Consider the following 72089-nt stretch of genomic DNA (forward strand, 5'->3'; position numbering starts at 1 on the left):
CATGACTTCTACTTGCAGGTGGTAGTTCTGAGAAACTACTTTTCAGCACAGTTTAAACAGCCAGATAAAAAACCAGAGTCGCTTAGGCACATAGCGCGTTATAAAGTTCCAAGGGTTTGTACACATTATGGTAAAAGGACACGACAGTTCTATATACCCTACCACTTTAACAAACTACCTGCAAAGGTGTTTGATTGTGATTCATTGACGGCTGTGAAATCTGGACTGCAAGCGTGGTTTGAAAGTTTTAAAGAAAGGAAATACTGAATTGCTTTCTCATTTCTATCTTGTTCGCGTTCTATTAACTCCAGATTTCCTTTGCGTTACATTTATCAATCGCTAAATTTGTTGACTGAACTATATGTAATATTTCGGCTTTGTGTTATTGCTAATTTTTTTTTCTTCTTTTTGTATTGTAAATTGTGCAATTTCAGCGTTTTGTATTGACCGCATGCTGTTGTGACTGCCGTGGCCCGCCCACAAGTGCTTGCGCTTCTGCGGGCACACGCTATGTACTGTATATACATATCTTGCAATAAAATTCCTGTATGTATGCATGTATCCATAAACACATCGCGGCGTCCCAATGGAGAGGTCAATGCATGTGCGGACGCCCTCTCGACGGACAAACGTGGGGACCCCAGTGTTCAAAACATGCAGCCTAGTACCGGCGAAGGGCCTCAACTAGGTCCCGGCCGCGACGATCCGCCCTGCAGGATCCCCACCGCGGTTGAGCCGCGTTGAAGTCCCCGCAGAGCACACAGTCGCCGCCAATGAGACTGACTAGCTGTGGCAAGGATTCGGCGTCCCAAGGGGTCTGGGGGCGCACATGTACTCTTGCCACAGCTGTTTCAACTCGACCCAGCCTGACCCTCACACAGACGAACTCCATGGGGGCCACAACCGCATCACTCACCGAAATCTCCGCCTGGGCCAGAATCCTGCGGATGAAGATGGCTGCGCGGGAAGGTCCGGGGATGGCGGTCCTCGAAGCATGGGTCCGCCTGACAGGAGGACTGCTGGCAGGAGGTCCTGCATCCACAGCCGATGTACCCAGGCAGGTGTAGTTTGTCCCGCTGCAGGTACACCTCCTGGAGGGCCAGGACATCGTACTCCTCCAGCTGGAGGCGGTCATGTAGCTCGCAGAGACGGGGTCGAAGTGCTCGACAATTCCACTGGAGGACCCGTGGTCTGGGAACCATCTGCGGTGTGCTAGCCATGATAGCTAGGCTGATTCTGCTGGGCCTGCGCCATGCCCAGTGGTGGTTGGTGGGCTGCTGGCAGGAGCTGCGTGAGGGCCTGGAGGGTGGCCGCCAAGCTCCGCGTCAGCTGTTCCAACTGGCCACTCAGGAGGAGAGGAACGGTACCAGCGTGGGGGATGGGTAGGTCCTGCGCCATGTTGGGGGGCCTGCAGATGTGGCCTGGGTGGGTCAGCCGCTGTGGCCTTGACGGCCTGGGCATACGATTTCTGCCCTTTCGGGTGGTCCAACCGGATGGCCCTCCTTGACACTGGTTCCGCAGCGGCTGCAAACGCAGCCGCCACACGTCGTTCTTCCTGCCAACGGAGGCAGGCCAGGTTGTCCGATGGGTGGCCTCCGCCGCAGTTCATGCACCGTGTTGCTGAGGCGTCACAGGCACCAGTCCGGTGGTGTCGTCCGCAGCGGCGACAGCGACTGGGGTGGGTGCAGCTGGCCGTCACGTGGTCAAGGCGGCCACAGCGGCCGCACTGTATGGGGCGGTGCAGGGCTGGCCGCACTGGCAGTCGCAGTTTGTAGATAGCCACATGGGACGGTGGCTTTGGCGCCCCAAACCGGATCCGCAAGGTGGTGCTCTGGCCGCGCCGGACTCCCAGGATGGGCACTGGTGCTTCTAGTGCTGAAGGCAGCTCATCGTCCCCAAGGTCAGCAGGCACTCCGTGACCGCTATAGCGCAGTATGTGCCCGCCCTTTAGTACTGTATACGCCTAATTTGTCCTCTTGACTTCACTAAGCCCTACGACACCCCATTTAATGCCCGCTAATTCTTCGGGCAGCACAGCTAGGCTATAGCCTCACTGGATAAGGCTGTAGCGTTAAAGGTTACGAAGTTGAGATTCCGCTACCCGTCTCCTCACTTTCCCTAAAACAGCGGAGGAAGTACCGGTCGCCCTAGTGATAGCCAGCATCAACGCGCCGACACCATTTTCAGGAACTCAAAAGGCACCATATATAACTTTCCGAACGGCCGCATATCGCCTACACCTTCCTCTTCCTTCGTCACACCCCATCTTCGCTCCTGTAGATTAACCTGATCTGGGTCCCAGCCCACTCCTCCAACCCGGGGAACGAGGCCGCCCACGCTAGCGCCCACGGATTCGTCGGCCACGCCGTAGACACTTCCGACCTGAGGTCTGCGGGTCAGACTGATCTCATTTCAGGAGATTACCCATCACTTCGCCTCAACAGGGATGTTTACTTACCCCCTACAGATCCCCAACCAAAGCCCAGGAAGTCGCCTGGCGACGGCTAGAGACACACTCCATTCCCAACCCGGTCATATTTTCTCACATATACTCGGTTAGTACTCTCCTTGCAGCACTCACTGTGACGATAAAGCCTCGTTTACGGCCTTGTTTAGTTATATTAATGACTTTAGCTGGAGTTTACTGTATGACTCTGGTCTACTCTCCGAGGAGCTCCCGCCCGCACGTGCTCGGCATGTATACACAAAAGCCCGGAAATACTGGCGGCATAACAGCGTCGCTATGATGGCCGAGGATTCCTAGCATTGGTTACCGCGCGCATCCGCCAGGACACCAAGAAAGCATGCATGGCTCTCACAGGCGGCGCCGCTCGATCTGGTCTGGCGTTCCCACGCCAGCGTATCCGCATACCACTTCCGCGGAAACATGCGGATACGCGAAGAGTTTTACGAGGGGCCCTTTCGTTTACAGACATTCATGCCAGCTCTGAAGGCTGAGCTCCATGTACGCGGAAGCTGACGCGAACGCGAATGCGACGGCGGCATGCGACGAGCGACTCCGTCGCGAGAAGCACTTTTGCCGTGTTGCTGGCCTCACCGCTCGGATCTGCACCAACAGAAAATTTCGCTCGTCGCCCAGCAGTCCCCCGCGAATAGGCTATCAGAGCCCCACTAGCAATTTGCGGTTTGTCACATAGTTTCTCCTCCGAGATCGACTCAAGCCTCGACAAGCGCGTCATGTTGGTCATCGCCGCCGGTCATAGAGCAAATATTTGATTTGCTGTATCCGTAAGGCAAACCTGCACCATTTAAATAATGAGAACAATCTGCTTGTCGGTTCCGGAGAGCTAACATTTGGAGCGGGCTATACGAGCGGGCGTACTGAAAGGAGAGATTCGTGTCGAGTTGCGGGTACTCGATCCACCGTACCGCTTCGCTCCAGCTGTATATACGCGCAGAAACACTCGCAGCGCGTATTCTCACTTTCGTATTACAGTTTGCTCACTTAGAAGCAGATTTCGGTGGCAGGTTATGGGAGTATTTTTTAGGAAGGAGCGTTGCACGATCGCTGTTTAGCGCCTTCCGCACGGCGAGCAGACGACGGAACGCGTGCACAGTCCAGACAATGCGCGTCCGCCCCGTCCGGCGACCGGATGGAAAGTTGGCCAACTTCAACTTTTGTGCGGGTCCGGCCGGCGCCGCATTGCAGCTTTTGGCTGCATTTTACGTGACGTCAGTGACGTTTCTTGCCCCTCCACCTCGCTTCTGCCAGGGCAAGCTGGCCGACCGTCGATTGAACTGGGGAGCGAGGCCTAGGTGGTGGCAGCTATGTCGCGAAGGATATTATTTTGGCCACGCATTGATATTGCGAGTGTTCAGAGCAAGTGCAAACTCTGCCGCGTTCAGCAGCGACGAGCGACAGTTCCACTGGCCGTTGACCAAAGCATAACCTTGCGCCTCTCTAGTAACGCGATAGCTTTAAATGACTCGATCGGCGGATAGCCCAGTTTCTGAGTCGCTCTCCAAGTAAGTGGAAAATGCCAAGTGGTCGTGAGAGTAGTGACGTAGGAAATAGTTTCGCAGAACAGAAAAAGAAATAGACAAGTAGAACTGTTAATTTTTGATTTGGGGGCCGGCACGTTACATCTACAACACTGAAGAACGTTCTTAAGATGTATTAGTGGAAGCCTTGTACGAGCACTTCAGACCCCACAGTAGGCAAATTGCATTAAAGGAACACGTAGCTAATTAGTGTCCCCAATTAGCACCACAAAATAATATGGACAATGATATGTAATAAAGCCGTACGTTACCGCGCCAGTTGTGTCGATGTCTGCGGCAGCGTGCGCCACGGGGCCTCCAAGTGACTGTTGGGACCCTTTAACGCTACTACGTCACACTCTTTAGCTGAACTTGTGTCCCTCAAGTTTTTTTTCTTTTCAACGCCGAGGTCTCGGTAAACTATGGCTTCGTTTTGTGCGCAAGAACGAAAGTTGTGTGTTCAAGGACAGAAGACCTATTGGTCAGGGGAAAACCTCAATGTGTTCCAGAATTCTCTTGCCTCAGGACAGTTGCACAGCTACAAAAACAGCACTTATATTGGTGACGACGAGGAAGAATTTCTATTCAACTACGAAGATACTGCTAGCCTATTTAGATGCATAACGACGCTCAGGTTCATCTAAATTTGAAAAAAATTCCTTGTTTGTGGGTACGCCACTTATATGCTATTCTTCTACGTTGCATTGAATACTGCTCCTGAAAACAGTTTCAGTATTATTGCATTTGATTAAAACACTAATTCTATTCTTGGCTTCCCGGTGGATGACAAAAATGACTGTTCCTTGATCTATTCGCCAAAACAAATAAACTGCGGTACTTCCATGCAATGCTTTCAAAAGACGACGAATCCTGCTCGAGGGAATCCGCACTCTTCACGTGCAGCCAGAATTTCCTGCGCACGCACAGAAGAACTGCGCTGCCGTCGGACCGGTTTTTCTTAGTGCGCCCCCCACTCCGCATCCAGGTCTTCCAGAGACGCCAGTAACCTCCTGAGCTGTCTCCCCTTGTGCCTAGGCTCCACTCTGTCTTCGTCGCTCAAGAAATACCACGTCGGCAAAAACCATGACGACGATGGGTAAGCGAGCCGAAATGCATGAACACGCTGCCCGGAGTCGCCAGTTCAACACGGGACGCATTTTTCATTTAGGGAGCCTTTTTCCTTGCTGGTTTTGAATTAGAATGATCGCTGTGTTTGGTCCCAGAAATTATGCGCATTGGTGTTGGGTGGTAGCACATACTATGCCCGACAACTAACAACCAGCGCTGACTCTTGACAGCGTCCTTGATAATGAAGTTAGTCCTGGCTCAAGCTCTGCCGGACTAGAGCAAGGCCCTAGACACTGGTCTCGGAGCAGGGTTTTGGAGTCCGTTGTTGAAGGTCAGGCCTTGGAGTCGGGGTGAATTAGGGTGCGGTTGGAAGAGCATGAATGCTTCTGTTTTCGCGACGCAAGGTTGTGTCTCTATAAATTGGGCGCTTTCACTGCTTGCTAATATACTGTGCCACCATATAGAGCTACGGACAAAAAGCCTAGCGCCCAATATGCGAGTTAACTATGCACAGTTTCTACTGCATATTAATCTGCATTCCTTCCAGGCTGTTTGATGTGTTTTCGGTAATTTTCACTCTGTCGCGCAGCGCCAAGCCAGTGGTTATCCCCTACATTAATAGGGCGTCCCACAACCTGAAAAGGGTTGGCAACAAGTACGGCGTGCCGCTGGTCTTCTCTGCGCCATGTAAATTGGCCAAGATGTGTCCCAATGTCAGCCGTTGCGGCCCTGACAGTTCCGGCTGCAGGACGAAGCACACAAAGGCGTACGTGCGATGTGCCACGTGTGTGGTATACAAAATCATCCTTAAATGTGGCAAAGTATATGTCGGGTAGAGTAGCTGCCGTGTGAACGAACGTGCCAGGGAACATGAACGTTCACTTGGTAACGTTTCCGACTTGTTTCCGCTCACTGCCGCTCCTGCAAAGATGAGAACGATCAAAACTGTGAACCACGACTTAAGCGTACCAATATTCTAAGCAGAAGTAAGGTCAGATTAGCACGCGAATTATCCGAAGCGCTTTTTATTAAACAAAGGGGGCGACATGTGCGTCAGCACCACATCAGTCTCCCTGCGAGACAGGGAATACAGGTTAATAAATAGACGAGAGCATGCAGTATGCTCTCTCTAATCTACCGGAAATTTCCCACCCGCATGCGCTCTGGTCCTTCATTGTGTACAAATCTAGAATATGTCGGCTTCATTAAAGTTTGTGGGAAGCCTGCTAGATTCCCGCCGTGGTGTCTGCGCGGCATCCCGCGTCGCTCTCTTTCCCTTTCTCCCGCCTCGGGTAGCGGAGAGACGGCTGGTGGCTAATCGCTGTCATTCGGCCGCAGCTACGCCCCCGGCTTCCCAAGGGCCTTTGCCATTGGTGACTTTTGGCGGGAATTCGGGACCCGTTTTGGGTGGTCAGCGGCGCGCGACCGTCCAAGCGGGGCCCAGAGAGAGAGAGACCCCTCCGAGACAGCGTAAGGTGCGTACGTTACTGTTCGTCCGGGCCGGCCTCTGCCGTTCGGACCAGTTCATACTCGAGCTCGCCAGCGTGGGTCCTTGATCCGCCGCGGCTCGAGCCTGTCCAGGGGTCCAACGACCTCTGACAGGCGCACCTTGCGTTGACTGCTCACTCTCTCTCGCAAACGGCCCAACGGCCGACACGAGAGAGATCACAGCACTGCCGCGGGGACAATCTCCTGCAGCGGCGTGCTAGCGGCGCGCATTTCTCTTGTTGCCCCGAGCGCGCACCGGAGCCTTGCTCTGAGCGCGCCCCGGGACGGGGTGACTGTTGAGTGTGTGTATGTACCGCTGGAGGACGGCGTCAATAAACGTCTCCTTTGTGAACTTGGAGGCCTGTTTCTTGCGGCGAGCCGCTCTCCTCTCTGCAGAGGTTGAACGCCGCCGCAGCGGTGCCCCAGGGTGCGTGTGGTGACGGCTGATCGGGGCCCTTGGCTCGCGCGAAGCTCGAACCCGCGGTGGGTAGTGGCCTGTGCCTACTGAGAAACCCACAAGTTCGAGTCAACACCCGTCCTATGTTGAAGAAAACTAAGAAGCCATGCTTCACCAACTAGCCCCACAACGTGTTTTGTTATCTGTCGTGACTGCCCGCGTGATGCTACCAGCAAAGGTGCTAGCAGGTGGTTTACTTGGAAACAGCCCGTCTCTTTGGCCAAACTTACCACTTTCGGTCCTGGTTGCTTTTCCGTTCTCTATTTCGATTCCCTATTTCTATTTCTATTTCGCTGCTGTTGTCGTGTGGTTCGCCTCCTTGTGACGAGCAGAAAGAATCATTAAATTAGTTCCGTAAATGTTGTTCATTATACGCAGTCATTAGCGTGAGTATGTCAGCTGTTCGTGGCTTCTGCTTTCAAGAGACACCAGTTGTAACAGCCATTATTCGAACAATGAGGTTTCCTTACAGCGGAACTCCGGAGGGTTTCCGAGCATTTTGCGCTGACTATCGGATCGTATTTCTGGGACCTCTCTGTCTGAATACCGATAACAGCTTTTTAAGACAACAAGGAACACAATTATAAAAGCGGAAAAATCTGAAAACCAAAAAGTGGCTAACGGCCAAAGTATGATGTCGCCATAGGCGAAAGAATAACGCCGCAGATATTGCAGAAAAAAGGAAAACTAGCGTGTCCGTTGATTGGCAAAGGTAGTGATTAATTGACAGCTTAGATTATTTTTTGTCTCGAATCAACAAAAACAAGTCGAAAAATTTTTTTTTCCAAGCTTACACAGTGCGTATATTGACGGTGTGCAGCTCGCGACGTTACACACTCAAGATTTATCGCAGAAGTTTGTTACATGAGGCCATCAAATGAGAGTTTTACACTAATGAACGTAATCTCGCGCGGCTCCGAAATATGCCACACATGTCCAAAAGACTTCGGAGAACGTACACAGTAACAAGCGCGGCGATAGGAAAAACGGAGGAGTTGATTACAGGACCTTACAAATTGACAGACACTATAGTGGTGTAATGCGACGAACTGCATAAGCGTAATGCGCTTTTTAAGATGATACTTTTGCATTTCAAGCTTTTCTATTTCATTTTCTTGTTTCCTCATTATCTTCCTGATTTCATTATGGCTCGGTAAAAATTTTATTCTTTACATATTTGTTTCATTTGCCCTTTCCTTTATTTTGGCCGTATCTATGGCTTTCAAATGCTTCTACATTTGTTGCATTATGCCAAATTCGTCTTGCTTGGCGTCCCACGTTGGATCAGCCAATGACACGCGCTCGCTGATATGATTCCGTGACTCGCGCTCGCTTTCAGCGCTATCACTTTCCAGACACGCCACTCGATTGGGGATGTAGCTGCGGTTGTCTTTCTGCCTCTCGCCACCTCTCCAGAATGGGGAGGGGGGGGGGGGGGGGGGGCGGAGGATGTGGTCATGCTTGCAGGCGCTGGAGGCTTAACTCGGCGGTCTCGCAGAGACACACGCCGGCATTTTCGCCTAATGGTGGTCGCACCGCTTACGGAGTAAAAAATAGAAGGCGTCACGTCACTTCTCTGCGTCACGTCACTTCAGGTAGCAAAGACTTATGTTACTCCTCCTGTAAGTTGTGCCTTTCTTTTAATTTCAGATACAGGTGGGGGCGCAGACGCGTCGTCGAGTAAGTACTGCGCCTTCGATGGCACCCACGGATGTAGCCATACAATCTACTCTACCAGCGTTCGATGTTTAATATGGAAGGAAGCAGATCAATTTCTATTTCCTTGTATTCATAGGCAATTGTTTGGTGAAGATTTGCAGGTAAAACAGAAGAAAAAAGGTACAGAGCCATGTTTGCTGCAATTCCTCGTCACGAATCACCAACCAGCCCTTGTCTTTACCCTATCATCGCTTGACGTCTTATGCTGCAGTGAATAGTTTGCATATTCACAATTTTATTGCTAATATCTATTGAAGCTGTCTAGAAAGGCAGGAGTGAAATTAAATTTTCTTGCCAATTTTCTCCATCATTAACGTGTTGTTACGGGTGTACATATACGCCGCTGCGAATTCTTGAGGTTTAAAGCTAAGATTGTGTTATCCATCTTGGTCTCGGACGGGTTAAAAACTATAGTGGTGTCATTGAGAGAACCTTCCACGGCTAAATGCGTAATCAAAGCGAAGCAGCTAAGCCAGCACGCAGCAAACCCTGGGCACACAGCACGCGCACAGCTCTTCAATTCGTCCACTTGTACGCCGACGTTACAACGTCCATTGCACTGACATACGACAACAGAAATACGTGATTGGGGCGTTTCTGTTCATTGACGAGTGGCATATGGCTTCAGGCGCAAGGCATGCACCATGTCGCGGTGAACGCATGATGTGTTATTGAATGAGGGAAAGCTGGATGATTTTGCAGGTCACTACTGTGACCTGGTGCAGTACAAAATATGAGCCATTATAACGCAGAAGTTTTTCAGACAGCCGCACGCTTAGATACGGCAACCGGTGGAAGACGAGGAAGCCAGGTTACTATGTGGCCGTGCAGGTGTAATAGTGTTGCTGTGAGGCGCACAATTCTAGGAGACAGGTTAGAGTACGCTGGCGGGATTGGTCGGCACAGGCAATTGTGGGCAAGTGCGTGTTCAGTAGGCGGAGAATCAGCAGCAGGAAGCAGAAGGTATACATGTACTGTGGCGTCGCGGCCGTGCAAAATGTAATGAAGTAACTAGCCGGCTCCGTGATGTCTCTATGAGTTACAGGTGAAGTAACATGAGAGAGAGGCATGTATCGTTCACAGTAATAAGAGGAAACATACATCGAGAGAAAGTATGTGAGCGTTTTCCTGAGACGTCTGTCAAGGAAATTGGTTGCGAGCGATAGGAGATGATCTACATATGTTTGGTGGAACAGCAACTGAGAACACAGGCTCGATCTTTGGGCAGAAGGCGACTTAGGAAGGTAATTCTTTAGATAACAATGAGGTCATTCTAGGATAGTACCGTGAGCATGCGATGCGTGCTCATCGTTATCTTGTGGAAGAATTGATGCAGCTTTACGTGATTCATTGTAATTCCGAAAAATATGTCCTATTTCTCTGGCTACTGACGACTTATACTAGATTGAGGAGAAAGATCATTACGCAATTTTTATCTCGGAACCTCCAGGTTAGGTTTCTTTTCCCGTACGCGCTCTCCTTTCAGCGCCTAGCCCAATCACTCTAATGTGTTCTACTGCTATAATAGTAATTTATCCATGTATTCCAAAACCACGTGGATACGCAATACCTGAGGCAAAATACCAGCATTTTAAGCAATATAATCAACAGTTTTCAGCTTTATTCTTTAATATGTCTCCAGCAAGCCGACGCAAACATTCGTTTGTGCGCTTCATCACGTAGAAAAAGTTCGTTGGCTTTCTAACAGTTTTCGAACACAACTTAGTTCATATAATGGATCAACAACGACGCAAAATGCACAGTATTTGTCAGAGTCCAAAAAGCTGGCCTCTGAGGTGTGTTGTGGGCCTTTTTTAACATTTGTGGAAGCCCAAAGTGTTGTAAAGGTGATGACAACAGTTCGTTTCCCCTTCGATAGATTTCGAAAGCTGGCAATGCAGAAGGAATCACACAGTATGGGGTTTAATGAAACTGATAGGCGCTTTACGTTTGACAAAGGCTATACAAAGCTTCCGGTAGGCCCTGTACATATATGGTAACGCCCGGAGGATTACAGGAAATGCAATATCTGATAAGTGGATACCCATTGCTCTAAGCTAAAATACATCCTAATTAACTTTTTAGAAGGGCAGCCCGTAAAAATGGTTCCTACTTGAGCGACTGCCTCAGCCGTCGCCCTAAGAGTTTACTATCGTGGCCACGATATTGTGGCCACAGTTGCACCCACATAAAGGCCAACTGTAACTGAACCCCTCCCCTGCGTTTTGCAAAGTTATCTTGCAAACAAAATGATTGCGTCACACATCTTCCTCATTTTCGTGAACATTATGTAAAAAAAAGCATTTGCCCTTGTACTTCCCTCAGTTCTAGTGAATGTTTACTTCTTTTGTATGTAGGCGTATTTGTAATGGACCCCTAATTTCGCTACCTTTGCAAGGAGTGATTTCATTCTGATTTCACCTCTACGGACAAGCTGGTCAGTTCAAATGAGTTCTTGCGCGGAAAGCATGTGACAAGGTACTTCTGATATATATGTTTTGCTATCACCCAAGTTTTTGTGTTTTGATGTTGCACCAAAAGAGTTACCGATCTGCTCTTATTTGTTGTTTGTGTCAACATTTTATTCCTATGTCAACAGTGGAACTCTCGGTGTCATGTAAGTGCTCTTGAGTTGAATTTTTTTTTCTCACTCAATATCAAGGTCCTACAATATAAAAGCCACATTATTTTTAATTGACTGGTAGTCTTATGTTCTTCAGCATGTATCTCAACTTTGTATGCTTGCCGATACATCAGATTACAAAAAAATGAATTGACTGCTCAGAACATCCGTTAATCTTTACCACTTTTGCCGTTCTGCCGTGCAGACTAAACGGAGTCAGCGCAGGTAAAAGCTGTTGCATATTTGAGTAGTCATGAGCAATAAAACTCATTACCGCTGGAACTGCTTTGCGTATCTAGAGACAGTTATGCACTTCAATCTTCATTTTCTAACATTAACCTGGTCAATTTTAATCCAGTAATTCTGAAATACAGCGCAACGCAAAACGGACCGCAAATTAACGGCGTATTTCCTTATAACTCTAAAAAATGCTGCGGCAAGAAAAACGGAACTATTGAGTACTTTCGCCATTTCACACTTCGTAAATGCTCTGTTTTCCTTTCCAGCTGAGCAACCAAATGGCAAGTATTAGTTAAACACTACTTGTTTGATTCCTTGTATCATTTAGCATTTTGGTTTGGTTTATGGGGTCTAACAGTCCGAAAGCGACTAAGGCTATGAGGGACGCCATAGTTGAGGGCTCCGGAAATTTCGACCACCTGGGGTTCTTTAACGTGCACTGGCATCGCACAGTATGCGGGCTTCTAGGATTTCGCCTGCATGGAATTTCGACCCCGCCGCCGGGATCCAACCCGCGTCTTTCGGGCCAGCAGCCGAGCGCCAGAACCACGTTCTTCGTTTTCTTGTACCTAAGCTGGCAGCGAAAATTATGCTATTTTTTTAATCTTAATATATATATATATATATATATATATATATATATATATATATATATATATATATATATATATATATATATATATATATATATATATATATATATATATATATATTCAGGAGTGCATGTCGTTAGGCGAGTTGGTCGTACATAGTTTAGCAAAGGTACTGCGCAAAATAATGCAAGTACGGACGAGAAGGGCACAAGAGCGGGCGCCCGTCCTTGTTCCCTTCTCGTCCGTGCTTGTATTATTTTTGCGCAGTACCTTTACTCATATAATGCACACACGCAAAACCACACATCCGGCTTCGGGCGATACTGCAATATCAGGGCTGAATCCAATTTCCTCTCAATCCAATTTTCTTCTGGGAAGCATTAAGCACACTTCTTTTACCCGCTCATTAAATTTTTCTATATTTTAATATGCTGTTTCATTTCTTCATATCATTTTCAATCCTCAGAAGATGAAAAGTAAGTAAAATTTTATTGAATTGTGCATTCTTCGCCGAGCTTAGAGTCTTTAGGAGCCCAGACAAAAAGTGGAACACGCAGCTTGTAGTGGCCTGTTGCTCCCTTCAAATTCGCTGTGCATGTCTAAAGTATAGCTGACAATGGCAATACAATCACCGGTAAATGACAAGTAAAATAATGAAGTTGATCTCAACAAAAACACTCTACATAAAGACTATTGTTTACACTGCATGTCTGATGAAACAAAGTTCAAAGCTGTTTCCACGGCGATAGTGATACTTTGTTATGGCTTAAAGCACAAATTGTGTACCACGGCTGCTTCCATAATATTTTCAATACCATGACTATCCTCTCTTTTCATGGTTTTAATGTGGTTGTGAATGTGCATTTGGTTTTTGCTTCGCTCGTGATGTTCTTTAGGAACATAGCATGACCTTGATTACTCTATTTAAACGAAGTTTTTCATACCTGAAGTTTTTCAATGCTGAATCGTCTCGACAGTCGCGAGTGAAATTGTGGCACTGAAAACAGGTTTAATAAAAAATACTAAGCTCGCGACTTCCGAGGGTATGCTTAGCCCACGACCGAAATAAAGCGACGCGTGGAAGGCTGAGTATTCTAAACCTGCTGTATATGTAACATGGTGAGGTTAAACCTGCAAGCCGAAAGATTACTGAGGCAATAAGAGAAATGCGGCTTTTAATCATGACTCTTAGATTCCCTCTCTCTGCACAAATAGACATTTGTTTTCAGAGATGATAAGGAAGCCTTGCCGAAAAATTGGCACAGATTAACATAAAGGTGTACGTGGCATTGCTGCTGTGCTATATGTTATGTGTAATATACAGCCACACATTATGTCGCAATCAGTCGCTGGCGAATGAATTCCAAATTGTGTTCTGGTATACTTACGAGACAGTGCCGTCCAAATAACTTCGCGTTTTCTGCACCTCGTTTGTTTGCGCGCAACTGACGCTTATGCAAACCTGCCTCCTTTATGGAAGGCTTACATACATAGCATCTTCTTGAGCTTAGACATAACCACATGAGCTGCGAAACTCTCGACTTCCATACATCTCATGCACGAAACTGTGACATAAAATTAATATACAATAAAGTCTAGTAAACCGTGTGGGTGGACTTGGGGAGATAAGTACGTTCTCCCCACTCAATTGAGTCTGACACGGTTCAAAGCCGCCCGGACCCCACCCCGTGATCGCGTACGCTACCGAGCGCTCGCCGACCACGGCGGGCCTTGCTCTGAAGGAACAAAGGAACGACACACTGGCTGACGCAAACAGGCATTTATTGCTACAGAAACAATAACGCCAGCTAGCAACAAGGTACGCTAATGAATCGAGGACGTCCGACTCACCAGCAAGGTTCCGAGCGAATGTTCGCCCGCGCTAGGGCAAGGGATATATCCTCCGAAGGCCGGACGGGACGAGTACGGTTGCCTGTCTCCCCGTCGCTTCCTCGCCCCGCCGGCGAAGAGCGGAGCCGCGAGCGACACGTCCGCCCGCGCCGACGATCCCAGCCGAATCCCCCATCTCCCGCGGGCGGGCTTCAGCAGTCTCCCGCGCAGCGACGCTGGCGCCTTCTCTTGCCAGTTAATGTAACTGACAAGGAAATGCGTTCATCCTCGGGGTGAGACTGCTGCTGCACGGTGCCTCGCGGTAAAGCAAACACAGGGGGCTGCAGGGCAGGTCCCCTCAACCGTCATGTCACTTTTGTGATCAAATGAACTCTTCAGTCGGGACAACACTGTATGAGGCTCTGCGCATACAACTACCTTACTCCTGTTTGTAGAATAGTAAACTGGGCAAGTCGGTGGGTATCCATAATAGAATAACCTAAGTGTCACACACCGCGCTAAGTGTTCCGCTTCTTCCTATAGCTCGTATCGTCTTATGCGTGGCAGTTTCTTTAATTATTGTTACTCTGGTATATTTCTGAAAATCAGTATTTGTAAGCACCATATTCATTAATTCAATCAAGGTTCTTAGTTATCAAATGACACTAGTTCACTCTTTTCTCCATTTAGACGTGCGGCCTTTCTTCTGCATTTCCTTTTCCTCAGGGAGAAGAAGCGCTTCTTCGCTATGGTGGGCACTATCTGCTGCCTGTTGTTGCTTGCCGCCCTACTCGCCGGTATCTACGCCGGCACCAACATTCTCACAAGCGGTGAGGGGTTTGCTCCGTCATCTCTCGCCCCCCTTCTTGTTACGATATAACAAGACTCGCTACGTGAACGGGAACCTAGGAGGACGCAGCGACGGGTTCCAGAGCTGTTTGGTTGAAATGCGATCCCGTGAAAAGCACGCACGTGGCGTTGACTCGTGCTCGCAGCGTCCACTGTAATCCCCAGAATTTGTGACCTTAGTCATCAGTGAGCACACTCTTAGTACCAGGACAATACTTTTCGAGTTCCCAGCTTGGCTTGCGGATACAGCTCACGTTTGACAAGGTGCTAAGGCCTAGCGGAAACCTGGACGGAGCGCCCGTGGGCTGTATGAACATAAGACAACACGGTACATTATAAAAATAGCGAAATCGCTGGTTATTAACGTGCACGACAACCACAATACAGCGCCGACCTTGAATTTGGCTTATATCAAAATGCAGCCTCGTGGATTCGAGTCCTCACCTCGTGATGACTGCAGAATGCCAGGCGCCGAGTCACGTGAAAACAAAATTTAGATATTTCAATTGTCATAGGTTATATGTTTCGGAGAATCCACCAAGGTGGAATAGATAGCCGTATGGCTGCGCTTGGGTGGATGGCAATGAGTAATTACTCCATTATTACAATTATTGTAGTTTCGTCCACACGGGATTCTTAGGATAAGCAACGTATTTAGACGTGGGGACAATGAACGCCAAATGTAAAACATAGATTGGCAATGGATAACCTGAAAGTGAGTTTCTGAAACGCCGCCCCAGCAGTGAGCGCTAGAATTCCTGTGGAGATCGGGGAATCCATAATACTGCCAACGATATAAAAGGACCCGTTCGCAGCATTCTAAAATCATAAGGAAAATTGATGGCTTGTAAATTTTTGCCGTAGGGTGCTCATAGCAAAACACTCACATGCACCTATAACGCATTCTCTTTAACAGACGAGGAGGACAATGGAGTAACGGAAGACCGCAAACAAACGTACTCGTCGGGACCCGGATCCTCAAAGCCTGGGGATGGGTCGTCAACAACGCAGGCAAGTTTCGGTTGCCATAGAAAGTGTCAGGGTTTAATATTTCCTGCCATGTCGCATTATCGAGAAAGATGCGGCTGCCTCAAAGGCAGAAAGCGTCTCGCTTAGAATGGGATGTATACTGCTGCTAGTGTTGCTGACAGAAAGAAAGAAAAGGGAAGTGCATGGGCCTGCCCACTGGCTCAAGCCGAGCCACAGCCGCTGCCAGGTGCTGACGGTAGGATATTTGAAAGATAGAAAAAAGATGGAAAGAAAAGGCACGCGCTGGTGTACGCCGAGCCGATCTCGCAGGCAGTGCAATACCGGGAGGACCAGTGCCAGAGTGCTTCAAGCCGAGCACTCCGCCATATTAAAAAAATAAGATTAATATTTGGGGTCTAAGGACCCGCAGCAGATATTAAATCAGGTATCAGGTATCAGATATCATGGATCATATCTATAGTCACGCTAATTGTTTTGTGGGGCTACCGGTAGGGTTTTAGTGTATGCACAAGCGTGGACTGTCCGTCTTTCAGCAACAGTCTGCAGCAGGCACTCGCTCGCGCCAACACGAGCTGCAGCACACGGCGGACAACACACTTGGTAAAATGAAAATGAAAATTGGTTGTTGGGGAAAGGAAATGGCGCAGTATCTGTTTCACATATCGGTGGACCCCTCAACCACGTGGTAAGGGAAGGGATAAAGGAGGGAGTGAAAGAAGAAAGGAAGAAAGGGATGCCGTAGTGGAGGGCTCCGAATAATTTCGACCACCTGGGTATCTTTAACGTGCACTGGCATCGCACAGCATACGGGCGCCTTAGCGTCTCGCCTCCATCGAAACGCGGCTGCCGCGGTCGGGTTCGAACTCGGGTACTCCGGATCAGCAGCTAAGGGCCCTAACCACTGAGCCACCGCGGCGGGGCACACACAAGTATTCCCTTCAATTCTCAAAACACGGTCTCGGAGCTGGGTGGTGATGGAAAGTGATATGTCCACCATCCGTCCGGAGAGCAAGTATTTTTGACGCGTGCAATACAAAGCATTCAAGTGCAATGTAACAAAAACCGCACTACAGTCAGCGTCCTTTGGTTGCAGGTGACAATGAGCGATGCTGTGGTTGTACTATCGCCTTCACTACAGGTTTAAACGTGCCCGTACTGAGCTCGTTTCGTGGCAACACTTATAGTGCATTCCGTCACTGTACACTGAAAACTAGATTACAGGCACTCAAGTGGAACTCAGCGCGGATCTACTAATGTCGATTTCCTTGAGAACCATTTTCATACCCTGACTTAGTGTTGACAGCCCACTCTGTTCATGTCCTTTTCAGTCTCTTTGGACTCCAGTCACAGTCATTTGTATAGGAAGCACGGCGCTACTGTTTAACGCATTTTTTAAGAGTGAGGGCCAGAGTTCAAAAGCTATAGAACAAGCTGAGGGAAGAAAAAAAATCGTTATTTGCACTCCTTCCATCACGTTGTATGAAAAGAAGATAGGATTTTTAGACGCCTCATGATGTGTCACCTGTTGATCTCTGGCGCGCAAGTGTACTTCGGTTTGTTTTTCTTTGCACGTTGGAGTTTATAGCGCTCTCTGTGCTATCTATGCACTGTGTGCCTTTCGCACCTACGTCGTTTATCTGTGTATATATATTGCGTTCCTTCATAATAAAATTTATTTGAGAGACGGCACCTGTCTTGTTCCCCTTCCAGTGTGTTTCGTCCCTCCGCGCTCAATGTTGCGCCAAAATGAACTGCATCTAACTCGTCCAACTCACCATTATTCTGAGACACAGAATTCAACTAGCGAGCTAACTGGGAAGTTGACGGAGGTTCAACCTGTGAAATACTAATTTCATACAGTGCTGAATGTTAGACTGAGAACGCTATTGAATTTTTAATATGAGTAACAGCCGACCGGCGGCTCATTCTAAATATGTGGAATTAGGACGCTGTAGGTGAATTTTGTACTAAGAATCTAAGACGTAGAAATGAAACATTCTTCACCCCCTAATCAATTTGAGCTCACGACCACAGCAGCAAAAAGAACTTCGGTTTCGCCGTTACGAAATGAAGGGCGCATTGGCACAGGCTTATAGATTAGCGTGAGAAACAGTTAAAGACGGCATTGATTTTCCTTTATATAAGCAGCTGGCTGTGGCGACACCTCTTTTTCGTTTTTGGCATTTTATAGGTAAAAGAACTCGCACTAAGCGGGCCTAGGCAATTTTTCGTTACAATGCCAAATCAATACAGGACAAGCTCAGTTTTCCCTGAGCCTGCTTTTAGGCGAAATAATGAAACTTCCTAAGCCACAGCTACACGTGTAAATCTAGATGACATATTAATAATGTTCTGAAACCGGTTGAAGATTCTCGCTTGGGCATGCGGCTCCACTGAAACACGTATTAAGCGGTAAGACTTGCTCAACTGTAAAATCAGAACTCCCCTACACACAGTCCTTCTGTTTCCGATTAGCAAGTCAAAAAGAGAACTATAAACCCACACGTCTCTACTGACGGCGAACTGACTGAATGAGATGAATTAGAAAAATTGCTCACTTAATATGCACCTGAAATACCTGACTTGAGCGAATATTGTGAATAAATCGTTACTTTGTGGAACGTTGCTCTTATTTATATATGCGATTGGATTCTCTGTAGTGGGGACGCTAGTACCAGTTTAATGGGCGAATAATTTGCCACGGCTAATCGCGAACGCCATTACTTCTGTCTGTGCAGCATTATATTAAATCTGATAAGGTGTGCAGCCCCGGGCATTTTCAATTCAAAGTTGCCAAGGATTAACATCAGGTAATGTAGTCCTGTACCTCTATCATTTGGAAACTTTTGGTTTATGACTTCCCTGCCCTTGGTGTTCTGTGCCACCATTGCCTACCCGCGATTTATGTATAGAGGTACAAATAAAAAACAACGTGGTCGTCATCGCGCGATGCACCTGCGCATCTTCCAAACGTAAACGTAATCGGAAATGGCAAGAAGCATGAGTATAATATTTAGTGGTTTCTTGGCTTCACATCCCTCTAGCTATAATGACGGACGTTACAAGGAGCCGTTCGGCGCATCTTATAGTTCGGTAATCACATTAAACTCCATAATCGACTTTTGAAATGCCGCCGTACAGAAATCTACTGTAATTTCAAATTTCTGGCCCTCTTGAGAGTTATGAGACAACTTCTAAATACAGCTCTAAATGCTAGCTGTTGCTGTTTGGGCTCCACAAACTGTCTGAAAAATGACTGTGTTCCTTGTTGTTTTGCAGCCGCAATCGACGTCGTCATTATTAGATTTTCACCATATCTCGTTTTAACCACCCTTCAATTCATGTACGCTCACTTAAATTCATTTTTTCCCTAAAGAGGCCATTAGATCTCATGATTTGTTTACTGAATAAGTGAAGAAAATGATAAAATGCACTAGGCAATTTCCAGTTCATTTAAATTGATTGCATTCAACGTGAGAGCTCCTGCGTGGAAGTGTTCGAAAAGCGTCCGACAAAATTTTCAACTTGCATGCTTTAAGGAACATCGGGGCGAATTCCACGTATAACCCTCCCCTTTGCGTGAAAGGGCAACGAATTGGATCCGCTGTTTGGCGTCAATTTCAGGCCACCTCCGAGATGCCGACGGCACATCCCACTCATCCATCCCGAGCACAGCCTCCTCCTGCTACCATCCGGCCTACGCCGACAGCATCTTCCTCGAATGCGACAATCTCGGTGACTGGGGCCACGACTGATTCGATGAGTACGACCAAGGTGGCGACTGATTCCACGCCATACACTACGCTCTCGGCGACAGCAAGCCCGCAGACCACCGTATCAGCTCAAACGACTACGCCAAAACGTGAGGGCTGGCCTTTTTTTTTTTCATTCTATGCTCATGCGTCGGAAATAGGAGATCATGTCGCAAGGGGAAGCTACGCTGAGCCAGGCGGGCCGGCAACAAAGTGGAAGTCAACGCGTTATCCTCATGCAAGTGCGATGGCATTACGCGTGGACAGGACAGCGACTGCACGAAACGCGGCGAAGAATAAAACTCACTCGAGAAATACGAGCCAACCTTTAGAAGTTTAAATTCAGCCACGTGATACTTATGGAGACAAGCACGCGACTAAGTAATAATAGTTACGGCAACATCACTATGCACGCACCGTTACTATAGCCTGAAGGGAAAAGCAGGAGCATAGTATAGTAGGTTCACAAAATACGATGTGCTAACTATCCACTAAGAACTACGCCCTATGTGCGGGTTGAGTAAGTGTGTATTCAGGTTGGATGCGTACCACGGCGAAAATGTGGTCTTACACAAGTACAGACACGGAGAAAACTTTCAGGATGCGGGCTCATGAAAAAAAAAATAATGAGAGAATTAAAAGCGTAATCGGGGAAAAAAATGTCGATCATAAACTAATTCACTGCTTGGAGAGAAGTGACGTCCCCAGACCTGAAGTGACAACTGTACGTTTAAATGTGTCTTCAATTTGTCCGTGCCGACACCTTTAGACACCTTCGGTAAAACATCTAAGCACGGCTGGATGACCCGAAGAGATGCCTAGCTGCGTGCAGACATGCGTGTAGGGGCCGCAAACGCAACCATGAAAGAATGACACCAAACTCGATGTTAATACATCAAAATTCCCTACCACATTCGCACTGCATTCGCATAACGTGAGTAGGTGCCCCTGTAAATTTTTTTATCTGCGTTGCCTGCCTAGCTAGTGAACCGCATTCGTGCCAGCCGATAAAGCACGCATGCCCGGAATATTTTGCATTTTCACTTTCGTTTTCGGAAAGCATTATTTCTTTATAAAGAATCCGCATTCCGGAAAAGTGTTCTTGACTGTACACAGTACTGGCCAAAAAAGAGGCACTCAGATCTTCAACAATAGAAGGATTACCCAGAAAGCAACATACTAGACTGTGTATGTTCGAAACCTGCAGCTTGGCGTCCATCTCTATTGGACACACGCTAGAAGGCAGTTAACAAGCACGAATGATTCGTTTCAGAAAGAAAAATTGTTTCAAGGGCTTTGCACGAGCGCATGTGTTGTTGGCAGAACTCTCCGCTGGTGAAGCGTACCGCTAATATTCTCCTGCTCGCCCCTTAGATGGTCGTGGAGTAGGCACTTTATGCTCTCAGACACTCCATCTGTCGTCATGTGGCTCAGACAGGTTTGGATCATAAGGTTAATGTAGCCAGAGGCTTAGGAGTTATTGATAATCGGCCATCCGTGGACCAGTTGGCGTTGAGAACAGGACGAATGCCGAGGCCTGAAATTCCACGCGTGAAGTACACATTTCCGGACGTTTGGATTAATACAGGTAGATAATACTTAAGGACCGATGAGGAACATCTCAAGAAGAAAAAAAAAGAAGGTGAACAGGGCCGTTATCAAGCATATATAGATCATTTAGGGGTACAACAAATATGATGTAATTCGAGTCCTTCGGATTGTTGCTGTGGTTACGCGGCTGACATCTGCGAACGCGGGAGTGTACACGAAATGAGACGTGCTATAAAAACTAGAGATTGACCAGACAGCGGTTGATTAACTCCAGGTGGTCACGGAAAGTCAGAAAGTAAAGCTATACAAGGAGAATAAGAGTTAGACGTCATTTCAGGCTTGTGAAAAACAAAACAAAATATTCTGAGGAAACACTTAGAAAATAGAATGAACAAAACAAAATATTCTGAGGAAACACTTAGAAAATAGAATGAGAAGAAGTGGGCAGCCAGTCTGCAAGTTCTTGTATAGTAATAACAGAGACAAGCTGTGTAAGAAAAAAACTAGAAGCATTACGAGAGACATAGCAGAGACAACAAGATGGAAAAGGAGGTTACCGTGAGCATAAAAAAGAAGTTCACGAAATCAAGACGGCCGATTGACACATAAATAGAAATAAAAAAATCACAGCTTAAAAAATGCCGTAAGATCGAAATTCAGAAGGTAGCGCTACATATTATTCGAAGATGCAGTGCCCTCCAGACTGAGGCTCGATAAGGTTGTCCTAAAAGAAGATATGTAAGTAAAGATGAACAGGAAGAAATTGCACGAACTATCACAGAAATTGAAATAGAGCTTTGAACTTAGGAAGAAAAATGCTCAGAATCCAAAAAAAAGACAAGCAACCACAATAGGAACAAAAAAGTTTCGATGAAACGGCATTTTTAATTCTCTAGGCAAGATGGCGCTCGCCACCACTTTGATTCAACGTGTATGCGAATAAGATATACGTCGGAACCAAGACGCCATTCAGTGAAGCGGTGCGCAGTATCAAGCGTTCCCGTGGAAATAACGGTGCGACATTGTCGGGGTAAGTGGGTCCCTTTCTAAATCGGGTGGAGGAAGCAATTTTAATCTGTCATTCACTCTTACTGTCGTCCGAGATAGTTATGAGACGACCAGAGTCCGTCATTGGACTTCTAAGGCACAAGCAGACCTTCATGCAATTGGCTTGGAAAGTCCCTATGCTGTTTTGAATGCGATGAGTGCGCTTAACATGGCGCCAATCAGCAGCATCTGGTTGCCGCTCGAGCGGAAAATAATTAGATTAATGATATGAGCATGAGCGTTGGGTCTCTTCTAGTTGACGTCTAAATGCGCACAAGCCGCGCTGCGAATTTCGAAGAAATCTGGTTACACACCTGTCAGAGAGACCCCGTACGCAATCAGACCGAAGTAGGTGAAGCAATGTACGTTCAACGGCCGAGGATGAAGGAAGCGCGCCCATTAATTGCTCTTAGGACAGAAGACAACATACCCTGTTCTTGAGGTCATATTCTGCTGTAAAGCACTTTTTGCGCGTGCGCGGATCACCTCAACAGGCGTTTTTTTCCTCTTGCTTCTACCCTCAACAGGTCCGGGTCTGCGTCGCTTCACCACCGTGTGCACAGTGAGCTACCTTCACATTGGTCTCGTGATGCCTCCGGGAGATAACTGCAACTACATCTTCTACGACTCGCTCTACTCACGGCCCGAGGACACCTTCATGGGGACATTCACCAACAACTACCTCAAGCCCTTCTTCGACGCGGCCAGGCAGAGCACCACAGTCCGCTTCGGGTTCTCTGTGCACGCACCGTAAGCCATGGCGTCCTTCTCGCTCTTCGATGATATTTTTCATTTCGAGAAACGAAAATTCGTAGAGAAAAAATTTATAAACTACCGTTCTGCACAAATGTTTTTGCGTAAGCGTCAGGCTGCATTTCTGGCACCACGCAACGCGGTACACGGTAGGGAATAATAAAAATCACTCATTGGGAAGCGGAACCTCACGTTTCCAGCCTTCGCATGCCAGGTTGTCCTGACGCAGTACTCTTTCCCTTATCACTGGGATGACCAAATTGGCCACACTTCGGGGATGCTGTATTCGTTGTTAAAGCGTACCAATGGCCATCGTCGACTTTCTCCGCTTTGTAATTTATTAGTAGGCCTGAGGAGATTCATGTGGCACTCCATTCGTGGTTAATTATCACTACATGCAGGACCAAATAAAGCTTTCCGTCCGTCCGTCCGTCCGTCCGTCCGTCCGTCCGTCCATCCATCCATCCATCCATCCATCCATCCATCCATCCATCCATCCATCCATCCATCCATCCGTCCATCCGTCCATCCGTCCATCCGTCCACCCATCCACCCATCCACCCATCCATCCACCCATCCACCCACCCACCCACCCATCCATCCATCCATCCATCCATCCATCCATCCATCCATCCATCCATCCATCCATCCATCCTAGGCTTTTAGTGTGTACTTTGGGACGACATGACAGCATATTTGACGGTATCTTGTGTGGCATGTCTGTAAAGATAGATAAGTGAGTGTGAGGTCCCGTTCAGCTGTCCTCCGCGATTGCTGGCGCCTCTCTTCGCTGTATTGATTCATTAAAGAGACTGATTGCGAATTGCGCTACGAATGCAATGAGAAGACCTCATAAACGACTCAGTGTGAGGAAATAATTTCCACCGGTTTTAAATTTTATAGTGCATGTAGAAGTCATTGGACTGGTACTGCGTGGCAATGAACACGAATGAATAATATGTATTCGGTAGCTGGAGGGGAAGTTAATAAGTTTTTGCACAGAACCAATGCCCAAAGTGGTTTTTTAACTATCAGTGGCCACTGCGTCTTAACTTTATTTATCGTAAATGCTTATTAGTAATCGGGGTATAGGATTTCTGCTCTGTACCAATAGGCTCGTCTACAGCGGGATTCAAAATCCTATTGCTTACAATCGAGTCCTAGCGCTACCCGATCGTTATCACAACCAACCCCAGTACGTCCGCTCCAGAGTTGTACCTCTTCCAATGAAGTCCATGAGTCCTGTCCTGCGCTACGTGCTGCAAACCTAAGCCTGCGAACAGCTCAGTGCAGGTCTAACCATGTAATTCTCTGTCGCCCCGAACGCATTTTATTCCTCCGAGTCCATTACACTAACCTACTTGCTAACCATGACCTCTGCACAACGTGCCCTGCCCTTTTCTGTGTTCACTACGGCCTCTTGGGCTCAGCTAGGATATCATTACGTAATCTCTATTCACTAGTCCACTCTGCTATTTTCGTGTGTCTTACTGCCGCACAACTACACTGAAGTGGCTTTCCAGGTGGCTGCAATGGCACAGGGTCGGCCGATGCCGCAACAGTCAATCGAGAAATGGCTTTAGTCACCTCTACAAGAACGTAAATTTTCCCTCCAGGGCAGTCGATGGTTTCACCAACGAGATCCGGTCGGTCGATGGCAAGAAGCACTACAAGGACCACTGGCAGCAGAACGTCTACGGCTGGGGCTTTCTCAACATCCACGAGCTAATCATAAAGAACAGCCCGCAGGTGGTGAAGTCTGCACTCACCGCACTCAAGGTTTGGTGTCTGAACCTCTGAGCCGGTTCGGTAGAACAATGACTGAAACACCGCTTTTTAGTCCAGAAAGATCGAATCCACTTTTCGAAATTCAACCGGATGAAGGAATTGTTTTAGTAGATTTACAGTCTTGTCATACCAAGAGATTATGTTCATTTCCTCAAGCTGTTTTATGTTCAATTGTCTTCATGCTCAGTAAGAATCGAGACAAGCAAGAGGAAGTGGTGCTTACGTCACGAGCAGTAGATGGTTTGTCGTGTACTGCGCTTTGCTACTCCCCGTTCCTAATTAAAGAAATGAGAAGCATGGCAGTAAGTGAGAGACGCAGCTTGCCATGAAACCATATTTCAAGCCACTAAGATGAATAAGATTGCATCTCTAAAGTGAAAGCGGCGATGCATATTAGACATTCTCAGCAACACTGTAACGCCGCTGTCAGCATATACAGTGGCAGTCTGTCTTTTCTAAGAATCTTATTCATAAAACTTATTTTAAAAAACGCTGCTAAAACACTGACATAAATCTGTTGCTATTTACAAACGAAGAAAACAAGGGTGCCTCAGGTTACTTTAACAAGAAATGACTTCTCTTCCGCAAATAACTATTCAAAAAGGTAAATACACTACAGGCGACGTAGCCTATTTAGCAGCATAGAGAGACAGTTATTCACTGCCTTTTACATACAAAGGACAACACCAGTATGTTTAAGATGAAAAGATCAACGCGTTCGAGTTTTAATGTTTTATTTTCGTGTTCTGCAAGCACGAGCGCTTTGAAAAGACTATACCTCCTGTTCTCTTTACATAACGAGTTATTTTGGCGAGCATAGGTCAACAGACGCGTAATTAAGAACATTATAGCAGCACTCAATATATTCTTCGACATAGGAGGGCCAAAGAAAAATTAGAAGTGTGCACATCAGAGGGCGGAAATGTTTTCTTGTAACGGCATGTGTCGATCTATATTAAAAAGTTGCCATATTACACTCCCGTGAATAATTCGTGGCAAATAAGTGTTTTCACGACCTGTAAAGCCTGTGTTGCTTGTGCTCACAAAGCACCAAATCTCATCAGTCTTGTACGAAGAGCATTTACGAACTTATTTTCTCAAAGCAAAGTAAGTGTCCACTCGAAAAAGCGCAGAAAGATGCTGCTAAACGCACTGACAAAAAAAAAAGCTAACCAGTTATGCCGGTAAACAGCTTACCATTTCAACAAACATGCGTCTAGATGACCCGGCAATATAATGACCTTGAATAGCGCTATTGGCGTGTTGTATGTGCATGTGCGTGCTTCGTTGGAGTTTTACGATTCAGACACTAGAATTACTTGGTGAGTTTGATCGTAGAGCCTGAAAAGTTTTCTGAACTCAACAGTCAGTATAGCATATTTCTGCCGCTCGCAAGCCAAATACTTACAGGAGAAATTTCAGTGTGTCAGCAGCTCAGAAGTCTCACTGCAGAGACGCAGATATTACTAAGGCCTGAAATTCTTCTATAGTATATACCATTCTAAAACAGGTTTTGACCATGACCATTATTTAATCCGCCAGACTATATGTCTGCAAGAAGGAACCACCCTTTCAAAGTAAACGAAATTAAATGCAGAAACTGATTTAATAAATGTGGTCCTTTTTTTCAGAAATAATAAATGAATGAAATAAGTTGCCCCAGGAAGTCCTTTCAACGAAATGTAATGAATAGTGCGCCGCATTGCTGCAATTTTATACTTGTGTTTACATCAAATTATGCTGCAATGTATTTTCTGTATTTTTTTTCTTTTCCTGTCACTATGTTGTATGATTATTGTAACTCTCTCCCTCCGTTGTAATAACAAACCGGCGCTGTGGGTAATGTGATAAATAAATAAATAACAGCAGCAAATTCTAGGTAAGCGAAATTTTAATTGTCTACACGTTAGTGGGTTTGCGTATTGCGGCAATCAACAGTTGCATTTTGGTACAAGGATGCTTTATTTGTCGCCCGCGCGGCTCATGGTTCGCTGCCCTTTTTTATGTTTGAAGATAAATCTTTGCCAACTTTTACGTCCAGTGAGCCATAATTAATAGGCTCAACATCACAAGCACCCCTGTGCTGGCGCATGCGCCAATTACAAGCTGGCAGGCAGCCTCAATCTTAGTAGTCGGATTCAGGGTTGAGAGAAAAATTCGAATGTTTCGATATCGGCAGGACACAATAGAGTTCCTTCCTTTCTTCCTTCTTTCCTGTAGTGTATTTACTTACTTTACTCTACTTCATTACATACCTTACTTACTTTACTTATTTACCTTACCTTACTTACTTTGCTTACTTTCTTTCTTCCTTTTTCTTTTTTTTTGTGTTGCGCGTGGAGCAGTACTAGTTACTTGCGCTGGTGTGAACAGCGGGGGATTGAAATTCGGAAGTAGCTGTGGCAGAGTACGAAAACGTTACGTCTTTGAGTGTTGCTGGCGGCTGTGGCCGTTATGGTCAAAGTTCAGCTCAAGCTCTGCGATTATAGCACAATGTCTCGCAGGAGTTGAAGAAATCGCGGTTGCGGAAGGCAAGAATGCTTCCAACACGGTCATCGGACTTTACTGCCGGCCTCAAACGACCTGCGATCAAGTGGCGGATTACATGAAGTGAGCGCTCGATGTTTTGATTTCTTTCACTTCCAAGAAGCGCGTCGGCACAGAGATTGTTAGACTTGCTGCAGTTTCCTTTATTAATCCTCATCCTATTTTGTATGATGCAATCATGCCTTAAACGCCTTATCATATGTCATACGTTATCCCTGTCGTGTTACCGTAAGTGTTCGGAGTCTTTTGTTCCCGAAGCGTCGCAAAGTACCCCGTAAAGGAGCTGTTGGCAAAATTTCTTTTTGCAGTTGGCATTTAATATTCATGCTGTACTTGCAGGACTACATTCATTCCGGGAGGAGTGGTGATTCTTGGACACTTATCTCACCGCGACAACAACATCACTGAATGCTTCATACTTGCGCCAACTTTAAGGATTACTAAGGGCAGAAATTATGAAAACCTGAGCTACATACATACTCTGGTGAGCTCCACATCAATCAGTTGCCTGAGTTTCTAATCCTGCAAGGTGCATGCTGCATAGCGTATTTGTTGCTCTTATACTACAAGGGGCCAAAATTGGGTGCAATTTCCCCATGCTACCGAAGTACTGAAACTCGGCAAGATCAAGCGTAACATATACATTTATTCAAATTACCCAGTCCTGTACCATCCGCGGCTACCTTATTCACACAAACTGCCTAAACTTCCTAAACTTCTCAGTCTCCATATGGCTGAGTGCAAACAAAGGTATTCACCATGGGTAGCACACGCGAGATAGCCCCGAGTCTTTTCGAAGCCAAAGCACCAGGCGGTAGAGTATATATGCGAAAAAGAAAGAAAGAAAACGTATTTTTGGTTTCAAACTTCTCATGTATCTGCTTGTAACTTACCAACATATTCTTCTAAGTATCTTACCTATGCTTCTAATATCTAAGTGAGAGAAAAAACTTTTTCGTTATATTTTCAGGAGCACTTAAAATTTCCGGAAATTTTACCTTTGTATTCAGCAACCAACCGCCACAACAACTGATCCTCCACGGCGGGTCCCGCGAAACAATGTTTTCTTATTGCAAGGTGCTTCCATCAGAGTTAATAATAATAATAATAATAATAATAATAATAATAATAATAATAATAATAATAATAATAATAATAATAATAATAATAATAATAATAATAATAATGTTATATAGTAGTTACAGAACTAAGTTTAGTTATATCAGTACCTGCCCTAAATTTTCACACATTGAATTATCTCAAGTGCTTGAGAGATTTTTACCTCACACTCCCCAGGACAGCTAGTCTGAGAACGGCAAATTGTATAATGGCAAACCTTGTTGTAAAACCGTGGTGTTATCGAAATTAGTGATGTGTTCAGTTAACTCGCTTCCGCAACAGGAGTTGTCTTCAAACTTAAGTCCTGTTCTGCCCTCTTTGCTCTCAGGCGAAGCTTTTAACTTGCTAAAAGTCAGACTGTCCGTCAGGTGTGAGGAAATGAGTGGTCCCTGACCCATGCCCAGATTTCCAGCCTTCCTGCGAAATCAAGGGCGGCGAAGAGCTTTGTGAGAGAGCGCTTTCTCCATTTCGTCTTCCAATATGCGATAAAATATTTATTCGGTCCCTAGCATTGTTTACATGTTTCTGCATGTAGTCCTTTATAAACTTCACTCAATTACATCGCGGCGCACAAATCGGTAGGCCTTGACGCCGTCTGGCTAACTTGCCCCTGTGACATATTATGCAAACCATCAACATCATTATGGTATGACTGGGTAGAGTGAACGATCGATTAACTGGAAGCGCCTGCATATTGTTATGACACACTCCAACCCTGATTGTTATGAAGGTCAACACTCTAAACACGAGTTATCCCATATGGGAGTAAAAATAGCCGCAAGCTCTCCTGTAGCGCACTCTCTTTAAGGGGAAAGGTACTCTACTCGAGCCCTGGAGTAGAGCCCTAGGGTAGAGCCCTGAGGCAGCCTCCTCCCATTACTAGGTTCATCGTTATGCTTTGCGGTGGGAATATGACTCCGCTGCCAAGAGTAAGCATTCCGTATATTTACTGAACAATGTCTTCCCCGGTACTTCAGAAACATACTCAGCCCCTAAAAGGGTGTCCGTAAAAGGGAAGCTTATTCCCTTTTTACTTCCATATAGGTTAATTCGGTTTTAGAGTGTGCGAAAGAGGCTTCCTTCAATTCGCGTTCGCCTAGAGATCTATACCGGCCTCTTTTCTTCTCTAGATTGAAATAAATGCTATTGTTGGCTGTAATTAGAGTACGGCGTTTCCTCTGAGCGTGGCGAAAACTCTCAGCAGCTCTTGACTATATCTCTTCTCTCATTTATTCCTTTTATTGCACACACTAGTTTTAGACCTCTCGAAGTAAGAGCGCAAAAAATACAGACGGGACACATAGAACAAAAACACACAACGAGCGCTGTTTTTCAAAGGCACATAGAACAAAAACACAATGAGCGCTTTCTTTCAAAGAGAGAGACAGCGCTCGTTGTGTGTTCTTGTTCTATGTATCCCGTCTGTGTTTCCCACGTTCTTAATTCATGTTGGTTCACCAACAAGCCCAAGCTGCTGTTTTGGCTAGTTTTAGCGTCGAAGTGATGCTTTTAAATCAATGCATTGGATTCCTCGATATCGGCTTGTTTAGCAGAAGGGAAACGTGTCTGAAGAGATTATTTTTGCCATATGCGCGGTCTTGTGATCTTTCTTTTTTCTTTTTACTTCTTACTCCCACCCCGAACAAAGCATTCTTTTCATTGCTTGCCTTTAAATTTACTAAACCAACTTTTTTTTACTTTCCTTTTGCGTTTTGCACAGCACTGTTACAATATGTTTTCATATGTACATTTTGACACAGTACAATATTCTGGATAGTGTTGCTTGTTCTTGTATAACTGTTGTTGTGGAGAGCAACTGCTGACGCGCCACTGTTGCTGCACCGTCGGTGTCCTCTGAGGCCAGGGCCTAGTCAGGAGGATGTGTTCAGTCCTTTTGCCCTGCCTCAAGGGGGATAACTATGTATTACATCAATAAACAATATAAACACACTATATATCTTAAAAATCCGTGCTTTTTTCGATCGAGAAATGAAGTCTCGCTCATTTATTCCTGCCGCTTCACAGCAGGATTCCATGGCAGCAGTGAGGCACCTGCAAAAGACGCACGGCATCGACACCATGTATTCTGTGTCGTTCACGATGGCGGGGCGTTGGTACCAGCCAAGGAATCCGGACAATCATTTCTCCAGAGCAGGAAGGTACCGCCCAGGGTACCCCTGCAGAACCGGAAACTACTCGCAAAAAGTATTCGTGCCAGAGGCAAGTCTCGTCTTGCTTACTGGGTGTACGATATGCTCATAGCGTCGATTGCAGAGAGAACTGCACCATGAAGAAGGGATAAATACGAATTAAAGTGCACTGAACCCGTGTGACACACCTTCAACCAAATTTGCGGAATCGGAGTGGCACTGAAGTGAAATCCATGTGCAACAAAAAGTGCAAATGTTTCAACGTAATTAAACCGAGTAGACATGCGAAAGAATGTGATTAGCCTGGTTGTCTAATGGTTTTGCATTGCTGGGTCATGGGCACGTCTGGCGGCAATATTAGTTCGATAACAGTATAAGCTGATGAAGACGACGATGTGCAATGCACAGCGCGGGAGTGTTATGTTAGTTGGATGGTATTATTAATTGATGAACACTATGATGTGCAATGCACAGCGCGAGTGTGTCTATATTAGTAGGATAGTGGTATTAGTTGATGAAGACGATGTGCAATGCACAGCTCGAAAGTGCATTGCACATTAAGGCGAGATAGGTTGCGGCGATAGCATTGTGGTCTCGTGCAGTGGCCTGTGAAGTTGATCTTTTAGTGCGGGTTTGGCTACGGTAGCCCTCAAAGGCAAGCTGGAGAAAAACTCGGCGAGTCGGTTGGAACTCGTGAGGCAGTGTTCTCGCACACGGAACGCATGGACATCGTGGCAAAAAAACGAGGGACGCTTAAGCTCCCACTTAGCCACCTCAGTGGTTCAGTAGTTAGGGCACTCAGCTGCTGACCCGAAAGACGCGGGTTCAATCCTGGCCGTTGAATTTCGATGGAGGCAGATTTCTAGAGGCCCGTGCAGTGTGCAATATCAGTGCACGCTAAAGAACTCCAGGTGGTCTAAATTTACGGAGCCCTTCATACGACGTTGCTTACTACTAGCTAGGGGTTGTTTAAAATGCAACAGAAAACTTAAATATCACTCGAAAAAAATGTAATAATCAGTATGAAACATGAGAATAGAAATCGTATTATGTATAGATAATGACAGTGTTAGAGCCATTTATCATAGGATCGGAACAAAAGGGACGTCTTACATATGGGAAAAACAGGGAAAAGAAAATATCAATCCCGCTAGCTTTTATTATGCTAAAATTGCTAAATAAGGTCATTATTTGTGTTTCTAGTATATCCTGTAATATTAGTAACGTAAAAATAAGTAGGTCGTGTTAGAAAAAAAAACGTTTGGCTCTGTCACCGTCAATCCGAAGTGCCGCTCGCTCGCTGGGCGCACTCCGCTGTGGTGACCATTCGAGCGGGCGAGGGCGCAGCGCCGTGAACCCGCTGGTCCGCCTGAGCGTTCCGCTTTCGTCCGCTCCGCTAGCCCACTCTGCTAAAAGTATCTGTTAATGGCAACTACCGAAGAGTTTTATTTGCGGCTCCTAGGCGGCGCTTCCATCTACTAGTGTCTTATTTGCGGTTAGTCTCACAGGCATTTAATGCTGACCTCGGTAGTGTACCGAATATCAATACATACCAACGCAAGGCGGTCACAGGGAACACCAATGAATCTACACAGAAGCTCACTGTGCAAAGCTCACATGTTTCACGTGAAATAACATGATCATCAGTGACACGTAGGCCGCAGTAATGACTCATATGGCTGACTATCTCTCATGCGGCTCTTTATTATCAACGCCTCATTCCGCGGAGGTCGGGTAGTAATCACGCGAACTACAACGATGACTGGGTAACTGGTCCAAACAGCGATTGCACACTATAATGGACCATGTAACTCACTATAATTGTCATGTGACCTATTAATTATCAGTGGCTTGTTTATAGAGATCACGTCGTTGTCACAAAAATGGCGTCATTAACACGTTAGTGCTCCCGTTGACGTCTAATAGTCATGTGACTGGTTTGCCAATGGGCGACATGACCCGTTGAAATCCTTTTAAATATGACTTCTCTAGCAACTTACGCTGAAACACGTTCATACAGGAACGTTCCTTTGGTATTTTCAGTACGCTAGGGGCCATTTCCCTTATTTAGCCGTTGTGTGTTTGTCTATTTCTGTTTGTCTGAGGCCTGTACTGTGGCAGGCTGCTCACCTGCCCACTGGGTGATGGGCAGCCTGCCTATGTGTATATACCTAGCAACGAGCCCACCGTGTCAGGCAGCAGCTGAATCGTGAGAGGCTGCTCAAGAAGAGCAAGCTCTGTCGCAACCCAAGTCACATCGATGGTAGAACCTGCCATAGAAGGGCAGTGGCGCATTGCTTGACCGCTTCACCACTGCGCCAGGAGTGGAAGGAAGAGTCCCAGGGATCTATGAGTGCAGCGAACGACCAGTTTCATATTATGGACATCAAACCATTATCGCTATCCGAACAACTGCCGTCCGTGTACACTGGATCTGAACACCGGAATCGAAGTCAAAACCAAACTGCCAGAGCACCTAATTCGCATTTGACCCTACTTCGCAAATCAACAATTTTTTTTTCTTTAAACGTACTCGCTCCTTTCCTTCTAATGGGTCCTCCGCTTTCCTTCCCAGGTCTGCGACAACACATCCCTCACATACAAGTCGACATTTTATTACGCCTCGACCGACAGCGCTGTATTCGCATTCGATAAGACTCACGGTTTTACGGTGACTCTTGACAACTCGGAATCCTTCAGAAGAAAGGTAAGCTGCCTTCCCTTAGCCGTCTCCGAAGCTCACACAGCGCTTATGTCTTTCCTTTTCGAGTGAAGGTGTGACGAGCGCTGCGAAGTCTGACTTCAAATCTTTGTGCTGTGCCGCATGGATTGGACACGAATGCAGAGTGGTTCCTGCAGCACAGGGGATATAAGGCGGGATAGAAGATGATTGGCTTTGCGCTATTTTTGAACTGAAAATTCTTGAGGAAAGTTGGTGTTCGAGTGCCGTACAAACTGAGAGATCAAAGGCCTGACAACTTCATAGGAAGCTTACAATACACTCATCATCCTTTGACGAAGGGGAGACGTATATGATTTATTCTTCCTTTCCTAAGCACAGCGAAATGTCATTTCCAACTTCACTTGTTCATTGAGCAGCAAGCAGTAGTCAAGTTGAATTCCCAGCTTTTTCTAACTACCTCACTTCAGGAATATAATTATATTCCTCATAAAGGAACTCTACCAACACGCCCTTAATTGTTATCATTGGGAAAGATATTGATCCCTGCAATATGGTGTTATTAGTGTTTTTTGAGTTGCCTGCATCATTAAGGAAAAGATACGGTACCACTAGCCCTGCCTTTTCGTGTGTCACATTTGTTTTGAGGCAAAACGAACAACTGATAGTTCGGGTTAGCAAACTTTTTTTCTTTCTTTTTGCCTTGTTAATGTTCAGCCGGAAAATAATTTCACAGCGAAAGCTGTACAAATAATTTTTCTCGAGATTACTTCGTCGGTGGCCGCGTGAGCTGTGAGAGCAAGAAGTGAGACTGCCAAAGAGCTGTCCGATGAGCGGCGCTGCGTACCTGCTGTACTTTCTGCCCGTTACTGATGGTAACAATCCGGCGATTTTATTGTTCAATAGAAATTTCGAGCGGTGTCACAAAGACTTAAAAGCGATACTCCGTGCAGCGATCTGATATTCACGGAAGCTCGCAAATCTGCGTTGCTATCACGCTCTGACACCCTCCAGTTCGAACTTCGTAAATTTTCGAATCAATTGGTGAACCTTCGCCTATGGCGTACAATAAAGCATTAGGCAGTTTTAGTTTCACGTACGTACACAGTTCACGTACGCAAACGTGAGGAGTTTACGTAGCATACGCGCATTTCGTTTCAAACCATTTTAGTTGCACGTACGCCATCTACTGACAGATGCAGGCAGTGCTGTAGCCACACTAAGACAAGAAGAGTTAAAGCCAAGCCAGTCGAACTGAGCGTCGGAGCACTGCTTCGTTAGGGTTAACAGCTTGGAAACCGCCTTTATATCTGAAAAAAAAAAACAATACCTATTTCTCGCTTGAAACTTTATGCGAGGGTAAGAATGGACAAATCGAAGGCTAATACAACAGTTTAGAACACGATATCGCGTCGAGAGATTAGCCACGAAGCTGTTATCGTTTTGAAGCGGGCGGGCAGGGCGCCGCTGTTTGTCAACGCTACGTACTTGCGCAAACAACGCAAAGATCGCAACGTAAAAATCCGAATCTCACGCACATACGTGAGACTCGCGCATACCCTTTACGTTCTGCGCATGCGCACTGGTCACCCGTAAGAGCTCTACGTACGTGAAACAAATTATTAACGTCCCGCATCGTGAACGTCCTCCGGTTAGAGATGGTTAGCGGCGTTCGCTCAGTGATTTCAACCCTTGGTTACCAAATTTCAGTATCAATGGGCACCTCGCACGAATGCGACGATCGTCCGACACTGGCGCTAGAATCATAAAGAGATTAGAGTTTGAAATGTAACTACACCCTTAGATGCCCACAGTGTATTAAATAATCAGGGTATAAAACACATGTAATCCGTCGCGGGAATAAGTATTATGGCAATCCCCTTACATTAATGAGCCTCTTTTATTTCCGTATCTTGCGTTCAATATTATTGTGACCTTTCGCACTTCAATGCTTACTGATTTTGAATGTAATACAATGAAAATTACACTGTGACGCTTCCTGTCGCAGATTTGCGATACTTGGACAAACAACACGGACCTCCTGGCTGGTCTCGCTGTGTATGACGCAAACTATGATGGCGCGCTCAAGAACTGCACCACGTATAAGGGGGCCGCTTGGAGTTTTCTGCAACGGTTTAGCACCGCCCGAAATCTGCTCAATACGTGGGGAGCTAGCAAAGTTGGAAATTTCTCGGCAACATGCTACGCGCGTAAGTATAAGCACCTGCGATGGTTGACCCACTAAAAGACACATTCTTTTTCGAACATGCTATAAGTATGGGCCATTCAAAATCAGGCCGTCCATCTCTCTGCTGAGAAAAAAATGCTTTATACGAGCCCTTCGCGCCTTGAAGCGGATACAGAGCGCCAGAAAGTAGACGACAATCTGGACTCGTCATGAGCCAGAAATGATTAATTTTTTCATGTTCCCTTCGTTCAACCCCCGGGGGACTAGACCAGCCAGGTTCGTCACATCGATGACTACCATCTCTGGCACATGAAGAGTTCAGCTTGTCGAGTGTTTTCTGAAACACTGTCTCCGATTTGAGACGAGAAGGTCTCGTCCAAAGGATTTTTTTCTTCGAAAAAAAAAATGGCAGAGTGGGTACTAAACGACCATTTTGGTACCATTTTGAGAAAAAAAATTGTTAGGCGAGTAACAGTATGCAACTTTACAAAAAGTAATCGTGATGGTGTAGCACCCGGTTGCTGAAGATATCGGGACACGAAGGAAGAAATAAAAAAGAAAAAGAGTTAGACGAGCGCAGACTACATGCTAGGTGTCACAAACGCGAAAATTCATTCACTTTGATTGCCCACAGACACCCAGAAAAAAAGGTGCCTTCCTCGTCATCTACAACTTCATTTGAAAATGAAAATTGGTTTTTGGGGAAAGGAAATGGCGCAGTTTCTGGCTCACATCTTGGCGGACACCTGAACCGTGCCGTAAGAGAGGGAATAAAGGAGGGAGTGAAAGAAGAAAGGAAGAAAGAAGTGTCGTAGTGGAGGTCTCCGGAATAATTTCGACCACTTGGGGATCTTTAACGTGCACTGATATCGCACAGCACACGAGTGCCTTTTGCGTTTCTCCTCCATCGAAACGCTGCCGCCGCGGTCGGGTTCGAACCCGGGTACTGCGGATCAGTAGCCGAATTCATTCATTGAACCTTCATTTATTCATGTTATTTTTTCACGATACCGCCCTCCTGCTATTTACGCGCCCGTTTCGCGGCCTTAAACGGAGTGATTCGAACCCAGGCCAGTTCGGAGTCTGTGGTCTCCATCACTACTACTTTAGACCACTCGACCATGGTCGTTTTTGTGTGCTTCCAGCTTGTGCGCAATCACACACACTATACATATACAAAATGCGCTGACCTATGTCCACTGGCCTGCGAGGTTCACGTTTTTGAGTATCACTAATTCGACAAGTACGGACAACCACTCACTGGAAAGTCTGTCTTAAGCGCTTCACATGTAAGCAAAGCTCTAATTGAAATTTCCTCGCGCTTACCGGTTCAGCGATCACCTCGAGGCTTCGAATTATGCGTCTGTTTTGTACTTTCAAATATCTTGCATGTTTGTGCTGCGTGGGAACAGTTCTGAAATGGGCGAGTTTGACTGGATAATTCGAGTGAGGGCAGCCTTATTGAGAATCTGGAATGCGTCGCGAGTTTGGTTTGAGGCTTTAGCAGAAAAGCGCTGGAATCAATAGAAACTGCAGAATATGCACAAGATTGGGGCTGAACTCGTCTCTACGCTTCAAGGGGAGCAGATTAACGCTGCCCAAGAGCACTGGCTGCCATTCATTAAAAACGCAGGCTGGCAGCACCTATCATCCGCCGTAGTTGTGCGGCGAACATGATACGCAGAGCGGATGTTCGAAGGAGTTCCAAAAGTATAATTGTGGGGCATACCAAGGAAGTTCTCATGCGTACCAACAAAAGAGAAAGTGGCGACGTGGAACATCATTCACTGCGGAAAGGTTATGAGGTGGTGCCTTTTTTTTTTTGCCCGGCTAGTGTAGGGTTGTAAACGTGTATTCAATCCTAAAAGCAAGACTTAACTGCGGATGCAGTGAAAATGATATAGGTTTTAAAAAGCAGTTAGGCTGTAAATGCGAAAGTAGTTCTCGGAGTCACTTGCTCGGGTCACACTAAACGATGATGATTGGGAAAGGCGACATATGGATGTGACCTTACGGATTCTCCCAAATAGAAAATAAGAAGCCTCGAATCCGGCTAGCACTGATTTATAGTGTCTAAACACTTGCATGAAAACAAGTTTGTTAGAAATGAGGCTGAAAAGCGATAGCGGCAGTTAAAGGGAAGGTGAAATGGTTTTTTGAGAATTTTAGGTTCTTCAAGAAATCCAACCTATGAAGCTTCAAGGTAAAGCATGCCAAGTATTTTTTCGCCAGCATTGAAAATTTTGACGTAATCGCCGATTAAACCGCAGCGATAGTCAGGCTTCTTCTCACTGCAATAGAGATGTACGGAGAAACTCGTGATGAAATCTTTGTTGCCGAAATTTAAGACGTCCGCTGCCTTAGCCCACGAGCTGCAGTGAGCCTTCCAAGACCACCAAACAATGCTTCATGGGCTTCACTGTCGGCGGTGTTGGTTTAATTCCTTGAAACAAACGTTTATTAGCTGTAAACGCAGCGCCGCTCTATGTGACGTCATCGTTGCGGTCTCTGCCCATCGCAGGCACTGAAGAGAAGCCTGACCAACAATGCGGATTTATTCTGCTATTACGTCACCATTTCAAATCTTAGCCCAAAAATACTTCACATGCTTTACCTCCAGGTTTCACACATTCTACCCCATTTAAACTCGTACAAATCTAAAATCTCTTCACCTGCCCTTTAAGGTACCTGATTAGCGGAATGAGATATCATTACATTTCACATTATACGCAGCTTCTGTTGCAATCCCAGGGTGTGTTTGCGTCAGTTTCTTTGCAATTGTCAGTGCATCAAGTGTCATATTACGATTACCAGCTGCAGTAGCAGGTACCTGCTGTGCTGTGGCGGTGACATTTGCTATACCAACCTTTTTTTCCCCCGACTTCTGATATCGAGTCTCTTCCTTGCTGTCTCCAAAATATTCTCGACCAATCATTATTTGTCATCTGCCACGGTGAGCAGGTTTTGATGAACTGACAATGTTTCGTGACCTCTCTCAAACAATCAAGGTGTTTCGTCAGGGCAGGTTGGGATGATGTCACAAGACCACACGACATCTCTCGGTCAATGAGCGAGTTTCATCTCGGACAGTGGGGAGGGGGTGAGGGGGGGGGGGTGTTTGGTGTGTCAACTCTAATGGCATTGCATTAAAAGCAACGCACGCATCAGAGGAAGGTGAATAATATTGTAGTACGACACAGCAAGAAAGCAACATGGATAGTTAGATGAAAAGCGAGTTAAGGATTTTCCAGCTATAACTTCTGCCTAAATTATAACTTCCACTTTCCAGCTGTAACATTCAAGCTATACATTTTCCACTACACCATCTACACAGACTCCCAGGATTCGTGTCATTGAATCAAAAACACTCCCATCACACCTGTCCACGGAGCTCGAGGCCGCACTTGCGTCGCTGCACCCTTGCCCTCTATTCCTTCGATGGATCCCTGGGCGCTCGGGGATTGACGGCAATGAACTGGTTAACCAGCTCGCCCGTGAAGCTCTTAAACACTTGCCCGGGTACCGTTCAGCCCCTGGCCAAGGAACACGGAGGGCGGTTCGAGACGGTCCTTTCGCGCCACCATCAAAGAATATTACAAAGCACTACGCCTCGACCGTAACATCTACCCCGACCCTCATACGGTCTTTCTGTGCAGGAGGCTCACATCCTTCGACAGCTACAACTTAACGCACTTGTCACACCTGCAGGGCTTTATCTATACAAATTTCATCGTGATACTTCATGCCACAACGGCCCTGCCTTTTATGTCAACCTCTCCCACTGTCAATTCTCCTGCCCGGTTACTCTGCAATCAGATTTCTTTCCCACCCCCTCCCACGCACTGTCGGGACCTGGCTGCACAGGCTACGAGCCCGTACCACCACCACCACCACCACCACCACCACCACCACCACCACCACCACCACCACCACCACCACCACCACCACCACCACCACCACCACCACCACCACCACCACCACCACCACCACCACCACCACCACCACCACCACCACCACCACCACCACCACCACCACCACCACCACCACCACCACCACCACCACCACCACCACCACCACCACCACCACCACCACCACCACCACCACCACCACCACCACCACCACCACCACCACCACCACCACCACCACCACCACCACCACCACCACCACCACCACCACCACCACCACCACCACCACCACCACCACCACCACCACCACCACCACCACCACCACCACCACCACCACCACCACCACCACCACCACCACCACCACCACCACCACCACCACCACCACCACCACCACCACCACCACCACCACCACCACCACCACCACCACCACCACCACCACCACCACCACCACCACCACCACCACCACCACCACCACCACCACCACCACCACCACCACCACCACCACCACCACCACCACCACCACCACCACCACCACCACCACCACCACCACCACCACCACCACCACCACCACCACCACCACCACCACCACCACCACTACTACTACTACTACTACTACTACTACTACTACTACTACTACTATACGAGTGTGTATCCCTCCCATTACAACCTCTTTGCAGTGTCCGTGGCTATCTGGAAATAGACGAACACTAGACGTGCTAGAATAATTATGAGACAGTCGAATTAGAATCTGAGCGTCACGCGTTGACTAATCTGAAGATATTTCGCCCTGTCCAATCTCCTTCACTTTGATATGGATAAACAAATTTTCCTACTTTTTTTTTGTTCAGCGCTAAAAACTTTTCATTTTTCCGGGGGAGAAACACCACTGCTGTGCAACTTAATATGTACAACGTTAAATCGATCCTTTTCGGTGATTATAAAATAAGCGCGAGAAACTGAAAAGAAAATGAAATAAAGAGATGCAGGCAACGTGGGCGCTCGAATTTCTTGCATCTCTTCGTACCGTTTTTTTCCTCGCTAATTTTGTGAGAAACTTAAACCATGTGCCTGAAAAACCGGAGAAGCCGGGTAAATTTTATTTTTGGGTGTGCGAGTTGCCGTCTCCCATTTTGTTCTTACTGCTTACATACCGCAAGTCACAAAGAGAAGTAAAAAGTTTAAAAATATCTAAATTCCAGAATAATTAATGCTAAGTCTACATTCTGTTCGCAGTGCCTCGCCTGAAGTAACGAAGATGCGCCGCCATACAGCCAGCCCTCCGGAATTCGCCTTGCGGACTCCCCCTGGTCTCGAATGGACTTTAGTTCATTCCTGAGCTCAATTATGTGTTCATAACGCTATCTTTCGCTTGCTTTTTAGTTATCTTGTATTTATTTTAATATTTGCGTAGACACTGATATAGGAAGTGTGCTTTTGGTCGTTACGTTTTCTCATTCATGGCACGGTTTTCCAAGTGTGGACCGGCTGCTGATGGCGCCATTGCGGACTTCCCGGTCATTACTGAAGATATAGACGCACAGAGAGCAAGCATCCACGCACAAGAGGAGCAGTATTGCGCAATGCACGCTCACGAATCAGCAGGGACGCTCGTGCAGGCACTTCTGATCGTCGTCGCCGGCGGCTAATCATGGTGACCGTTGATAAAGAGAGGAGCACCAGACACCGCTGTCGACACTCAATGCGGAATTGTTAATGTTTTACCAGTTTCTTATCAGAAGATGGGAAAAGGTGGACAGATGAGGTCGCAGGTGTGAACAGGGCACAAATAACGTCGTTCGTCTTGTATATGAAACTCCTGCAAGAACCCCTGCTCTGCTGACTGATCCGCAGCTTTATACAAGAAGAGGTCAAGCTGCCTGCCCATTTACGGCGATTTGGAGTATACGACAGAAAGCGACACAAGCGGTGCTCTACTGCGACTTTTTTTTTTTCTAATGACGCTACATGTTCTAGCACCTGCATGGCATTTGCTTTATATAGGTGCTGCGGTCGCTTCGCCGAGCGCCTCCCATATTTTTACTTCTAACTCTCGAACGAAATTTCTTCAGACGAAACTTACTGACAAGTGTTCGAAGTATGTCACTAACACCACACTAAAATTTTGTCCCCCTTCCAGTGTCTTGCGTCCCTCCGCGCTGAATTATCCGCAAATATGAACTACATGCAACTTGCCCAACTCGCCATTCTTATACCTCACTAAAATCTTGGATGCCATTCCTTCTGAATAATCAATGATGATGATGAATTTTTTGTGTTGCAAGTGCATCTGGGGCCAAAGAGCGCCATGGCACAAGATATTTTCGTTTACTCATGTGGGATCCCAAATATTTCATCCTGAATAAGCTCAACACCAGGCCAGGGAAAGCTTGTACCCATTGTATCATTGGCGGGCACCAGGCGGCGCTGCGGATCGAATCCCGCACCACCTGCAGACGGGGCGGATGCCCAAACTGCTAGGTCACGGCTCCGGTAATAAACTACCAATAAAAGTTTACGTTTCACACCATACTTTTTTGTGGCATATGTATATTAAGCTGGGATGAGCCTTATTGGATCTTGCTTAGAGAGCATTTCTTCAGCGCTCAGAAAATACGATATTAAACTTGAGTGTTCGAGACTTTAGAAACACTCTCTTTAGAAATCTCTCTTAGTGGCAACATCGGGAGGAGAGGTACGAGTTTTCAGATATATCATCAGCATTTCTGTATGCTCACCAACAACAAAGTTTTGCCAATATTTCAAACAATGATTTTTTCATGGCTGGTACCACAATCAAAAGCACAAGTCTATTTGAATTTAAATCGCTGAAGAAAAATTCGACGGGAGCAATTTCATTGAAACAAGAAAGAGACGTAATGTATTGTTTCTTCAATACCCATACTTAGGAATCGGTTGTGTTGAACAACATATTGTACTTTTACGCAAAAATTGCGCTGCTTTTAGTAGATTTTAAGAAAAACAAGGCAATGAAAACTACTGGGCAGAATTTCAGTCGAGAATTTACAGCTGAGGCAAGCTGAATCTATTTTTTAAAATCGGTGGAAAATTTCGTAGCCACAGCTTTTAGTACAACTTCTCGACATCCGACTTTCCAACACTATACTCAGTTTCGCCGCACCTCAGCAAAATGAGGCTTTTTTCGACAAACCTTCCAAAACTGGCGGCACGAGCACCAGAGGTGGCCAGTATAACAACTATTTGTATACAACCCAAACCGCGCTAGAAACCTCAGTCGTTACAGAATGGTAATAAATTTGCGGAAAGGTCAATTTGTCTTAAGCGTCTCTTTCACTAGCAGTTTGTATTCCTTTGGTACATGGCCCAGCGGGAGCATGCGAGGCCGATAGTGCTCCACGCTACCTCACGTTGATCAAGTAGCGCGGCAGAGTGCTCAGTCTAGCTGCCCATTCAGAACACTTTCACCATACTGACCATATGCTCGCATCCACGTTCCTCTTTGGTGTATTTTTACACCTCTCCCTCCATTCACCTCTTGATTTCATCTGACAATGCGGTTCAGGGTCACTCCTCATTTTTCCTAGCCAGATGCGGCTGCCTCCCCGCCTACCTCTGCGCGAAGGAGGCCGGCCAATGATAGGTTGTATCTGGGATTCCAAAAGGCGAAGCACCGTAGTACTTTAATGTGAACACTGACAAGCTGGACAAACGCCTGAAAAGGTCGTACAGGCAGCTAAGCGGCCATTTTTAACGCGACAGCGTTAAAGGCCCCGTTCTACAGAAAATGCGGTGTAGGCGTTGTGAGCGAAAAATTAATTTAAAGCAAATATATTGGTTGATATTTGAAAATATTTTGGTTCTCAATCTGTTGTTAGCTTTGGGGCTGGTTTAGGCAAATGCATTACCGAAATTCAATATCATAGTTTCTCAGCGAAACGGCCCACAGTCAAAGAAAAGAAGAAGGAAGAGAAGAAGGACGAACACAGCGCTGAAAAATTATGAGAGTGAATCAAGAATACCAACTTGACCAAGAACTAATTCGGCTGAAGTTCATTACCAAAATATGATATCTAAAATTTAGGTCAAATCTCAATGAAGAACTCTTTCAGAAGATGCCGCAGAGAGGGCACTAGGAGGAAAGCTAATCTTGAAACGACCTTAAAACAACAATGAATTTAATGTTATCTACAAGCTATTCAGAAAGGAAATGAAATCACAATTATTGAATTCGATACTCACGAAATACTATGAATCAGGCTCCATAAAATGACAAAGCCCGCACGCGCCACGCGCGTCTCTATATTTTCCGGCGCACGCACAGAAGAAGAAGAACTGGGCCGCCGTCAGAACGATTTTTTTTATGCTCCCGACTCCGCATCCAAGCCTTTTAGTGACGCCAACCTGAACCTGACTTCTCCCACCGTTTGCCTAGGCTTCGTTAGATCTTCTTCGCACAGGAGAACGTATTCACACCGCAAAAACCGAGACGATGGGTAAGCCACCCGAAATGCATGAACACGCTGCCCGAAGTCATTTCAACCCCGGTCTGATTTTTCACTTACTGTTTCTTCTAACTGGTATTATTTAAAGCGGTTGCTTACTTCTGTCCCCAAAATTAACCACGGCGGCTGTAGGTCGCACCACATTCCATGCCCTAAAGAAGAATGTTAAGTTTGGCCACTCGAATACACTGTCGACAATGGCAACGTCTGCTGACGCTTGACAGCTCCTTATTAATCAATGTGGGCCTGGTTCGAGTGGGCATTGCTGTCAGTGTGGGCCTCAGGCTATGACTTTGGCTCGGAGCTCTAAAACGAGGCCCTAGACAGCGGTCTTAGGGTAGTGTCGGAGACTATCATTGAAGGTCAGGCTTTAGATTAGTCCTTTTGTCACCTCCCCTAGATTCTGGCCTTAGAGTAGGTGTTTAGAATTCTTCATTTGGAGATAGGCTTCGGAGTCGGGCCTTGAAGTCGGGATGAAATAGGGCGTGATTGGAACAGCATGACTGCTGCTGTTCTCTTGAGGGAGAGATGTGGAAGGCCTTGAAGATCTTTAAAGACAGTACTCAACTATAGCCTGCTAGTATATCTCGAATAATGGCAATAAAGAAGGGCTCTCAGATCTGCGCCTTCATAGGTCGCAAACGCTGCGTTACTAATACCATTGAATGCAGACTAACGGGTGGACGGATCCTTCATATAGCCCTGTGGGTGTCGGAAAAAAAAAAACGTGTGACCATTAATGTTCGAGTTGCGATAGGAGAGTTTCCACATCTTCCTAGTTCGCGCGCCTTCCACACCGTCTGATATGTTTCATGGAATGTTCCACACAATATATCGTGACAGTCGGCGTGATATTAGCGGGAAAGGTGTCAGCAGGCGGTTTACATGGAAGCGACCCTCCAGTTGGGTCAAGCCTCACCACTTTCGGTCCTGGTTGCTTTACACGCCCAACACAGGACGGATTTGTTATATATTGTTCGGGTTTCTTTGCTGTTTTCTTTTTGTTCCCTCAGCTGTCACGAGTGCTGAAATTAAACAAATTAGCTGCGCACAAGTCGTTCATTATTGCGGCCAATTGCGTCTGTATCTAACAGCTGTCGGCGGTGTCTATTCTTACTATATACTTTAAACTCAAAACAGTTTTTTTAGATATGAGAGCCATTAATTTAACGGTGATGTTCTCCATAAAGCGGCTTAGAAAAACAAATCTTAGCCACACGACGCGTCAGTGGTGGTACTTAGTACTAATTTTATTTTATCTTCTCTATGTTACCTTTTGGCTTTGTTTTCAGACGCAGTAGGGGCAGACATGTCGGCTAGTAAGTATTGTGCCCTTGAAGGCACCCACGGCTGTATAGCCGTAGAGTCCTGAGCCATGGCCACTGCTGCTCACTCTATACCAGCTAAGTTAGGATAGCCTTAGTAGCCAACGCTCTCACGCTAAATGTGTTTCTTGCTGATGGCTGTTCAAGCCATTGAGGTAGTAACAGTAACGGCAGCGTGGGGTGCGTACAGAGGTCTGTCTGCACGGACAAAACGTGTGCGTCGCGCGTACCAGCGCTCTGTGGTGCATGGGGCGTCGAATTCATGGCCTTTCGAGTCGCTGGGTCGCGCTCTTTCCGAAGACGCCCTTTTTATGAGCGCGTTTGGAATGGGAATGTCTACCTACCGGGAACCGCATGCTGGAACACGTGCGAATGCTCGCGTCCGAATTAGACACAGCTTAATCAGCGGTTTAGACTGCATGCTTGAGTCACGGTGTTCAGGTTTTAGAGGGCCCGAGGCACCGCCTGCGTGCGATGATCCTTGCGTCCTCACTCCGAATGGTTGAAGTGGCGCCAGTGTTGTTGCTTTATCATCTTGCTTAATTTCTTCGGAAAACGCCGGGAAGACAACGATTGGTAAAAAGCGAGATATTGACACGCAATGGACGGAATGCGCATGCCCAAGGAGGAGCTCGCGGATTTGGTTAGCAGCGGCCGATGGAGAAGATGCTGTCGTGACTCGGAGGCTGACGGAGAGCCAGCATGATGCTGGAAATTAGGCGGAGCCTGGGTAGCAGCGAGCACAACATAGTGGAGTATATGTTATGTCGAGGCCGTACAAAACGCAAAAATATGAGCAGCCGGCGATGTCGGTGAACGAGTATTTACGATAGACTTAACATAGTGGACGGAGAAAAACTGCACAAACACGCAAACTAGACGAGACATGCAAGAAAAAGTAGACACCACAAGCGCTGACTCGTTTAATTTGAGCTGTGTTTCATCGTGAATATCCAGCAACTTGCTAAAACTTCTGCTTTACACCAGGCATCTTCCATTCCCGATAACCCGACGAAGCATACATTGAGAGCATATGTCATAGTTTGGCTGAGATGTTCGATAACTTCGTTTGGGAATGATAGGCGACGATGAACTGATGGTCGGTGGAGGAAAGGACAATATCGTCAACAAATCTGGAGACAAAGCAAATTTTAAATGAAGATATCTCTTCGGCTGGCCAACAATAAGTTTATTCTTGCATGATATCATGCCGTGCGATGGACGCTAGACTAATCAGTCTAATCAATGAATGCATATATAAACATATTATCCCGGAAATCTAGGACGACAAATGTAAGAAATTTGGAGCGAGAGGGACCCTCGACCGTATTATTTCGGAGTGTACGCACAATCCCCAGGCAGGGCAAATAAAACAGATAGGAAAGACGCCTGGGAGACCTTGCTGCGTAGTACGCAACCTGAGCACCAGCTCCTTGCCGTACGACAGGCTGAAGAGGCTGCCTGAATTCAAGAAATCATGGCCAGCATCTAACGCAGCGACCCTGTCCACCACAATCCCTCCTGGCCCTCATCTCTCGACTGAAAAGGAGAGCCGCAGGGTAGGATGAGGTCGTCTTTTTTGTTGGACAATAAAGTCTTTTACTCACTGACTCCATTCCCTCTTTGCTAACTTCCACTGCAGATTTATTTACATCACCCTTGTTATCTCTCTCTAAACCCTAGGGCCTCAGGAAGAGTGACTGTGCCTGCAGCGACATCCGGATGGGTACCATCACATTTTAGTATGAGGTGTTCACCCCCTGACCTAGCTTAAAAGAGTAGGGCACTGCCTATGGAGTTATCATAGAAAGCTTCCTTTCTAATATCCCTTTTCTAGTATCGATATAGTTCTACACTATGCTTCTTTTTCATTGAATTAATCCAATTTTACCTTCCGTGCTTTTACCTGTCGTTTAATGCTCTTTCTTTCTCAGTCCTCGTGTTCGACATACTTATTATTCAGTTTCCTAGTTATTTTTCACCATTTTGAGTCGACGCCCTTTCTAAAAAAAAATTTAAATGCCTTAGCTGCCGACCTGTTTTCGTCCAATTTTCTCAGGCGTTCTTCATATAGTATTTTACTCTGAGCTTCCCGTGCTTCGAATGATTCAAGTCCATATCCCCTGTACTGCCTCGTTCGTGGTCTTGCCGTGGGCATCTGGTGCTAATCTTCCTACAGCTCCATGATTTACTCCTAATCTCGACTGAACTTCTTCTCTTAAGCCCCTGCACCATTATGTTTGTGGCTTGGGGAGGCTATCTGCCGGCGCCTGACGCAAAGTTCGTGGGCATGCAGACGCTTCAACAAGCTCGTTTCCGGGGATGCTCACGGCCCCATGTAATGGTGATGTGTTGCAGCAAGGCTGGTAGCGTAGACAATGTGTGGGCTGAAGACGAATGAGCGATGCCTTTACTGAAGAATATGTACAGATAGAGAGAGGATCGTGTGACCTGTGAGCAGAGTGCAGATGTTTGCTATAGACAAACTTATGGCCAGGCATTCTGCCTCTCTGGTGTTCGTGGTTACGAGGGTTGCTGCTCCTATATCCAGGAAAGAGGCTGTGTGGATGCCTAGGAATTGTAAGTGTGGTGTTGCCTCGATATATGGGACCTCTTCCCTGGCGTTGTATAGTTTTGTGAGGTTGGATACGCATGCATTCCTGCCACCTTTGTGGTGGTTTGGGTGTATGTTACGAAGCAGTAGTTTGAGCTGTAGGTTGCTTTGCACATGGGCAGTGAGGGTTGTTAGCCTGGGCGCGGCGGTACATCGCGGGTTATAGCCCAGTGTCCTGATTTCCGCAAGTTGTTACCCCAGCTGTGGCAGTTAGGTGGTGTTAGCGTTTCGAGGTAGGTGTGGCGCTGCCTTGACAGCTGTTCGGTGTGCTTAGTCACTTGCGCATTAGTGAGGTTGTGATATCGTAGGCGGTATGACAAGCCACTGGTCATTAGAGCAACAACGATGCGCAATCGGTCGTTTTCATTGAGCCCGTTATTTTGCTTGGATACGCGTCTGACGAGATGTGCTATTTGGCTTATTTGAGTCTGTGGGAGATGTATGGTGTTCGTCGTCCTGGTGTCTTCCTGGGTGTGTAGGCCAAATAATCGTAGTTTTTTTTTCTCTTAGTATGGCTGTGTTGTGAAGGCTTATTCAAATGACAGTTGCGTGAATGCGCGGTTTAATGATAAGCAGTTCGGATTTAGTTGGCGAGCGGCTAAGAGCGAGAGATTGTGTGCTTTGTACGGTGTTGGTTGCTCTTTGTAAGGTGGCCTGTACATGACCTGATGCTCCAGTGATAGATCAGTCTAATGTCATCGGCATATATTGTGTGGTGGAGATTAGGATTATTTGCATGTAGGTCGATCAGCCAGCGGAGTGATGGCGAAGTTGAATAGCAGCGGTGATACCGTACTGCTCTAACTCATCGATTATGACTTGCAGTTCACCTCCTGGGTAACTCAGCAAAGCAATGTCATCAGTGAATCGCTGATTATTTAAGTATTCTCCATTAACTCTTATCCCCACTGTTCCCAATTCAGTCCTCGGAATACCTCCTGTAAACAGGCGGTGAATAGCATTGGCGAGATGGTGTCTCCTTGTCTGACGCCCTTCTTTATTGGAACTTTATTGCTGACCTTATGGAGGACTATGGTAGCTGTGCAGCTGCTATATATAACTTCCAGCATTTTGACATAGGGCTTTCCTACACCATTATTACGCAATGCCTGTATGCTTGCCGAGGTATCCCCCTGAGTCGAATGCTTTCTCGTAATGAGTGAAAGCTATATATAGCGGTTTGTTATATTCTGTACACTTCTCTATCATCTGATTGATAGTGGGAATATGATCAATTGTGGAATATCCTTTACGAAAGCCTGTCTGGCCATTTGGTTGGTTAAAGTCTAAGGTTGCCCTGACTATATTAGCGATTACCTTCTTAAATACCTTGTAGGCAAGGGACAGTAATCTGATCGGTCTGGAATTTTTCTAGTTCTTAGCGTCTCCTTTTTTAGGAGGACTTAAGAGAATGTTTGCGTTCTTCTAAGCTTCTGGTACGGTCGAGGTCATAAGGCATTGCGTATAAAGAGTGGCTAGTTTTTCTGACACAATCTTCCCTCTATTCTTCATCACATCTGCTGTTACCTGATCCTCATCAGCTGCTTTCCCCCTTTGCATTGCTTCTAAGGCTTTCTTACTTACTCTTGTGTTACTGACGGGATGACACATCGCTGTGCGTCACTTTCTCATTAACGTTCTGATTACGTTGACTACTCTATAAATTTTTGTCCGAAGCCACGAACTCCGAATTGCGCGTTTGTTGTTCTACCAAATAAGCTACAGTGACGGCTGTCAAATGTCTGCTTTCGGGGGTATTTCTGTTTACGTGCGATCTAACCTTCAAAGTGTTCACCAGCGCCACCCTCGTCCATAAGCGGAGGATGTAGTACATTCTGTATTACCGCTGGTGTGACGTGGAACGTCATTGAAAGGCAAGGACGGAAGCTATGTAAGGACCCTCTTGTGTTTCCTATGGCATCAAGGCTGCCAGAACCGAGGGCCTTGTAGCACGATATGGTCGATTATATTTATCTATGAAGCTAGTTGGGGACATACGACGGAGGTTGTCTAGTGACATCGCTTTCGCAGGTTTTTGGTACAACGTGTTTCCCCTGTTGTGGTATGGTGCCTGCCTTCTAGTGTTAGTTGTATTACCGCATGAGCTGTTTCATAGAGGTGTAATCCATGTTGGAACAAGCTGATAGGAGATTTTGTCAGGTCAGGGGGTTGTGTTGCGGGTAATGCAGGCCATGGCAGTCTTTGCCACGGCTACGGTGATATCTTCGTCAGGGTGTGGGTGGTTTGGTGGTGGGCATCCCGGTGTTGTAGCTTGGAGGGGAGGTGCTACGTATTTCTGCTGTAGGTATTGCAACCTATCCACTCCTTGCTTGGAGGCGGTGTGTATTAGTTTCTGCGTGCGGTCAGCCGTTTGTCGTTTGGTGGTTGGGAGTCGACGAGAGTGCGGAGGATGTTCCATGTTTGGTGCTCAACGTGCTTTGTAGTGGGCCACAAAGTCCTCTCCCGTTGGAATTGGTTAACGTTCCTGCGTATTCAGCTGCTTATGTTGTAACCTGTTCTATGCGCTTCTGCAGCTTTTTATTGTGCCGTTGACGCTTTCGTCGTTTCATCAAATTCCTTCTGGCTTCGAATATGCGTAGGAGATGAATGGCAATTTCTGTAGTTTGTATACGTTTGGTGTGGTGTTGTAGTTCGTCTTGAATTTGGTTAATCCACGCGTCCCGAGGGCAGTCTTCTGGGCTCGATGCGTTCTGGCCTAGGTGTTCTCGGAATGCTTCCCCGTTGATGAGGTGTATTGTGCGGGGTTCGATACCCAGTGCCGGCGGGTACTCACCGGTGATACAATGGGTACAAGCATCCCTTGCCTGGCGCTCGGCTTCTTTGGGGTGAAATGCTTGGAAATGGGATTTTCACACCACCTTGAGAAAAAAAAGCCACAAGTGGGCTACTACTGCACGAGACATACTTAAGGTTGCTTGACGGCAGAACTTATCTCTGATCCGTCAAGGCAACGATTTAACCTCCAAGCTACCGGTTCGTAGCGTTTCGTGTTAAGTTGTATTTGCGCTTGTGTTATGTGGTGATCACTGCCCAGAATGTCTGGTAGAACCTCTTGGGAGATGATATTGAGAGTGCCGGTAAATGTGAGATCCGGTATGGCGTCTCTTATCACGCTATTCCCCATCAGCGCAGGCGTATGGGGGTCAGTCAGGAGTGTGAGAGAATGTTTCATGCATGCACCACGTAACCGAGTTCCTTTGGGCGTGTTTTGGGGGACACCCCCATGCTGTCTGTCCTGCACTGAAGTCTCCCCCGAGTACTATGTGCGCTCCACGCTGTGCGTTTGAAATCTGCGAGTACCTGTTGGAGCCCCTGGCCGGCAGCTCGGGGGAGGGGGGGGGAGGTATAAGCGATGAAGAAAAGAAGCTGGATGTATGGTGCTGGAGCGAGCATCTCTATGGATGTGCGTTTTATTGTTTGATCCCCGAGCATATGTTCGACAGTTGTAAGGGCATATTTCACCAGGATTTCCGTGCGTGTCGATTGTGTGGCTGTAGCTGTGGCTGTAGTCGCAGTACCTGTAGGGCATTAATGTCTGGTAGGGTGATGTAGTTCTGCATGAATGCTTGGAGGGGTGCTCGTTTGTGTCATAGCTATGACAGTTCCACTGCAAATTTGTGATGGTTGGCGTCTTCTTTTGCGTTCTTAGCCCGACCCATTGTCTGTGTTGTTGAGGTCCGGGCGTGCTACTGGGAGGTATGAGCAACCCCTCTGGGCTTCTCCGAGACTATCTGAAATTACGACGGCAGGTCAGATGGTGAATGAGTTAGTGCGGCTTGTCACTGTTACAGCTATTTGTTGATGGAATTTGGCCTGCATGGTAGCTAGCTGTCTCATTTTCTGTCTGTGCTGTAGATATTCTTGCTATACCTATTCTTTGATTTTCTCGAGTCCTGCGTCAGCGTGTGGTTAAACTAGCTGTGTTGCCTCACTGATGATTTATAATCTGCATTGCTCAGATTGGTTTTTAAGTTTTTTTGACAGGTGGATGTTAAGGGGGAGCCAGGGTGGATAGATCAAACAATCTTTGGGATGGCATGGAACCCTAATGGAGGTTGGCTTAGTCGAAGTATAGAAGCAGTAGCCTGAGCCACTTTGTAAAAAAACACGAAGGCGTACGAAACTGTCAGATGAGAAAAGTTGAAGATGTCGCCAGAAACTTTCTACCAGACTGCCACTGGATGAATAAGTGAAAAGGCAGAAAAACTATCTCTTTTCAGATGACATGTCGAACTGTTATTCGAAACTAATGTTTATTTGACTGGTGTGGGATGCACCGCAGACGGTAGTAAACGAATCCCGAAGGTGACAGGGATCATTTACGCGGTTAATCATCTGCAGTCGCATGTTAGCCATGTAATGGGTGACGTCATATGTAATAAATAAGAAAGCTGCGGCCCGAGGACAGAGCTGAAATCATAAGCTGCAGGGCCAGCCCTCTTCTAAGAGACTCACTGGGAACAATAAGAGTAAAAGCAAGCAGGAGTCCTCTTAACCTGGTTAAGGTCATTTAGCATAGGTTTAAATTTGCAGTGAAGTTTAAAATGGAGTGCGGTGTAAAGAGCTTCCAAAAAAACTTAAAATACACCAATCCTGCACTCACCTAATGGGGCTACCGTGCCAAATCCAAAGCCGCGTCATATTTTAGAAAGTAGAGTATTTCATTCTAGACGAAATTTTATGTGATTGACGTGCTTTAAGATCGTGTAAGGCTGCGATGATAATAAAACTGGCCTGCAGTTCAAGAAATGTTGCTTGTCACCAAATTCGTTTAGTGGGAGCATTGTTACTATAATGATGATAGAGGAAGGGCAGCTTCAAGGGATGAGGTCTACGACTGGTAGATATTTCGAGGACTATATAGAATAACGAACCAGGAACGGATTACTACTAGGTTTCAGTAGGGTGCATTTTTTAATTATGTAAGTTGAATAAAAAGCTTACAAAGCCATCCTTATTACAACATCACCGATTGATTTGAAAGGAACAATTTCGTGAATTTGTGTAATGAGGTTGCTATCAGAAACTGGCTGAAAGTACTTTTTTTCGAAAGCAGCTGAAACTATCACCCGAACACTTATTACGAAATTGCGTATTTTGAAGAAAGTGGATGAAGAAACACAGGGTAAAATAGAATAACAAATAATAAGGAGATAGTTCTTAGCAAGCCGTACAAAAAAAATGCGGAACGTTTGCCGGGGTGCAAGTCGATAAGACGGCGATGACGACGAAGCTGGCAGTGGCGCGGGACGGAGCGCTCGCGTTAGGCCAGCCGCCATTAAAAATCATCTCACTGCCATCGTTCATCTCGCCTCATTCTTCGGCTGGTCGCCACGTAACATTTGGTGGAGGTGCGGGGTTTCGTCCCCATCCTGGTGCTGCAGCCTCGGCGTCCTCCGTCAGCCGTGGTCGTCGGCCGTGAGTTCCTGATCCGCACCGCCCGGCCGTGCCCCAGCCTGCCAAGACCGAACCGACCTCGCCGCTCCCCCCAGCCCCGTCCCCCGCCTTGATCACAAAACATGACGACGCTGCCACGACCTGGCCCTATGACCCGAACGTGACCCGAGACGCTGCGCCGCAGCTGCAGCCGGGGGGGGGGGGGGGGGGGGGGGGCTCTGTGTTGCGTGTACTGCCTCATTAGAAGCGGGTTAATGTTCAAAAGCTTTCCTTACCGAGGTTCATTAGAAGTTTTAGTAGCAGGTCTGCATTGGCTATTTTGCTTACTTTGTGCCTTAAGCCTAAGGCATTTATTAGACATTTTGATACTAGGAAAGGGGACAATATTCGGGCTGGTTTTTCTTGAGCTTTGGAACGTATCACATGATGTTTAGATAAAGTATTTTTGTTCTTTGCAGGAAATCTACTGTGACAGGTCCACCTCATTTTGTCGGTGTCATGAGTTTTTGAGGAATTGGAAACGACAAAATGGATACGTTGTTCGGCCACAGTGCCTACCGCCCACCATGGACCCCAACAAGCGGACGGCGCAGGAACTTGGCAGAAAGCCCGGCCCACAACGGAAGCCTAAGGGAGTTGGTGACGGCTCACTTTCCACATAATCCGTAAATGCTAATCCGTAAACGTTGTTGGAAGATAACGTTGTTTGATTGCTTCCCATATTTCAGTGGTTTTCTATCTCGTCTTCACTGTTAAGTGCTTATATTGCCTGGTATCATGCAATAAAAGTTCAGTTGTAAATTGCCGCCCGTCCTGTTTGTCTCCCTGCCTCCGTGCCTGTTTAGCGCGATGTGGCAAGTGGCCCTGCCCACGCCAATTCTACACTTACTATAGCCAAATGTTACAAAGCGCAGGACAGTGCGCCACGCAAGGTTAACCCTAGTCGCCATGAAAAAGGAAAAACCAAGAAGGGAGAACGAGCCAGGAGAGTTGTAAGAGACAGGAAACTGAAAGATGCAGGGGACGTCAGGAAAAGGCGACTGCCGATATCGACCCGGTTGGATCAGGCCGTAGGGGCCGTCCACAGGAAGCTGGGGATAAATTGATGTGTTGCGTCTGCCGATCCTCTTTTCCCCCAACACGGCTGAGCCATCCTCGGCTAAGCGTGGGTGCTCGGGTCCGTTTGTGTGCGGGTTAGTCGACGTATTAGGTTGGTTCGTTGAGCGTCGATAAATTCTGACACAGTATTGCAGGTGCCCGTTGCGAGTTAGTGATTTGTGCTTCCAGTTGCAGGCAGAGTGCTGAAGTAGTCGCCTTTCTTATAAGAACATCAGCGTTTTGACGTGCAAGTGGTAGGAAAGCTGATAATTGAAACGGCCAGTGATTACGGCGTCTGTCAAATTAAGAAAAAAGATCAGTTTTTTCAAAGCTGTGCCCCCGCATCACCAATCAAGAAACAAAGAAAAGTTATTGGGACAAGAAGCGCGCTAGGCCCTTTGCAGGATGCGCCGTCGGAGTTGTCTACGAAATACCACTGACTTGTGGAAAAACGTACGTAGGCCAGACTGGACGCTGCTTGAACGATTGTGGACGGGAACATGGATTATCGCTAACAACGGGGAGGGATCTACTTTGGCTAAGTATTGTCTGTCCTGCAGTGACTGTCGGCCACGGCTGAATGAGATTAGAGTTCTGGGCGAGAGTCGCGATACAATCACACGCCCGCCGCGGTGGCTCAGTGCTTATGGTGCTCGGCTGGTGACCCGAAAGACGTGGGTTCGATCCCAGCCGCGGCGGTCTTTTGGGCGTAAACGGCAGCACCCTACCTATAGAACAGTGTGCAGAACAATTCAATAGCCACTTCTCACAAGTTTTTACGAACGAATTGCCCATTTACAACCCACTGCTGCTTCCTGAGGCCGATATTCAGATTCCCTTTTTACCCATTCACATATCTGCGCTTGGCGTGGCTCGTTGCAGTTGAACGCCTACCTCACCACACTGGCCCAGGACCCGATGGTATCAACGCGAAACTGTTAAAAATTACCTGCCAGCACACAGCTTTACTGCTATCTCTTATTTTCCAACAGTCACTCGATACGACATTTGTGCCAGAAGAGTGGAGGTCCGCTTATGTCATCCCGGCATTTAAATCTGGAGACAGATTCGTTCCTACCAATTACAGGCCAATTTCTCTAACCTCGATATGTTGCAAGGTACTCGAATACATAATATACACTAACATTATGACTCATCTTAACCAGAACAACTTGCTTCATAACAACCAACATGGCTTCCGCAAACATTTATCGTGTCAGACACAGTTATTTGAGTTAATAACGGACCTTCATCAAGCAATCGACTCTTCCCTCTACATTGACTCCATCTTTATTGATTTCTCTAAAGCCTTTGATCGCAAGCCTCATAACCGCCTGATGATAAAGATACGCAAGCTGCAGCTGGATCAACGTACTACGCAGTGGATCAACGCATTTCTAACAAACCGCTTCCAGTCAGTTAAGTTAGGGAGCTTCTCATCAAGACGTACAGGTGCTGCTTCAGGAGTACCCCAGGGTTTGGTGTTGGTTCCACTGCTTTTCTTCATATTGTTACGGGGATGTTACGGCGGTAAGTCTATATGGCGGCTGCTCTGAGAAGGCCAGCACTCAGCTCAGAACCGAGCGCCCAGCTACCAACTGTCAACGTCGTCGTCGTTCCGCGCACCGCCACTTCTTCGTTCATGATTCGTCCACTTGTAACACTATCCCCCTCGGCTGAAGGCAACGTCCCGGTGCGTGTTAGGCGTGCGATGTCGATGGTGGGTGATAGGGCTTGAGGCGAGCTACATGAACGACTTCGGACTTCAGTGGAGCGGACGTCGACTTTGGGTGCAACGGCGTGATTTCATACGTTACGTCGGTCACTGCCCGTAATACACGATAAGGACCTGTGTAGCGCGGCAGAAGTTTTTCACATAACCCCACACGACGGGATGGGAGCCACAGCAGGACGAGAGACCCGGCAGGGTATCGCACATCACGGTGCAGGCCATCGTAGCGGTGTTTTTGAGCCTCTTGGGAGGCGGAGAGCTTGTGTCGAGCAACCTGGCGGGCGGCGTCTGCTCGGGCGATAGCGTCACGCGCATATGTAGTGACAGGGCCAGCTGTGGGCAGCAGAGTGTCGAAGGGCAGTAAGGGGTCTCGTCCAAAGAGAAGATAGAAGGGCGAGTAACCAGCGGTATCATGGCGCGAAGAGTTGTAGGCGAAGGTGACAAAAGGCAAGCTTATGTCCCAGTCCCGGTGGTCGTCGGATACGTACATGGCGAGCATGTCTGTCAGCGTGCGGTTGAGACGCTCCGTAAGGCCGTTCGTCTGAGGATGATAAGCAGTGGTGAACTTGTGACGAACGGAGCACGAACGAAGGATTTCGTCAACAACTCGGGAAAGGAAGCAGCGGCCACGGTCGGTAAGGAGTTGACGGGGAGCGCCATGGTGTAATATGACGTCGTGCAGAAGGAAGTCAGCGACGTCAGTGGCGCAGCTGGTTGGAATGGCACGAGTGATCACGTACCGCGTGGCATAATCGGTGGCGACGGCAATCCACTTGTTCCCCGTGGAGGACTCCGGGAAGGGCCCAAGTAAATCTAGCCCAACACGAGAAAACGGGTCGGTCGGGATGGGGATCGGCTGCAGGTGTCCAGACGGCAGGACAGCGGGCTTCTTTCGGCGCTGACAGACGTCGCAAGCGGCGACGTAGCGTTGGACGGAGCGGTACAGACCAGGCCAGAAGAAACGCCGGCGCACGCGGTCGTACGTACGGGAGACACCAAGATGACCAGCCGTAGGTGCGTCATGCAGTTGTTCGAGGATAGTGGACCGTAGGTGGCGGGGAACAACGAGCAAGTGCTCAGCGCCATCAGGTCGCATGTTGCGGCGGTACAGCGTGTTCCCGTCCAGCAAAAACCGGGCCAGAGAAGTGTCGCGGCGGTCGGTGCTGAGGCGGTCGATGAGAGAGGTGAGGGTGGGGTCCAAGCGCTGTTCGTCGGCAATGTGGGAGAGGTCGGAGATGGAGAGGACACAGGCATCCGACTCACAGTCTGTAGAAGGAGGATCGACGGGATAGCGGGACAGGCAGTCTGCATCTTGATGGAGGCGACCGGACTTGTGAACCACGGAAAAGGTGTATTCTTGCAATCGCAATGCCCACCGGCCAAGACGGCCAGTAGGGTCCTTGAGAGATGAGAGCCAACACAGGGCGTGGTGGTCGGTTATAACAGTGAATGGGCGGCCGAACAAGTATGTGCGGAATTTTCCAATGGCCCAAACAAGAGCCAGGCACTCGCGTTCTGTGATGGAGTAATTCTTCTCGGCGGAAGAAAGAAGACGGCTGGCGTACGCAATCACGCAGTGCTGGCCGCGTTGTCGCTGAGCAAGGATGGCGCCAATTCCGTCACCACTGGCATCGGTGCGAAGTTCAGTCGGGGCAAACGGGTTGAAATGGGCCAATACAGGAGGGTTGGTGAGGACGGCGATAAGGCTGGAGAATGCAGTAGCCTGCTCTGGGCCCCAGGAAAAAGGAACGCCTTTCTGCAACAGATTGGTGAGAGGGCGAGCGACGGCTGCGAAGTTCGGGACGAACCGGCGAAAGTAGGAACAGAGACCGATGAAGCTGCGGACATCACTGGGCGAGCGGGGACAGGGAAAAGCACTGACGGCACGAACTTTATCAGGGTCAGGTTGTATGCCACTCGCATTCACCAAATGGCCGAGGACTTTGAGTTCGCGGCGGCCGAAAGTACATTTTTTTTAGTTGAGTTGAAGACCGGCGCGGCGGAAAAGTGCCAAGATGGACGAAAGGCGAAGCAGGTGGGTTTCAAAAGAGGGCGAGAAAACAATTACATCATCTAAGTAACAAAGGCAGGTCGTCCACTTGAAGCCCCGGAGTAACGAGTCCATCATCCGTTCAAATGTGGCAGGGGCGTTACAAAGGCCGAAGGGCATGACCTTAAAATGGTAAAGGCCATCAGGGGTGACGAAAGCTGTTTTCTCGCGGTCTCTTGCGTCAACAGAGATTTGCCAATACCCGCTACGAAGGTCGATGGAAGAAAAGTAGCGGGCGCCATGTAAACAGTCCAGGGCATCATCTATGCGCGGAAGGGGATAGACGTCATTCTTCGTGACCTTGTTGAGATGACGATAGTCGACGCAAAACCGCCATGTTTGGTCTTTCTTTTTCACGAGCACGACAGGAGATGCCCAAGGGCTGTTTGAAGGCTCGATGATATCGTTGGCCAACATCTTGTCCACCTCCCGCTGGATGATCTGGCGCTCTGGTAGCGACACACGATAAGGCCTCCGGTGTATAGGTCTGGCATCGCCGGTGTCAATGCGGTGAGTCACTACCGACGTTTGACCCAGAGGAGCAGAAGCGATGTCAAAAATGTCGGAGTAGGACACCAAAAGGTTGTGAAGATCCTGTGCATGCTCGGGGCTCAGGTCAGAAGCAATCATCGCAGAAATGGATTGCGGAACGTTGGCCGGGATGTCGGCCGCTTGAGAGACAGTAGAAGGCGGTCCAGGTGAGAGAGCAGTGACAGTACAGTCGGTGAGAGAAGACAAAGTAGCAAGCGATATGCCTGCAGGAAGAACTTGTGGTGACAAGCTGAAGTTGAGGACAGGAAGGGAGGTGCTATTCTTGGTGACGGTCCCGATGAGGTGCGGAAGAACAACATTGCGGGAGAGAACGACATCGGCGAGTGGACAGGCAAGATAATCCCCATCAGGAACCGCAGGAAATGGGGACATAGGCAGATAAACGGCAGAGTCGGGGGCAGGCGAGCGTACTCGGTGGAGCGAAGGCGGGGCGTGGAGCTTGAGGGTGTGTCGGCTGAGCTGAGAGGCAGGTCCAATCGTAGAAGGCCGCTGGAGCAGTCGATAAGGGCAGAGTGAGCGGTTAGAAAGTCTAGACCAAGGATCACATTGTGAGGGCAGTGTTCGAGGACGGTGAACAAAACTGGGATGTGACGATCGGCAAGAGTGACGCGGGCAGTGCACAGGCCAGTGACGGCAGCAGTGCTGCCATCGGCAACGCGAACGGCGGGCGCAGCGGCAGGGGTCTGAGCTTTTTTGAGGCGACGGCAAAAGGATGAGCTAAGAACCGAGACTTGGGCACCAGTGTCAATGAGGGCAGAAACAGGAACACCGTCCACAAAAACGTCGAGCAGATTACAGGGCGAAAGCTGGGTCAGTAGAGGATTTTCAGGTCGGGGCACCAATGCAGCATCACCTCCGGGAGCTGCACTGGCTTGTTTCCCGCGAAGCGGCCTGCAGAGGACGGTGAGTAACTGCGGTGCGGAAGAGGTGAGCGGGAACGGTGGGCTGTTGCGGAGGGAGAGCGGCTGGTTCTACGAGGAGGCGGTGTGGACTCGGCGCTGGGTGGGTCATTCCGAGGCGTGAAGCGACGGGGTCCATAGTCATAACGGCGGTCGACGTAGGGCAAAGGTCGGGGAGGTGCGGACCAACGGCTGCGGCAGTGGCGGGAGATGTGGCCTATGCGCGAGCACGTAAAGCAGATCGGCCGGTCGTCAGGGGTACGCCACTCATCCGGATTGCGATACCTTGTGTAACGTGGGACGAAGGTGTTGCGGGCCGTAGCAGTAGCGACCACGGGAGAGATGGGGCTCGCACTCCGAGGTTCGACGGGACGATGGCTGGAGGGCATGCCCAAGTTGGCGACCTCCTGGCGGACGACAGCTTGAATAAGGGATATTGTGGCCAGGGTGTTGTCCGACAAGGGCGCGTTGGGCGTAACAGGAGCCAGCGCCTCCAGTTCACGGCGCACGATGCGAGTCACGTTGTCGGGGTTGGAAGGCTGCCTTAGTGTCGGCAGATCCTCGCACGTGGAACTGGCAGCTGTGTTAGGCAGGCGGTCGAAGCGGTGTGCAATGCGCCGGTGCTTGGCCTGCTCGAAGCGTCGACACACCTGCAGAACGGAGTCAACCGTAGAGCAGTCCCGGCATAGAAGAAGGTGGAAGGCATCGTCGGCAATGCCTTTAAGAATGTGGCCTACTTTATCGTCTTCGGTCATGTTGGGATCGACCTTTCGGCACAGTGCCAAGACGTCCTGAATGTATGTAATATATGACTCAGTGGCCGTTTGGGCGCGAGCTGCAAGTTCTTTTTTGGCAGCAAGCTGACGGCCAACTAGTTTTCCAAACAGGTCGCGGATCTTTTGCTTGCAGGCATCCCACGTGGCAATCTCTTCTTCGTGGGTTTCGAACCAGACGCGTGCGGTGCCGGCGAGATAAAATATTACATTGGCCAGCATCAGCGTGGCGTCCCACCTGTTGTGCTGGCTAACACGCTCATAAAGCGAGAGCCAGTCCTCGACGTCCACGCCATCTGTACCGCAGGATGTGCCCGGGTAGCGAGGGTGGGCTACGACGACAGTTGGCGTGGCAGGCGCAGACGGAGGGGCCGGGTCGGTAGTCATCTCGCCGGTTCGGCCCGTCGTCTCGTCGGCTCGTCGGGTCGTCGGCATGTCGGCTCGAACCCGCACCTCCACCAAAAGATGTTACGGGGATGTTACGGCGGTAAGACTATATGGCGGCTGCTCTGAGAAGGCCAGCACTCAGCTCAGAACCGAGCGCCCAGCTACCAACTGTCAACGTCGTCGTCGTTCCGCGCACCGCCACTTCTTCGTTCATGATTCGTCCACTTTTAACAATATATATTAATGACATCACGTCGAACATAACATCAACAATACGATTATTTGCAGACGACTGTGTAATTTACCGAGTAATATCGAGCCCTTGCGACATCATTGCTCTCTAGACTGATCTTGATGAGCTAACTCATTGGTGCAGCAGGTGGCAAATGGTGATTAACGCAGATAAAACTAAACATCTCAAGTTTACTTCCGCTGCCAACACGAGTCCTAATGCCTACACAGTTAATAATACCATCATTGAAACTGCAGCGTCGGTAAAATACCTCGGTGTTAATTTTAGCTCTAATTTATCCCGGAGCTCTCATATTGAACTGATCACTACTAAAGCCTTAAAGAAACTTGGTCTTCTTAAACTCCGACTACACCAAGCCAACCAGGACACAAAACTACACGCATTCAACATGCTAATCAGGCCTGCAATAGAATACGCGTCAGTGATCTGGAACCCTCATTATAGCTATCTTATTAACATGTTGGAATCTGTGCAAAACAAGGCTGCTCGATTCATCCTTTCCCGTTACTCTCGGTATCAAAGTGTAACAGCATTGAAAATATCGCTCCATCTCCCGCCTCTGGTCATGCGCAGAAAATTCAGCCGTTTATCTTTTTTCCATACTCTCTACCACAGCAACACACCATTTCCAAGTTCACATCTTCTCCCGGCACCGCACACATCGGCTCGTGTAGATCATATGAAGAAGACTACACCCATTTTCGCCGGAATAGAAGGACACAAATGCTCACATTTGGTACTAGCTATTGAAGAGTGGTATTCGCTTCCTTCTAGCATTGCGGCTATTGCTGGAACATCACCATTTCGAACAGCTCTTTGATCAAACTTAGAAAACTCCAATGTAGAATGATGTGCGTTTTTTTTTTCGTTTGCTTCTGTGTGTGCGTGTCGGCCGTAACGTTGCATGAAATGTTAGATGCCATGTTTTGTAACTTATGAAGGTGCGATTTTTGTTTTGTTTTGTGGAATTTGCTACACGTGCATTTTTTCAGTACCTGCTCCTAGCCATTCCCCCTCCCCCATCCTATTAACTTGTACCTGGCTTCTTGACTTGTTTATTTCTGTCTTCAGCCGTTTATATGCTGTGTTGTATATCTGTCAAGTTTTCTTTGATGAATCTCCCCCCCCCCCTATTTAATGCCCGCATTGGGCATTTAGGGTATTGAAATAAATAAATAAATAAATACTATCGGGAGGGATTTTTTGAACACATGCCTCACATTTGGTCTATATCAGCTCGTCAGCAACACGACAAGGCAAGATACTCATTCTTCTAGCGTTCTCGACCTCGTGCTCGTTACTCATCCTGACAGCATCTCATCGCTTACGCACCTATCAGGCTTGAGTGATCTAATCTACGGCACCTATACCCCAGTCCCCAATTACGCCCCGAAAAATTAACGGAAACATTAACGTTCTACGACAAAGCTGACTACGATACCATGAATAGCAACCTCACGGAATTCTGTAGCTCTTTCCTTACAAACTTTTCAAATCGCTCAGTCGAAACTAACAGGTCTCTGCTCACTGACAAAATGGGCGAGCTCATCCACACCTACATCCCCACTAAAACAGTCACCACACGGTCATCATCGCCATGGTTCAACGGAACGTTAAAAGGGCTGCTTAGCAAAAGGAAAATGCTATTCCGATGTGCAAAGCCTTCTAATGACGCGCGCAGATGGGAATATGCTACCGAAAGAACTAATTTTTTATGCAATACAAGCAAAAAAAAAACTCATCCACACTACCTAATATGCTTCAAAATAACCCCAGGCAATCACGTAAGGCCATAAACCCAAAAGCAACCCCATCAGTATCGCTGTGCGACGAACACGGTTCACCTATTCCACACACTGACGCGGCCAAAGCATTAAATAATACATTTTCATTCAATTTTACTCACGAACCTGTACGCGACGTGCCCTACTACCTTTATTTTGATTATCCTCCTAAGCCGGACATACATTTTTACCCTAACGGAATAATCGCGTCAATTGATACCATGAAACTAGCTTCATCAGCTCGTATGGACGAAATTAACGCAAAGGCTCTCAAGAATACTAGAAAAGTTGTAGCCGTTCTTCTTTGTAATATCCTAAATCAATCACTCGAGTCCGGTACTGTACCTCATCAGTGGAAAGTGAGGAAAATCATCCCAGTGCACGAAAAAAGTCCTCCATCATCTAGTAAGAACTACCGTCCCATTTCCTTGACTAGTGTTCCCTCTAAATTAATGGAGCACGTAATTTACTCACACATCATGAACTTCTCTCAGACTGTCAACTTTTTGCACCCTCCTCAACACGGACTCCTGAAAAACCTATCCTGCTCTACCCACTTGGCTCTCTTTATTCACGACACCAGTTCTGGTATGGACGCAAACACACCCGTGGACGCTCTTTTCTTAGACTTGGAAAAAGCTTTCGAGAAAGTTTCCCGTCAACGCTTCTTATTTGAACTTTCACGCCTAAAACTGAACCCAGTAGTTTTTGACTGGCTCCGAAATTTTTTCATTAACCGCCAACACCTGTATGGGCTAACAATCACGCATCTTCCATGTCCCCTTTCACCTCAGGCGTGCCACAAGGCACAGTTTTAAGGCCTCAATTAGTCCTAATTTACATTACCGACTTCCGAAGTAATCTAGATTCTACCATTCGCTTGTTCGCCGACGACTGCGTCATTTACCGGAGTATCACTAATAACTAGTTACCCTCTGCAATGCGACATAAAAATTTCGGAAAAGTGGTGCGCTAACTGGCTTATGTCTTCAAACGTTAATAAAACAACTCTAATATAATTTCATCGTCGTCAATCGTATCATATGCCTAACTACACCCTCTGCGGTTCCATGATATCCAAGGCATCTTCATATAAATATGTAGGAATCAGCCCAACACAGGATTTCTCTTGGACCACCTCCATAATGAACATAACTTACGAAGCTAACCATATTCTTGGTTATCTAAAACGGAACTTGCGTTTGGCACTTGCAGCAGCAAAACTTTTTGCCTAATTAACTCTTGGTCATCCTAAACTTGAGTATTCATGCTCAATCTGAGACCCCCCACAAATTAACCTTTCTAAAACCTTTGAGTATGTCCAGTGCCACGCGATAAGATTCGTATATTCTGATTATTCATATCGTACGAGCTTAACAGCATTGAAAAAAAAAAGATAACCTCCCCAGCCTTGAATCCCGTCGGAAAATAGCCAGACACTGCCTTTTCCACAGGTTTTTATCATCTCCCTCTGAGTCACTCTGTTATCACCCCAGCACACCCCCTCAAATTTCGCCACAGTCATCCGAGAGCTGTTCATACACCTCGGGCATCCACTTCTGCGCATCTTAAATCGTTCTTCGCCCAGACCTCAGGAGACTGGAACAGCCTGCCCGCTGAATCTTTTATCCGTCGTGGCTAGAATCCTTCAAATCATTCATCCCTGATCTAATTAAATGATATGTTAGCCAACTGCTCATGTAATGCCCCTAGTCGGCCTTTGAGGTACTAATAAATAAATAAATAAATAAATAAATAAATAAATAAATAAATAAATCAAAAGGTTGCATGTGAAAGAAAAAAATTCTATCAACACATTCTTCCATTTCTTCTGAAACACAATCCTAAGTAATTTTGGAATGTGGTCAGCGGGAATAATCCGAATAAATGAGATCTTTCCCATGATAACAACGTATCAATGCCTGATAGTGACTGCTGAAAAGTGTTGAATGAATATTTTGCCACAGGTTTCTCGTCTACTTTTCCGAACTGTTACCCCGATATTTGAACATCTGGCTATCTACCCATGGATCCGATTATCATTGATTCTGTTGGTGCGTCATGTTTAATTGAAAGGCAGACAGTTTCAGCTTCGTCAAGTGTCGATGGCATAACAACCAAGTTCCTCAAAAGCAAAGCTACATGTTCACCTTTGATTCTTACTGAGATCTTTATGCAGTCATTGCAGACTTGCACCATTGCCAAATGACTGGAATGTGACTGGAATGTGCGGAAGATGGTTCCTTTACATAAATCAGGTAACAGTTTTTCAGCACTTCATTATGGGCCCATTTCATTACCAGCGTACTCTGCAAACTTCTTGAGCACATAATTTACTCTCACCTTGTCACAATCCTTGAATCTAACCCCTTTTTCAATTCTTGTCAACATGGTTTTGGAAGAGTTTCTTCAAGTGAAACGCAGCTCCTTTCTTTCACTAATGATTTATTTCGAGTTCTGGTTACTAACGTTGATATGGACTATATTTTTTTTATATTCCGCCAAGGCATTTTACACTGTTTCGCATGACTTGTTACTAATTAAACTCAATGCTCTTAATATTGACGATCAGGTATTAAGCTGAATTAAATGTTTTATTTCAAACGGAAGCCAATATGACTCAGTTAATGGTCATGAATCTTCTCTGATTTCTATAACTTCTGGAGTACCTCAAGATTCTGTGTTAGATCCACTCTTGTTTCTAATTTATATTATTGATCATCCTAACAATATTTATTCCCACATTCAACTTTTCACAGATGATTGAGTGCTATATAGTATAATTACTCATCCATGTGAAGAGGCATGTTTACAGAGGGACCTGGATACAATTTATTCATGGTGCACTGACTGGCTTATGAAGCTTAACGCTACTAAGTGCAAATAGATGTGTATTTCTAGCCGAACTCATGATAACACCACTCGCTATCTACTTAATAACACTCCGTTATCGACTGTTTCATCGTACAAATATCTCGGTGTTCACATAACACACAATCTCTCCTGGAAAATGCACATGAACTATGTACCTAAACAGGCTATCCGCACACTCGGTTTCTTACGCCGCCATTTCACAGCTGCAAACATATCTGTTAAGCTTCATTTGTACAGGACGTTAATAATGCCTAAACTAGAATACGCATGCTCTATTTGGGATCCTAATCAAATATCCCTAATTAACACTTTAGAGTCCGTTCAGAACCACACCGCCAGCTTTATTGTTTCAGATTACTCACGAACAGCACGCGTATCTGCAATAAAGTCAACCCTTGTTCTTCCAGCTCTTTCTCTGCGCGTATTTTCGCTTATGTGTTTTCCATCAGATTTATTATACTAATCCTATTCTCAAAGATCAGTTACTGATTCCTCCATCTTACACATCATCACGCACTGATCACAGCTTTAAGGTAAGAATCCCGCACTGCAGAACCACCCTATGCTTGAATTCATATGTTCCACGAAATACAAATGACTGGAACCACCTCCCTGTCTTCATCGCTGCCATCACCGATGTTGAAAATTTCAAAAAAATACTGCTGATTTCGTATGCCCTCCTTTCTGTAATGCCTCCGGGCGGTAAGAGCACTAAAATTAATTAACTACTTGGTCAAAAGATATGCCTATGAAGGATACTCGGCTCTGGAGCTCACGGCCACACCCTTACCCACTTTCCCCACTCCGCCGACCAACGTTTAAAACCTAGACGACCACCCAGTCTCCCACTCCAACTGGAAACTATCATCGTCTTCGTCTGAACGCCGCATTCACAAAATGTTTGCTATAGCATGTAGATATAGTGAAGAGTTCGCTTTTCAACAACTGTGCCTCAGTGGAAAATGCGCAACATATTCTGTTTCAATGCCAAGGGTATGCCGACAAGCGTGAGTACTTGAACATCATATGGAGCCACTAACCCGAGTGCTTCTAACAGTGGACTGTGTGCGGTATCCCCTAGCCTGCTTCACGCTGCCCATATGTCCCATGAGATTTCTATCTGCCTATTTAGATGATGTTGGTCTACGCGACCAACTCTGATATCCCCGTGAATCTCACCATTATGAACTCTGCATATAGTGACCTTTGTCATCCGTTACGTAGGGCATTGAATTTCACCTCTTCATATCACGTAGCATTGCTCATTGATGTACCACTGCCAAAATTCAACACGCATTTATTTTTATTTTCATACGTAATTACAATTAACATTTTTCTCTTTTCCTTTTATTTATTCACCTCATAAATTAGTGCGCCTTTCTCTTTCCGTCTGTCTATCCCAAATTCCTTTCAACACGCAGAGCAGCATGTCAGCGAATTTCTCATGCCGGGTAAAATCTCTGCTTTTCACTACAGGGCATGTCTCTATCTATTATAGCGAAAGAGGAAGTAAAAGAAGGCTTACGAGAACTAAGAAATAGGAAAGCAGCTGGTGAGGATCAGGTAACAGCAGTTCTGTTGAAGGACGGAGGGGAGATTATGCTAGAAAAACTAGCCACCCTGTATACGCAATGCATTACGCCCTCATTACGCCCTCCCAGAAGCTTGCAACAGCGCTAACATTATCTTAATCCATGAGAAAGGAGACGTCAAGGACTTGAAAAATTACAGACCGACCAGCTTAATCCCTGTTGCCTACAAGCTATTTAATAAGGTAATCGCAAATAGAATCAGGGCAACCTTAGACTTCAATCAACTAAATGATCAGGCAGGCCTTAGTAAAAGATAATCCACAATAGACCATATTCACAAAATCAATCAGGTTATAAAGAATTGCGCACAATGTAACCAACCCCTGCTTGAGTATATCATATTCACTGCACTTGTGAACTTTCTCGACAGCAATTTGTTTTTTTTTTCTTTGTACAACGTGGTTTCCGCAAATCATATTCATGTGGCATTCAACATTTCTTTCACAAGTAGATTACACCATATACTCAAGAGGTCATCAGTCGCTGAGTGCATTTTTTTAGACTTCTCAAAAGCATTTGATAAAGTTTGTCACTATTTCTTTCTTCATAATTGCACCGCCTAAATATTGATAATAACTGGTTCATATAGACTGAATGCTTTCTCGTTAGTCGTTCACAATTTGTCACCGCTAACGGTTACTACTCATCTTATGTTATCGCACTTTCTGGTGTTCCATAGGTTTCCGTTCTCGGACCACTACTACAACTAAACTATACCAATGATCTTCATTCTCATGTGTCATATAACATGCATTTATTCGTCGATGACTGATTTTTCGCGAGACTAAAAACGGCAATGATATTAACATCTCACAGCGCGACATTACGGCTATAGTTAATTGGCGCAATATGTAGCAAATTAAACTTAACTTTAACAAATGCAAGGTCATGCGTTTCTGTACTGCTAATCTGTCTCCAATTATTCATCTGAATGATATTGCACTTGAAAGCGTCAATTCTTATAAATAACTAGGCATTCTCATTACATCTAACCAAACTTGGAGGATTCATATAGATTACATAATCAATACCGCTAACAAACGTTTAGGTTATCTGCGATGTAATATTTCTCGCGCTATCTTCTTTGAAATCAGTTTTTTATAGAATATTAATACGTCTAAAGCTAGAATACTCAACAGCAGTCCGGGACCCTAGCCATGGCTACTTAATTACTTCGCTTGAACGTGTTCAAAATAACTCCGATAGTTTTATTCTTTTTAACGATTACCAAGGAGCAAGAATAACAGAAATTGAAGCTAGTCAGAGTTTTCAGTCTTTGGCTTCGCGACAAAAGATTTGTCGGCTAACCCTATTTCATAAGTTATATTATCACTCCAGCCGGCTCAATAATTTCATTCATAGACTATTACTTTTCTAGCCGCATTATCATCCCCACAAAGTTGTCATCCCCTTATGGAAAACAGTTTCTTTCTTGAGCTCATTTGTTCCCTGTACTTCTAAAGAATGGAACGATCTTCCTAATGAAATCGTGTCTATTACTGACATAAACACTTTCGCAAAGCTTTGGCTAGCGCTGTATAAACTCTGACAATTTTATTCTTTACTAATGTATTTATTGTCTTAGCTAACGTTTTATATAAAGGATTAAACCTTTACGCACCCTTTTTTTTTCTAGCATTCTTTGCTGCAAATTTTTCTGCCCTTTCCCCTCTGCAATGCCTGTACGGCCCTAAGGGTAAAAATAAAGAATAAATAAATATGTTACATTTTTTTTATTTTCTTATTTTTTTTATTTTGACTCAGTGGAAACCTCTCCAACCATGCAGGCATTGCGGAATCAGGGTTTAGAAGTGTCTTATCCGAAAATACTGGAAGATATCTATAACGAGTGCACAGCTATACATAGTCCTCCATAAAGACAGCAATAAAATTTTAATAACGAAAGGCGTCAGGCAAGGTGACACGATCTCGCCAATGCTATTCACCGCCTGTTTACAAGAGGTATTCCGAGGCCTGAATTGGGAACAGTTGGGGATAAGAGTTAATGGAGAATACCTAAATCTGCGATTCGCTGATGACATTGCCTTGCTGAGTCACTCAGGAGATGAGCTGCAATGTATGATCAATGAGTTCGACAGGCAGAGCAGAATGTTTGGTCTAAAAACTAACATGCAAAAAACCAAAGTAATGTTCAAAAGTCTAGCAAGGGAACTGAAGTTCACAATTGGTAGGGAGGTGCTGGAGGTGGTAAGGGATTAGGTCTACTTAGGGCATGTACGATAGCAATCGCTAGAGACCACCTTGTCAAGACCCACATTGAAATTGAAGTACTCAGGACCCATATAAGGCATCTAGCCAGGAATCCTCGTCACCATTTAGCCTCTCTACCAGCGGACAGGCCACACACATCTTTCAGCCAAACGATAACTGCATATGAAGAATCATTGCCAGCTTGTTTCACTCCGGCTGCGAGACCTTCGATCCCTCCATGGTGCCTCGCTCAGCCAAAAATCAACCTCGCAATACCTGGTATCTCGAAAAAAGCTGATCTGTCATCACCAGCCCTTAGACAGCTCACGCTACTACATTTGTACGAGAACTACCGTGACTCAACGCATATTTACACTCATGGATCTGTCCTTCCAAGCAGCTCCGCGGCGGCAATCATCATTCCAGCGAAAGCTACAACAATCAAATTTAAGACGACCCACGCGACAACATCGACGGCAGCAGAGCTCGCAGCGCTCTTAACTGCCCTTCATCACATTGGTGATGAACCGCCACACAAATGGACAATATTCTGCGAATCGAAGGCGGCACTGCAGTCTCTACTGTCACCTCTATGACGCGGACCGCACGAACAACTAATCTTCCTTATTACAGAGACGTTACACCATATAAGTGATGCCGGCCATGAAATAACGTTCCAGTGGCTTCCAAGTCACTGCGGGATTATCGGCAATGAACGGGCGGATCACGCTGCCCGCTCAGCCCATACTGAGGAGCGCCACGTCCCAATTCCTCTTTCTAGAACTGACGCGGCACGGAAGCTCCGCCTACTTGCTTGGCAGTGCACCGAGTCGCAATGGAATGAGCCACATTTAAGAAATACGGGACTGTACTCACTTGATCCAACATTAAGTATTCGAGCGCCATCACAGCTTCGCCGTAGAGACGCCACGCTTTTATATCGACTTTGGTTGGGGGTTGCCTTTACTAAAGCCTATGCCTTCCGCATAGGGATGACCGACACCCCAACCTGTGACCACTGTGGCCATGAAGAATCAATTGGCCATATATTGTGCTCCTGCCCGAAGTACAGTCCACAGAGGGCATGCCTTAGCCACGAACTTGACCAACTGGACGACCAACCGCTATCCGAAAAAAGAATTCAACATCGAAAGGACCTACAGTCGCAGAAGAAGGCCGTGCAAGCGCTTTTGCGCTTCTTACAATCTACCGGCCTGTGTGAAAGACTTTAACTGGAACGCCTTGTGTGTGTGTGTCTCCATGTGTGCACGTTCCTTTTTTTTGCGTTTTCCACTCTGTCATCTTTCTAACCCCTATCCCCCATCCCCAGTGTAGGATAGCAAACCGGAGACTCACATCTGGTTAACCTCCCTGCGTTTCCTTTTCATTCTCTCTCTCTCTCTTTTAGGGCATGTAGCGGCCGCTGATCTGGATCATGTGAGGGAAATCACAACACATATGGTGAGAGATTAATTGAGTTCATTGGGACGAAAGTCTGGAATACATTGCCATTGGAAATAAAGCTTGCCAGAAATTTTAAACTATCTTCTAAATTATATTTCTTGCATAATCAAGTAATCATGTGATTTCCTTTTTGTGTTTCTGTGTTTCTTAAAATGCCGGTGTATACCTTCCTTGTACGTTTGCCAAAATGCCTTGTTTTTGCATGCGATCGGACACTGGATGCTTTTGCTGTGTTAATTCGCTGTTTTCATTTTTTTCTCACTTTACATATTTATGTGGTTGCCTAAATGCCTAAATGACTTGATTTGTATTGGACCGGACACTAGCCCTGTAGGCTATCGGTCCAAATATTTTGTACAATTTTTTTTGAATTATGAAATAAAGCTTCCTTTGATTGATTGATTGAAGAATAAGAATGAGGTTGAGCGTATAAGGCTGTTTTTTTTTTATATCATGAATGGCAGTTTACCAATATTCTCAAGAGAAAAGTATACAACAGGTGTACCTTACCGGTAATCACCTATGAGGAAGCAACGTAGACACTAACGAGAGAGATATAACTCAAGGAGAACGCAGTGACCTATGGAAAGAAAAATGATAGGTTTAACGTTGAGAGACCGGAAGCAGCCAGAGTGGGTGAGGGAACAAACGCGGATTAATGACACCCTAGTCGAAATCAAGGGGAGGAAATGGGCATGAGCAGGGCATATATGGCGAGGACAAGATAACCACAGGCATGCACTTGTGTTTGTCCCCTGAGTTCTTGCAAGCGCTATGGAACATAACGCATGCCTACTAGCCCGAACCATCACCTTGTGAACAGCTGGCCTTTAAGGGATTCCAAGTGGATTACAAGTGGATTCCAAAGGAGTGGATTCCAAGAGAAGGCAAGCGTGCATGGGACGGCAGAAAGTTAGGTGGGTGTATGAGATTAAGAAGTATGCGGGGATACGATGGGCGCAGCTGGCAAAGGACAAATTTAATTGGAGACACATGGAAGAGGTGTTTGCCCCCTGCAGTGGCGTACTCTGGCTGATGATGACGATGATGATAGCTTCACCGTTTTCGCGCGTTCCTTTTACCAGGTTATGACATCTTGCTTTCTGTAATGTTGAACACGGATCTTGTGTGGAGCACTCATAATATTACTTGCTGTATCATGCCTGTTGTCTTTTGCAGCTTTTTCAGTTCTTGTGTTTTTTCGTTGTTATTTTTCAGTTCCTATGACATTTTTTTTTTGTTA

The 72089-nt window shown here is 46.6% G+C and overlaps 1 protein-coding gene and 3 long non-coding RNA genes across 4 annotated transcripts; all 4 read left to right on the forward strand.

Moving 5' to 3' along the window:
• The first annotated feature begins 1218 nt into the window (after positions 1–1218).
• Positions 1219–24762, forward strand: LOC144110893 (uncharacterized). Its single transcript, XM_077643962.1, has 7 exons — positions 1219–1382; positions 4988–5098; positions 14747–14850; positions 15786–15880; positions 19484–19721; positions 22737–22959; positions 24579–24762. Exons 1-7 carry the CDS (start codon positions 1219–1221, stop codon positions 24760–24762), a joined length of 1119 nt encoding a protein of 372 aa, XP_077500088.1.
• Positions 24763–27275: 2513 nt separating this feature from the next.
• Positions 27276–30707, forward strand: LOC144110064 (uncharacterized). The gene is made up of 3 exons (XR_013309692.1): positions 27276–27360; positions 27637–27781; positions 30442–30707. It is a non-coding gene; the product is annotated as an uncharacterized LOC144110064 (long non-coding RNA).
• Positions 30708–33139: 2432 nt separating this feature from the next.
• On the forward strand, positions 33140–40616 carry LOC144110159 (uncharacterized). Its single transcript, XR_013309731.1, has 3 exons — positions 33140–33273; positions 35255–35456; positions 40573–40616. It is a non-coding gene; the product is annotated as an uncharacterized LOC144110159 (long non-coding RNA).
• A 3015-nt stretch (positions 40617–43631) lies between these two features.
• On the forward strand, positions 43632–53942 carry LOC144111212 (uncharacterized). The gene is made up of 3 exons (XR_013310001.1): positions 43632–43811; positions 45113–45139; positions 53636–53942. It is a non-coding gene; the product is annotated as an uncharacterized LOC144111212 (long non-coding RNA).
• Positions 53943–72089: the final 18147 nt, after the last annotated feature.

The sequence above is a fragment of the Amblyomma americanum genome, chromosome 11, assembly GCF_052857255.1.
Source record: "Amblyomma americanum isolate KBUSLIRL-KWMA chromosome 11, ASM5285725v1, whole genome shotgun sequence".
Taxonomy (NCBI): domain Eukaryota; kingdom Metazoa; phylum Arthropoda; class Arachnida; order Ixodida; family Ixodidae; genus Amblyomma; species Amblyomma americanum.

Excerpts from the sequence above, each read along its gene's own strand:
- LOC144110893 (XM_077643962.1), top strand. The coding sequence starts at position 1,219 with ATGATAGCTAGGCTGATTCTGCTGGGCCTGCGCCATGCCCAGTGGTGG. Across the intron at positions 14,851-15,785 it reads CACCAACATTCTCACAAGCG|ACGAGGAGGACAATGGAGTA; the intron begins GTGAGGGGTTTG and ends TCTCTTTAACAG. Across the intron at positions 19,722-22,736 it reads TCAAACGACTACGCCAAAAC|GTCCGGGTCTGCGTCGCTTC; the intron begins GTGAGGGCTGGC and ends TACCCTCAACAG.